The following is a 71064-nucleotide window of genomic DNA, read 5'->3' as shown; positions in this document are numbered from 1 at the left end:
ATGTAAGTCTTTTGTGCCATTGCCAAATACAGCTGTCAATACACATGTTATGCCTTATTGTGTTTGGCAAGCTACGAAGTTGTCTTGTACTTGAAGACATGTTGTTTGGTTACTTTGGCTCATCTGTTGCTTTTGTGTATTGTAGTACCATGGATGCACTTCATACATGTGCTAGAGATGGAGATTTGCAAGGTCTTTCCAAGCTTCTGGAACAAGGCCGTTCTATTGATGTGAAGGGTACATCTTTATTCCTTGACCTCGTCCTTGAGTCGATGTTGTATGAAGTATCTGTACTGTTAGGCTTGGCTAGCTAGTCAAATTTTTTATTTAACCCTTTTTACTTAACTTTCTTTTCTTTTCTTTTGAAGTGCTTCTCAATAAATACCTTAATGTGATAGCAACCTAGAGCCTCTAGTCAAGTATAGACAGTTAACTCATATTGTGCAACTTGGGAGAAAGGAGCACATTGATCAGGTCCAGCGATTTAGTGTCGCATTTTAATCTGATTGAACATCTGAGTGATCTTGTTCAGTCTGCCGCTATCTAAAATGGTAACAATGCTTCAATGCTGGCACATGTTGAAGGTTCACAATGTTTGTTTGAGAACACATATTATGCATGCTAAGTAATTTTTTGTAGTATGCTTGTCATGAATGCAGACAGTGATGGTCTTACACCTTTGATTTGGGCAGTAGACCGTGGCAATGTGAGTGCTATGGAGGTTCTTGTAGCCAAGGGTGCGGAAATTGATACTAAGGTGTGTTTGCCGTCTTTCATGATTTGTTTCTATTCTTGGAGAACTGTCACTAGAGCTGAAGCATGGATATTTGCCATTTTTCAATGGGAGAAGAATCACTGTGTTTTTCTGTTTCCAAATTCGGTTATTTTCTGTCATTTGCAGGATGTAGAGGGGCAGACAGCATTACATCACGCGATACTTAGCAATCAGGAAGAGGTTGCGAAGTACCTATTTGAGCATGGAGCTAACATCAACATAGCTGACAAAGACGGCAACACTCCACTTAGTCAGTGTCCTGCTCACTGGCAGTGGTTGCAGCGTACTACAGGCTAGTGTGGCACTTTTCAGTGTGACACAACTCGATTCCATCTTTGAATCATCTCTGTTGGATAGCGTCTATGTACGGAAGATGAAACCTAGATTTTCCTTTCCTCCGTCCTACTGTTGAGCGTAGTAGCGTCATTCTTGTAAGTTTTGCTGCTTAACTTCTCGACGTAAAGTATTTCCTTCTAAATCAAAGGAAAGTTTGCAGATAATGTATTGTTATTTATATGACAGTTTGTTGTGTAACAGTCCTATCGATGTAGTACTTTTTTCTTACAATGCTGGTGACGAGTTTGATTATACTCATAATGTTTTACTACTCCTTGTTAGGGACAGTCATAATCAGGACAATATTATTTTTAATTAGTGATGTTTTATTGTGTGTAATTCTTAGTCTTGTTTAGGTTGTAAGACCACTTCTATTGTTGTGCACATGAAGCTATAATTATAGATTGTGGTTTAGCCTAATTAAAAATAGTCTTGCATAGATGGCTTGCCTATGTCATATTTATTGCAAAGATTATCTTTTGGTGCTTTTGGTGTTTGATATGTTGTAGTTTAATATATTATATAAAGGGATATGATAAAGCAACTCAAATTTTTACTAACGTGGCCAACTTTACCTTAACCATCATTGCAATGATATCTTTGCAACTTCCATCTTTGTTCCTAACCATTCCCCATTTTCAACCATTGTTAAGGATGAGGTGAGGGAGCTGGGAACGTTGAGAATAGGGGTGATGGTTGGGAACAAAGAAATAGCTGGGAACAAGAACAGAGTTGAAAGAGTACAATGATGGTTTAAATATGTGGGTCAGTTTAGTAAAAATTTGGGTTGTTTTATCATCTCTCTAAACATATATTATTTTATTTTTGGTTTATTTTTGTTTTTATTGCAATCTATAATAAAATCTAATTATTTCAATTGGTTGATTATAATTATCTATTTTGGATTTGAATCTTTAATTTTAAAGTTTTTTGATGGTTTTTTGTCTAATGCAAATTAGAATGTTGTATAATACATTTGAAGTTGTTTAATTATTTATTTTGAAACTTATCTTTAAAAAAGACATAACAATAATAATAATAATTTTTAATATAAAATAATGTAATTATTTTTAATATGGTTGTAGTTAATTCTATATTGATGTAATTAAGAAGAATGTTGATTTTAATTTTTATACTTGTTTTTATATTGTAATGTTGTTTGCTATATTGAAAAATAAGGAAAAGATTTAGATATTTCTTTTAATATATATATATATATTACATAAATATTTTTCTTATTAGTATTAAAATATCATATTTGAATATACATAGTTAAATATTCAATTATTTGTGTTCATATACAATTAAAATGTATTGCAACCTTTACTAACTAATTGTTGTAATTGTTCTAAGAATCTAAGATTATTTTATTTTATTTTTATTATATGTTATATATTTAAATTTTATATATATATTTTAAATTACACATAATTTGTAATTGTTACTACTCATCTTGTAAAATAAGTTATTATGCTATTTTGTTACTATCCTACCAATAGATATTAGTACTTCAATAAATTTCTTGAATTTGGGACTTTTAGAAGATTTATGCTAATCAATAGAATGAGGTTTAATATTAAAGGTAGATAGATTTAAGAGAGAAATTATATACAAAAATAATTTAGATGGATGGATTTTTAATGGTTCATTCAAATTATGTAATACTATGTGAAAAGTGTATTGAATAAGAAATAGAGATAAATAAGAATATTCTTTAATTAATTGAAAATTATATAACAAGGTGTTTGTAACTGTATCTTCTACACATGTCATAAATAAATTCTGCTAAAAAGAATTTCCTATTTAATATATAATTATATTTTATCTATAATGTTGAAGACATAATAAGAATATATTGCAATTAAGTTCATAAATATCCATCTTTAAATTCATAACTTCTACTCTTTTTTTGAGTTAATTTTGAAATATATTTACTTGAAACACTTAATATTGTTTGTTATTTAGAAATTGATTTTAAAAAATTATATAAAGAGATTTAATTCAAATATAATTAGTACCATATATAATATAATATTTCAAATATTTTAGTACAAAAATTTATATATAATCATTATTATATATACAAATATAATAATAGAATAATTTTATTATATTTTTTTCTAATTAATTAGATCCATTTTTTTCTTCTAAAAATATTATTTTAAATATGATTATTTTATTTTTCAAACCAACTAAATAGAATAGATTTATTTGAGCACTTCAACTTTCATATTTAATAGTCATATTTTCTTTATTAAAATCTAGTAGAATACAAATTCTTCTATTTGTTGTATTAGATTGTTTTCAAGTTTAAGTTAAAACTAAATATAGGAATCATAAGATATTAATTAGAAAAATTCTTTAGATTTAAGTAGTACAATCTATCGATTTTTCAGCACTACTAGAGATACAAAAGAATATAAAATAAAATCAATTAAAAATCCTTTTCTACCAAATAATTTTTATTTTTTTTAATTAAAATTCTTTTATTGCATTTGTTGCATGTATATTTATTGCTAGGAACAAAAACTTGAAAAATGTAATTAAATGTGTGAGATGTGTATCAAAAAAAGATGACATAAAGAAAATAAAAGAACGTGAATATTTAAGAAAAACCTTAAATGGTTATTACTAAAGATAAGAAAGCTACAAACTCTTGAAACTAGATTAGAAGCAAAAAGAATTAAAAATAGTGAGGAAGGCCTTATTCTTACTTTTATATATTTTGTCTAACTAAAGAACTATGTGGTGACATTCTATAGATCATCTAATACGTATTCAACTTGCAAGACAAGTTTCTAACATGTACACCACATGACCAACTTGTAAAGCAAGTGGTCAACATGTGCAACATGCGGCCAACTTATTAGCCAAGTTTTCAACCTACTAATCACCTACAAATACTTAGAAAGTCAAATCTAAGTCTATAAAGCTTCTAAGAAACTTTTCTTTTAGATATTATCAAATTTACCTACTTCTATCTAATTCTTCTTATCTAAGCAAATACTAATTTTAATATGTATGCTTATGACATTACCCTCTTCTCCTCCACCCTTTTCTTCTAGAGATAAGTTTGACAAGGAATAATGATTACATGTTATAAAAGTCCAAGATGCAATAAATTGTATTTGCATTATACTTTGATCTTTGCTCTTGTTGAAAGTAGTTGATAATTCCTCTCAACCATTGATAGTGTCTCATACTAGGACAAATAAATTATCCTATTACTAGATCATTATTGACATCTTCATAACTTTTTTGAAATAAAATATTTGAAACACTATTAAGAATGATTCTTATATCTAATAATATCACTAAATATTGAGAATCTCTTCTAAGATTGTGATACCAAATGCATTATATTTTGCTATCTATTTGAAAAAATAACATGTTATTCTTAAAGACCTTAATTTTTTATTATATTGTCTTAAATGCTTTGATAATCTAAACAACATATTTGGTAACTTAATAAAAGATAGTTTTTGAGTTGAATCTATTGGTTGTTGATTTTACATCTCCTTAATATTACAATTACAAAAAAGAATCACAAACAATGATAGAATGTAAAATGTAATCTTCATTGAATATACTTTGTTTTATAGCAAGGATTTTTTTTGACTCTTTATCTTGGTTTTGAAGGATGTTGTTGATTAAAAGCATCAACCTTCTTCGCTGGAATTATAAGATTCTTGAATGGCTCCCATATGCATTTACAAATATCATATCCACACCAATGTGCAAGATATTTTAATCTATTTTGACTTTGCGTTTAATATAAGACCTCTTCTACCTCAAATTTTTGATTGTTGTCTATTTTTATAAACATAAATGTCATCTTGCTTCTTTTCAATGTTGTTTTATATATTGTTTTGTTTGAAAATGTATCAAAGTGTCTAGTTGTAGAAGATAATTTGCATTTTGCAACAAACAAAGAATCTAACAATTTTAATAATTTCTAAATAAATCTTGATTGAATCTAAGTTATTTTAATTAAAATTTAATTAAATCTTAAATAATATTAAAGAAACTTTAAAAAATTATTATAAAAATTATAAATAAATTCTATAATTTTTTAATGATAAAGGTTTAAAAAATATTTATATAAATCCTAAAAATATCTTAATTTAATTATAAATAAATATTAATCAAATATTAATGAATTAATAATAAAACCATTAATAAATCCTAATAATTATAATAAAATTTTAAATAAAACTTAATAAATCCTAATAAAATTTAATAAATATTTTTACCAAATTTTAAATAAAGCTTAATATAACACTAATCAGTTCTAATAAAATTTTGTAGTAGTTTTAAAATCTCAATAATTATTAATTAAATCATTGATTTCACTTCAAAATTTATATATAAATTGATTGAACTTAAATTCATAAAAGAAATTTAAGGAAATTTTTTTTTATAATTCTTTAAAATTTTACTCATTAATTTGCTACATTCCTTATAAATTTTTTAAAAATATAAATTCTTTTTTATTTTTAAAAATTTTAAATCACTTAAAACACCCTTGACTTTAAAAAGCCTTCAATAATTTAATATCAATCCAAATCATCCAAAATTAATACTTAAATTAATTCTATAGAGTCTACTAACTAATCTTGTTCTTTGATCAACAAAGAAAATCCAAGAATTGTAGTAGTTGTAAAGTTCTGTGCCTTAGGATTTGGTTTTGACTTTGATTCAAAACTAGTCTTTTCTAAGTATTAATTTTTATCTTTTTAAGATAATTTATATTAAAAAATATTCTTAATTCTTTCTTAAAGATGCTTATATATATATATATAATCTAATTTATTTTTTCTTGTTTATGGATTTATAGAGTAAGTAAAAGCTTTTTAGTAATAAGACAACATTAGCACTAAATGTATTTATTATCTTTCAATATTTTATCCATAAATCTTTAAAGTATAATTTTTTTATATATATATCTTATTTCCATGTTACAACATAACAACTATATATCTATTATCTAATATGACTAAAATAGAAATATATGAAATAAAAGATGGATATTTATAGATTCTAATAGGTGTAACCAATATGCAATTGAATTGATCTATTTACAAATAAGAAATGATCTAAGTCTATAATCATTAAATTTATTACTAGGACAAATAGTCTTGATATTACAATGGAGTAATCATAGCTGATTGCCTGCATAAAATCAAAGTTATTTCTTAAAATAAAAATTTATTTTGATCTTTATTTATTCTTGAAATTTCTTTAATTCCTAAATTCCTCTATATTGTCTTGCCTTCCAAATTCCAAAACTACCTAAAAACACCTCTTTTAAGAAAATGACTTCCAAATCTTTTTTTAAAGTATTTTTAATACCTTTAATAATAAGATGTTGTTCATAATTTATATAAAATTTATTTTATTAAATCTTAGATGTTAAAATCATTACATATGAAAGATCATAATATTCAAAGATAAGAATTTTTTATATTTGATTTTGCCCATAAGACATAATGAGACTTTTACTAGATAATTCTTTACTTGTGATTCTAATTTTTTTGGAATTTTTTTAGCTCAAAGATATCCTCAAGTTGAGCGTATGTATACAAATTGTTAGAATAAGAAGGTATGTATAGCAATTTTAGCTACATTGTTTTTAAGAAATAGATACTTGAAAAATTAGTAATAAAGAAATTATTACAAAAAATCATACTTTTTTCAAAAATAATACAGTAAAAAAATTGATAGTGGATAGAATCACTTTTATATTTTTTAGAAAGAAGAAAAAAGAATATGTAAATATATTAAAAATTGAATTGATATAGACTTTAATAAGTTATACATGATCATTAATTCTAAAATGAATTATGAAGCTCTATAATGCATTAAATTGTCCTACTATAGTATTGTCATGCAACCTCTAAATATAATTACAACCATCATAGATTTTTTTTACTTTTTGTATGTTCTTACATTTTTTAACTTTTGTAATACACAAAAAATATAAATTTTATATTATTTTATATTCTTAGAATAGATTAAAGTATTGTTTAGATAATGTATAATAAAAATATCTAAAAAATCTTTAAAAATATTATTTATTAGATGTTGAGAATCAATTGGTGCATTTACAAGTCCAAAAGGCATTACATTATATTCAAAATGCATATATATATATATATATATATATATATATTTTAAAACATAATCTTTTATTAAACTTTTTTTTAAAATATATACTAAGTCATATATTTCCTATAGATTTATTTTAGTATAGTTCTTTTCCTGATTTAATTGATTAAAAAATCTTGATATGATAGGCATGAGGTACTTATTCTTGATGGAAATTTCATTGAATCCTTAAAAATCTATTTATATTTGCAACAATTTGTCTTTTTTTTTATAGATAAGTTATAAACTCTTCCTAGTGTCACGGACATACTCATGTAAGCTAGTAATTACATATACAAATAGGTGGAAGTAAGTAAAAGTAGATAAAAGTAAATAAAAGTAGATAAAAATAAGTTAACTCTATAGTATTTAATATGGAAGCTTCCTAGAAGTTTCATAGATGCTGCTTTGACTTCATACGTATCTTTAATTGATTTTTTGGATTAGAAACGTGGTCAACAAGTTGGCCATGTGCCACACATGTTGTTAGCTTGAAGATCAAGCTTACTATGTGGCCCACACGTAGAAAAACTTGCCTTGTAAGTCAAGGCATGTGTTCTACAAAGTCAACACATATTGGAGGTCCTATAGAACGTCGCCACGTAGCCCCTAGTTAGATAGTATATATAAGGATAAGAGTGAAGGCTTCTTCATTTTTCTCAACTTCTTTCTTGCTTCTAGTCTAGTTTCAAGGGTCTCTAGTTTCTTTGTCTTTTGGCAATAGCCATTCCAATTTCTCTTTCAATATACATACTTGTTTATTTATATTTTGTTACCTTTCTTTGAGTGAAGGCTCACTTGTCTGAATTTCTTTTTTCATCGAGTTCTTGTCCTTGACAGATTGACAAGAGTACACCTACAATATCAGAGCTTTGTCTAATCTTTATTAAGAGTGGATTACCCATTTTTCTTGATAAGATATAAGCATATTAGAAGTTGCGGATTACCTTCTTCTAAACTGATATTGTCCTTAGTATTTTTTTTATTCTCAAGTCCTCTCTTCTATTTGTCTTGAGCGATATTAGACATCTTCTCTTTTCTAGGTGTTATCATGGCAAAACTTATTGAAATGAAGAGTGTAATGGCACAAATGCAAGAGCAATTGAGGGAGTTAATACTTGCGATGCATCAACTCAATTTACCACCACAAGGAGCAACAAGATTGGCAAGAAGTGAAGATATAGAAATAGTTGGAGCTGCTTCAACACCTGCACCAAACCATGTCCTTTCTCCTATGATGGAACGCCCTTCAAATATTAGAGAACCAAGAATTGCCTTACCCGAGAAGTTTGATGGCACCAGATCCAAGTTTCGAGGATTTATCAATCAAGTGCAACTTGTGATTGAACTTCAACTCCAAAGCTATCCAACTCCAAGATCGCAAGTTAGATTCATTAGTACACTTCTTTCAGGTTCAGCAATATCGTGGTTTTCATCTTTTCTTGAACGACGAGATCCAATATTGGATAATCTAGAGGCTTTTTTTGGTGGAGTTTTGATCCATGTATGGAGAACATGATGCAATTCGTGTTGCAACCAATAAGATCCATATTTTACAACAAGGCAATCGATCAGTAACGTTGTATGCTTCACAATTTTGACAACTTACAACTGATATTAAGTGGGATGATGCTGCACTTATTAGTCAATTTTTCTACGGATTACAATATGAGGTAAAAAAATTAATGCTCAACTTACCTGATCCTCAAACATTGAGTCAAGCAATTGACTTTGCTGTGAAGTGCGACAATCGCCTTTTTGAATTCCAATCTGAGAACCATATAAGTGGACTTCAACATTACTATAATTCAATGGCAACACGAACACCTCTTCAACACATACATTCGGAAGTAGAGGATATGCAAATTGATGCAATACGTTTCAAACCTCTTATTGAGCAAGAAAAGACTCGTCGTCGTCAAGAAGGATTATGTTTATATTGTGGAGAACCAAAGCACACTGCTCAACATTGTCCAAAGAAATGACATAATCACAAAATGAGGAGTATGGCTGTGAAAGAAGATAATATGTCAGAAAACGAGTTTGTCCAGCTATAATAAGGACCGTGCGGCTAGAACCTTGTACAACATCTAGTGAAGGTCCTATTCTCTCCTCAGAGCCCTCTCCTTGTTTTACATTAAATGTTATTTTAGGACCTAAACATTACAAAGCCTCTGCCTTGTTAGATTCAGGAGCCTCCGCGTGTTTTTTAGATGAAAAATTTACTAAAAGACGTAGCATATCTTTAGTAAAGAAAACTAAACCTGTTCATGTAGAAGTCATAGATGGTCGTCCATTGTCTCCTGGAGATATTACTCACAAAACCCTTTCTATAGAAGTAATAATCAATAGTCATAATAGCTTTGTAGTATTTAATATCATTAGATCTCCCTCTAATCCAATCATTTTAGGTTTATCGTGGTTAGAAAAATACAACCCTGAAATAGATTGGATTTTCCAAACTCTTACTTTTTCTAAAAGTATAACTAACAGTGTAGTTAATCAAGTAGAGAGTCATAAGTCCAGTTCAATTAAACCCATATTTTTAGATGCAAAAGCTTTCTTGCATGCTGCTATGAAAGAATCACCATATATTATTTATACCACACTTGTTTCTACTGGTAGAAAGACTTCAAGTGACATTCCAAGCCAATATCAAGAATTTCAAGATATATTCGAAAAAAAGAATGCGGATACACTCCCGGAACATCGTTCCTATGATTGCTCAATTGACCTTCAAGAAGGAGTACAATTGCCATTCGGACCAATCTACAATTTATCACAAAATAAGTTGACTGAACTCAAAGAGTATATTGAAGAAAATCTAGCCAAGAATTTCATATGCCATTCTAAATCTCCAACAAGAGCTCCAATTCTATTTGTGAAGAAAAAAGATGGATCATTGTAGATGTGTGTTGATTATCGAGGACTCAACAAGATTATTATCAAGAACAGGTATCCACTACCTTTAATATCTGGACTTCTTGATGAGCTGAATCAAGTTAAGATCTATACAGAAATAGATCTTCCGAGAGCATACAATCTAGTACGCATCAAAGAATGAGATGAATGGAAGACTGTGTTTTGAACTAGGTATGGACATTTTGAATACAACGTCATGCCTTTTGGACTTACAAATGCACCAGCAGCTTTTCAACATCTAATGAATGATGTTTTTCGAGAGTTTTTGGACGATTTTGTGGTCTGTTATCTAGATGACATCTTGATCTATTCTAAGAATCCAGAAGAACATGAACTTCATGTTCGTCATGTGTTAGAAAAATTAAGAGATACAGGACTCTATGCCAAGATAGAAAAGTGTGTATTCCACACTACTCAAGTCGATTTCTTAGATTACATCATTTCAAATGATGGACTTATGATGGATCCTAAGAAAGTTCAAACTATTATAGATTGGAAGATCCCAAAAACGATAAGAGATGTCCAATATTTTTTTGGATTTGCCAACTACTATCGAATCTTCATCAAGGACTTCTCTCGAGTTGCAACTCCACTTACACATTTGACTTGTAAAGACAAACTCCAATGGAATCAAAAAGCAGAAGTTGCTTTTGAAACTTTGAAGACAACGTGTGTTTCTGTACCAATCTTGTATCGTGTTGATTTTTCCAAAGCATTCTTTATGAAAACAGATGCATCGGACTTTGCACTGGGTGAGGTTTTATCACAAATGGGAACAGATGACAAACTTCATCTAGTAGCCTTTTATTCAAGAAAATTCTCAGTAGCAGAAATCAATTATGAGATCCACGACAAAGAACTTCTTGTAATTGTGGATTCTTTTCAAGAATGGCATCATTATCTAGAAGGCGCTTCCAATCCAGTCACTATGTATATGGATGACAAGAACCTCGATTATTTTATGTCAACACGCGTATTAAATTATCGTCAAGCTTATTGGAGCATGTCTTTATCAAGATTCGAGTTCATCATCACTTATCGGCCATGAAAACAACAAGGTTTGTCCGATGCCTTATCTAGATGTTCTTAACTTGTACCAAAAGAAGGAGATGCAACTTTTGAGCAATAAAGAATGGTTCTCTTGAAGTCGGAGCAATTTCATCTTCGAGCAATAAAATCAACATTGACTATTGATTTAACTTTTTTTAAGCAAGTCCTGTTAAGTATGTCTTTAGACCCTCTTGTTCATGATATCAAGAATAATTTTTTTAAATTACATGATCCCTCTAAATTTGAATTCAAGAACAAACTACTCTATTTCGAAGGATGCCTATATGTTCCAGAAGGAGAAGCACGTTTACGTGTTCTTCAAGCTTGTCACGACTTCACAGCTGCAGGACATTTTAGATATAATAAGACTTTGGAGCTAGTATCTAGGGATTTTTGGTGTCTTCAAATGTGGAAGGCAGTTAAAGACCTTGTACAATCATGTGATGTTTGTTCAAGATCAAAAACTCCTCGTCATCGACCTTTTGGACTTCTTCAGCCATTACCCATTCCAAAACAATCATGGTCTTCATTACGGATCTTCCAATCTCAGGTTCCTATGACTCTATATTTGTGATAGTAGATCGTTTTATCAAGATGGAAGATTTTGTACCATGTACAAAATCTATCACAGGTGAAGAAATAGCTAAACTCTTTCTTAACAATATCTATCGCTATCATGGATTATCCAAGGATATTATATCAGATAGGGGAACTCAATTTATATCAAGATTTTGGCGGACTCTTTTCAAGATTCTTAAAGTGGATATAAAACTATCTTCGACATTCCATCCTCAAACGGAGCGTGTTAATCAAGTTTTGGAGTAATATTTAAGATGTACCATTAATTATCAACAAGATGATTGGACAACTCTTTTGCCATTGGCAGAGTTTGCTTACAATAACATGGTACATTCTTCTACAAAACAAATACCTTTCTTTGTTAATTATGGTTATCATCCATGACTTGATACTTTTGACTTTTCAAAAGTTGATAATCTTGCTACGAAAGATTTAGCAATCCATTTATCAGAGCTACATGCAACGATAAAAGCACAGTTAAAAGAGCCTCAAGAACAACAAAAGGTCAATGCGGATGTCTATTGAAAGGATTAACTACTATTCCTCTTAGGTGATAAGGTATGGCTACTTCGTCGCAATATGAAGACCACTCGTCCTTGTGACAAGTTGGACTATCGAAGGCTAGGACCATTTTCTATTTCTACACAAATCAATCCAGTTGCATATCGTTTACATCTACCAGAGTCAATGAAAATCCATCCAGTATTCCACGTGTCTCTTCTTAAACCATACAAAATAGTGGACATACCAAGAAGACGACAAGCTCTACCTCCTCCCATAGAAGTGGACAATAATGAAGAGTTTGAAGTAGAAGAAGTCTTAGATTCAAGGCGGCACCAAAATAAATTAGAATATCTTGTCCATTGGTACAGATATGGTATTAGTGAACGCACATGGGAGTCAATAAAGAATCTTGCAAATGCAGCAAAGGCGGTGGAGGCTTTTCATTGACGACATCCATCAAAATCAAGATGAAAACCTTCTTTATAAAAGAAACAATATCTAGGCAAGATAACATTCTACTTTCAATCCTTCTTCGTAGCTTCTTTGTAGTTGTGACGCTCAAGAGATGGAGAACCAACAACCAGCAGATTCGACTCAAGAGCCTTCATTTGCTGACCTATCGAACGAGACATTACAATTGTCACAACCTTCAAGACGACGCAATCGAGATGAAGATCTTCAAGAACGACAAGTTCTTCCTCGGATAGATGGCGAGATACAACGCGTTTGATATCATGATTTGGGAAGGGACTCCCAATGTTTGGTTATTTTGCTAGAGGTAGGAACAACTCCTGATGGTGTTCCAAATGTTCTATTCGAAGGAAGTTATGAAGGCCTCAACAATGATCAAATAACTGGATGGTCTTCCTACCCTAGTATGGGACACTACCGATGGTTGAGAGGCCCTATCAATCATCTTCGAAGAGAAAAAAGATGAGAGTATGTGGCGAATACAATTCGACGCATCATAGATTTCTTCAACATATGATGACCGCTCCTTATGGAATTCGTCCCTAGAAGGAAGGGTAATGTCACGGACATACTCATGTAAGCTAGTAATTACATATACAAATAGGTGGAAGTAAGTAAAAGTAAGTAAAAGCAAGTTAATTCTATAGTATTTAATATGAAAGCTTCTTAGAAGCTTTATAGATGCTGCTTTGACTTCATAAGTGTCTTTAATTGAGTTTTTGGATTAGAAACGTGGTCAAAAAGTTGGCCATGTGCCACACATGTTGTTAGCTTGAAGATTAAGCTAACTATGTGGCCCACACGTAGAAAAACTTGTCTTGTAAGTCAAGGCATGTGTTCTACAAAGTCAACACATATTGGAGGTTCTATAGAATGTCACCACGTAGCCTCTAGTTGGATAGTATATATAGAGACAAGAGTGAAGCCCTCTTCACTCTTGTCAACTCCTTTCTTGCTTCTAGTCTTGTTTTAAGGGTCTCTAGTTTTTTTGTCTTTTGGCAATAGCCATTCCAGTTTCTCTTTCAATATACATACTTGTTTATTTGTATTTTATTACCTTTCTTTGAGTGAAGGCTCACTTGTCTGAATTTCTTTTTTATCGAGTTCTTGTCCTTAACACCTAGAGATTTTTAATGGCATATGAAATTCTTGATCAAGTTCTTATTAATGTATTTTTTAATTAAATCCTATTTATTTTAGAATAAGCTATAGATTAGTCAAAATGACAATTGAGTTCTTTCTCGAAGATTAATTGAATAATCGTAAGAACAATGCTTTAAAAAAAATCTACATTTTTCTTCCAAAAGACATCTTGATGATTCTTATATTAAATTGGAATGGTGCTTGAAGTCTTTCCATCATTAGAAATGAGTGTGACATAAATAACAAAAAGTGGTCATTCTTTTTTAATATGTATAAAAGCTCTTACATCTATAAATAAGGTTTTAGTTGTACTAGACTTATGACTTTCTACTTGATTTGCAATAGTCTTGGTTATGCTATAGAAAAAATTAAGATTAGAAAATATCTAATTTATTTGAGAATAATATTCTTTAAAAAAACTAATAAAAATTTTTAAGAAAGATTTTATTTTTGGCACACATAAAAGAAAAATGCTACTATTAAAAATATGTATATATATATATATATATATATATATTTTAATCCAACTTTAATTATAATTATGATAAATAAAATATTTAAAAAAAAAAACAAACAAACAAACAAACAAAACAAAACAAAAATCCCTTTCACAATGAATTTTAAAGGTGAGACCTACGTAAAATTGTGATAAAAATTAGGGTAGAAAAATGTAAAGACAAGGAAAAGAATACATAGTCATACATAGCACACTATTGAAATAGAAAGAGCCAAAAAGATTGTGAGATATCATAGCTTTTAAAGAATGATTAGTGGTGGAACTCATGAGTATTTAGTAACAAAACTATGTGAGCAAGAGAGGTATAGTGTTGCTTCTTGTGTACTAGTGTATTGTTTTGCTTGACTCTATTTTTATTTTTATTTTCTTACATCTATATGTGTATATATATATATATATATATACATATACATACACACACACACATGATTGAGGACCCCAAAGATGAGGTAAGCAAAGAGTATTGCAAAGTCCACCTCAAATGGATTCTCAGTAAGTTCAACATACAGTTATGAACTATTCTGTTTATGAAGGTTTTGTTAAGGAACGGAGGCAAGCACACATGACGATACCCTTCAGTTGTGGGTTGAAACTCAATAACAGATAAGTAAAGTGAGTATATTGCTTTAAGGTGGCTCACAAATGGCGGAAAACGGGGTACAAGATTCAGCAGGGAAAACTCTGATAGACCAAGGGAAGGTTAAGAAGATGGAATGTGGAAAGACCGAAGCCAGAGTTGGATGCATTTTCTGGCACATTATTCCCACCTTTTCCAATGCTTTTCAGTTCCCAAGTTTGCTTGATACTGTGCAACCTGATGCCCTCTTCCCAAAAGCGTTTCGATCATGTCCTTGCCCACATTTGTGTCATATTCGATTCATTGACCGGTGCGCAGGCTCATGTGGTGAACTGGGGCTTGAGCATGAAGTTTGTTTAGCTCTTATTGATCCTGAGTTGTTAGCTCATTAGAAATGTGCATGTTGTGGGTCTTATGAATTACTGCATAACTTTTGGCCAGTCCTTTTTCCTCAGAATGCAGATCTGAACTCGTGAGTTTTTCAAGGTATTTTGGCCGTCTTTCGGGTGATGATGCAGTGTTCGAGTTCTGTAGGGTTGCTATTGAAGCATTTAGGTACTCAAACAAGAATGGTGACTAGAAGTTTAGCCATGAGAGCTAGTCATCCAACTTCTCATGAAAATAAATAAAGTAAATAAAGTCTCGCGAAGGAAACGAAGTAACATGTCTGGCCTCTAACATGTGCACCGACTGATCACTGGCTCACTCCAACAAGTTGGTAATACAATCACGGGTCTATCACAGAGGGTATTGAATTGTCTGTCCTGATGAGCTTCATTCCTCATCAGATTGCCGACGGAACCAATGTTTTACTCGTCGAACAAATGATTCAGTATTAAAACTTGAGGTCTTGTTTAAGTATTGAAACATCCAGGCTGAGAGGAAATGAGAAACATTCTATCACTAGTAAAAGGTGCAAATCTAAAACTAGTTATTATTAACTGGATCCTAGGAAATTTATACCTGGAAAATCTCATCTCTTGTGCTTCATACTTGTCGCTTTTGTATTCAATGTGGGTGGCATTGGTTCCGAAAGACTGAAAAGTTGAAACCTGGATTCCAAATCGGGACTAGAGTCAGTTATTAAGGGGATACACATTCTTGTTGAAATTTCTTAATTACCTTGTGTGGCTGTCTATTAATATTGATCTCTGTATTTTACTTGAGATATATAAGCATCTGCTCGGCATGTGGAGTTGTATTAGTAACTGCCGTGTGTTCTCTTAAACCTGTGTACATAGTAGCGTAACGCTTATTCTGTGCAATTTCAATAGCATCAGAGGTCTGTAATTTTTTGAAGCGAAAGATTTTGTGCATCAAGTAATCTAAAAATACATTAAAAATTCTAAAGCTCAGTTTACACTACCAGTAATATGTAAGCTAGCAAAGTATAATTGATATCAGTTATCCTCTCAAAAGGTCCACAAGACACGATTAAATTAAATTGCTCAAAAGTTATACAATATATTCATCCATGGCGATTTAAGCTGGTGGTAAATTACATAAAAAGATATTTCATAGGCGAATGCTTGCAATTTACATTGCTCTTATCACTCCTCAGCCATCAGTCTCTGTCAACCTGCATCGTTTTAGTTGGCTGATTTTCTAGACGAAGTTAAAGTTTTGATGAAATTCCTGCAAAATGTTGGTTATTGATGCTGTGCATGGAAGACAAGCCAGGAATGAGGGAGGTTGCACCCAGAAGCAAAGTAAAAAAAGTAGAGTGATACCAAAAGAGCAGGTGACCACGAAAACGTAGCTCACAACCTTATTAGAAAAGCGTTAGGAGTTTAAGATGCGGACAAAAAACATTTTGAACACACTTGGGTTTCGAAAACGTTTCCAAGTCATAGCCAGCCAAAATTTTGGAGAAAAATACTATTGACGCCTACTATGAAGAAGTCAAAGGTGACCGACAATTTCCCTAATTTTCTGGTACCCAATTTTGAAGGACGTCAAAGCAGAGGTAGGTGATTTCAAGCACGACGAGACTGAGGCGAAAGATTTGTGAGAAGATCAGCTGGAGTTTCCAACGGCCATGAAGAACAACTCATCTGGGGTAGATTCTCTTTCCTTGTCCCATGTTGCTGAATCAAATAACTGGTTTATTAGGGTCATCTTTTTCTGAAGGAAAAAAAAGAAGTTTTCAGAGAGATGAGTGATGTCTGTCCAAGTTTCAATCCCCGATGTCGAAAGTTGGGGACTGGGGCAGCGTAGGTTCTGATGCTACTCCGGATCTTCAGCTTATGGCGGTCGCAGAATTCCCAACTTTAAAGTTTATTGTGTTATTGTAAGTTTTAGTCCTAGTTATAGTTTTCTAATTTTGAATTTTTTTGAATTTTTTATAGGTTTGTCATTTTCGCCGTTGAAAAAGCAAGGTTCACATCCTGTAAGCGATCTAGTGCACTTTTGCAATGGAGGATAGACGAGCTCTTGTGCTCATACTGGACAATATTAAATGGTAAAAATGTTCTCCTCAGATTAGTTTGGGGTTTAGAAGACCAAATTTAAGATCTGAATTTCATAAAATAGAAAAAAAAACGAAGGCTTCAGGAGATTTCCAATGACTACACTCTGCGTTTCATCTGCGTACGATCTCAAGGTATTGTTTGGCCACCACGTTGGACCCACAGGGAATGATGGAACAAAGTCATGCGGGTAGTGCTGCGACGATTTTCGACCTCCTGTAAAGAAGTTGGACGACGGAAGGGTTCCCGACAATGTTTCGGAAGAAATTTTTCGGACGTAGAGAAAATTGACAACTGGGTCCCATGAGATGAGGAAGCTGCCGGTGGTGCGTCGATGCTGCGTGCGGCGCTGGAAGCCAAGAGGGTGAGGTGGGACCATGGGGTTCGCAAACACTTCAAAATGGTTGAAGTGCTATGGAAAACAGTTCATGTCATCGTTTAGCAATCGTCTCGTGTGAGGATTCAGAGCCTTCTTTCCGCTGCAGACTGTCCTGACAACCGCTAGCTGCACTTGCTCAAGGTCAACAGCATCTGTGAATGTTGTGTTGTAGTATTTGTGGTCTGTAACGTACCATTTCGTTTCCTCGCTATTGTTGTCGCTCATTGTGTAGCGAAGTGGTCGTTACAACTTGTGCAATCTAGTGTCTGACAAGGTGAACCCTGGGAGAGTGCTTACAGTTGTGGCCGGTTTGCATCACTGCAGCGAAACCCTCTACCAGGTCTGTCTATTGGGGACTTTCGTGTTCTTCCTTGTTTGCCATAACTCGTCTGTAATCTAGTAAACCCTTGCAGGACTCCCTGGTCATCTTCAGTGAACGTGTTGCACACGGCGTCCTTCTAGAAACGACGCTTGGTCCGTGCTCGAACGTAGAGCAACTGCCGTGATATGCAATCTGGAAACCTCACTTGAAGGTGGAAAGGTAACTCGTGTAGCCGCTTTGGAAATCGGAGATACGAGAATTGTCCCAGCTGAGGAGATTTTGTTAGCAGTAGAGAACCAATGATTCAAAGATCTCCCACAATCCGTCTCCATGAGGTCTAGGTAGACGCCACACTCGAAGTGGAAGTTTTTTCAGTCTTGCCGTGTACTTGAACTACTCCTACCTTCGAACTTCTTATGTAAAATCTCCCTGATAGAGATCCCACGCACAGGTCCTTGTCCAGAACGGAACTATCCAAGCTCGTATTCCGTACCCTCAAAGTTGTTGCAATGCTAAAACTGCCAATTCTATAGCCAAAGATGTCAGTCGACCCTCCAAACTACTAGTCACAATATCTGTCCATTTACCAAACAATCCTCCAGAAGGCATGATCAGTATCCAACACAGTAAGTTCTCTTGCGATTGGTCGTTTCATTGATCACAGAGGCTCAAATTGTTCTCCTCCAGCGGTTTCACCGATTGGAAATGATGGCAAACCGCACGACTGTCGATGATTACAACTGCACGCCCCGACAGTCGACGATGGGCTTGAACAAGAACTCGCATGGCATTGGGAAACCTGCCTATTGTGGGGGATCTTCTGCTCCAACGGGAAGACACTGGCACCCTGCCCCGCAACCACCGCATATTCGAGTGATCCACATTTTTGCTCCCAAAGTGATCCAAACAGACGTGGCCAACTTCAAGTCCACGGTGCAGAAGCTGACAGGGAAGTCGCGCAAGAAATCTGGTCGACGATCCCAATCCAAGCAACCAAATGACTCTGTTGTTGCAAATCCGAGTACAGCGGTGGCTGGTAACTCTATACATCAAGATGCAGGGAGCTTCATGGACCAGCTGAATGCCCATGAGATGCGGCGTTTTTATGGTTCCGGCGCCGACCCTCTTGTGCGAAGCAACAACGAGGACTCTACAACGTATAGCTTGGACAGCTGCAACACCTTCAGTATCGACAGCGGAAACACGGTTAGTAACATCGACGCAGGCGACTTTCCGAGCCCAACTGACGGCAGCGTTAGTAACTGCACCTTTCAACCGCGCGAGACACCGTATGCTTTGAGCGAGATCCTCGCACCTTTCTTCGGTGCCGACATGATCAGCCACCCAAGCTTCAACGATCCATCTCCCATGCTCTCGCACCACGGCCTTGACTCAGCGTGGGTTCCCGAAACCAGCACTTCCCATGTGCCGCCAATGATGGACACCACCATGTCTTCCATGTTGGGAATCGATATGGACATTGGTTCCGATCCTCTGCCTGAGCACCCCTTTGCCTCGCTTACAAGCTCATTGTCGGGAGGGTTGTATGATATGATGCCGGGTCAGCATTGCAGATTGAGCGTGCACAGACCATTACAAGGCTCCATTTTCGAGTCCATTTGATTAAATCCTGGTATGAACCACTGTCCCCTATGTCGCTCCAGTTCAAGTTTTACTTCTTCGTTCTATCTTGAGGACCTCTGAGGCTGCCAGGATGTAGCAATTGGAGTCTCCGCGAATCTGTGCACAAGCATGTCTGTTGAAGATAAAGAAATATTTTGCTTACTTCTGACTGTGATGTGTGCAGATTGACAGGAGAATTTTGGCGCATGATAAACTGAAGAGGTCATCGACGACGCGTCACTCACGTGTGGCAGCTGCAGATGAGGATCGGCACCCATGCAGCGATCTGTCAAGAATATAAGCAGGACTTGTTCAGGTGTGATCGACGCTGGTTGAATGGACTGGTTGCTGTGTGTAGACTTCATGTAACTCAATACACTCGTACAATGTACAGCATTGAGAACTAGACTTGTTCAATTCCTTTTAGATACCCCTTGCACAGCTACTCTAGTTTGCCTTGGCATCTTTTCAGATCCAACCTCAAATCCCATGACGTTGAAGTTCCAACTTGTATTTTAAGCTTGTTGAACTGCGTCAGAACTAGGCAGGCTAACACATAGTTCGCAGTTGATTGGTTAGGTTGCAAGTGAATAGTCATTCAGATTGTAAATAGTATTCGGTTCACTTCGGGATGGAGTCCTTACGGTCCTGTGGGTAGCGGTTTTCATCGCTTGAGTTATTGCCCCAGGCCTCAGATTACTATAAGCCTGGAGGATGAATAAGGCACTGATTAATTCCAAAAAAACAGGTGCTAAATTAAGTTAGCAATTTTTTTTTGCATTTTTTGGGTTCCTCAAACAGCGAATGAAAGCTTCAAGTGTTCTTGAGATTGCATGTGAAATTATCTAATTGTTTGCAAGATTTGAAATGAAGCAATCTGAAAGAAGAAATGGAAATCGAATTGTCAAAAGTTTTACGCCGGCAATATTCATCTGTATTAAGCTTTTACTTCATTTTTCGACTTAATTCTTGATTGCCTCCAAGTGGGTTTCGCAGTGAAGCTCTTCCACCGTTGGAATATCCCTCATCTGCAATGTTCATTGTCATGAAGTGCAGCAACCCCATGCACAATTTTTTTACATGAACAGTATGATCCAAAACCTCAATGCTGCTGCTTCTCCAAGAGAGTAACAATATTGTTGCATCTAGTTTGTAGCTTCTACCACCACCAAAAACACAACCACAAACCATCCAAACCTTGGACACCCAGGCTCCAGGGCAGAGCTCTACTTTTCTGCTTGATCACTTACAAATGCATTTGTAACATCTGGCTCATGTGCTGTTGTTGTTGTTGTTGTCACTCCTCTTAGTCCATTTCTTTAGAGCACCTGGAGGTGGTTTTGTCACTGGTCCATAGTGTTTGTAATGGATGGGAGGAGGTGCAGCAGTGGGATCAGCTGCAACAGCCCCATTGCTTGCCTTCCATAGCACTATGGACCAGTGACAAAACCACCTCCCTAGTGATGTAGAACTCCCTAGTGATGTAGAACTGGGTTCAAAGGAGGGGGAAGAACACAACAAATATGAGGGAGAGGGGATGGCTGATTGCTGCCATATATATATATATATATATGAATATGATATGATGGGGAGTTGTACTCTGAGGGGGGGGGGGGGGTGTGAATGAGAAAGCTCTTCCCTCCCTCTTCTATCTATTTCTAATCTGGACCAGGCTCATGCTGAGTGATGAAGGGGAGCCCTCTTTTTCTTCTTCAGATTCCAGTCTCCCATGTGCTGCTGCAAACCCCTATTGGATGACCCTGTGGCCCCTCCCCATGCATTCCCTACTCGTAACTGTATCAAGGGTTTGCTCTTGAAAGGCACATGTCTGAATTTGGATGTGCTTTTTGACAAATTGTTTTGCTGATCCAACTTTGAAAAGAAAAGCACATGATTGTATTTTTAAAAAAAGGACACTGAAAGGAAGAGAAGGGAGAAATGATAGATTGAGTTCCTTTTTTTTATATTTGGTGGAGGTGCGACTTTTTACAACATTGGGTCATCAGGTGTGGTGATTAAAGTGCACAAAAGGAACTTTCATGCTTGTTTACCTGTTTCTTAACATATTTCCCTACTGTAGAGTGAGCAGGGTTTCAACTAATGGAAACTGGGGCAGCTTTTTTCTCACTCTACTAGATACCAGCAGAGGTAAATATGAAGGGGAGGGGAGGAGGGTTTAGCACCACAAATGTGTGTGTGTGTGTGTGTGAGCTTGTGCGTTTTGAGGGCTTTGTTGTGAGACCCAATGCCTGCAGTAGAAAAATCAATCAGATGTCTCCCAACATAAATAATAGCTCAACTATTTGTATTAAAAAAAGTTATTTTACCACAAAAAAACAGCAGCTCAAAGCAAAGCCCTCTCACTCTCTCACTCTGTTTGTTTGTTTGATTTGTTTGATTATTTGTTCATATATATATATATATATATATATATAAACACACACACATTTTGAATAGTAGGCAGCAGAGGTCACCGGCTCCAAAAAGGTCACTTCTGACTTCAATTCCAATCAAACATCCTCATTACTACCATGAAAGAAAACGAAATAAGACAAAAAAAAAAAAAAAAAAAAAAGAAAGAAAGGAAAAAGGCACACATCCTTCAAATGCACATGCCATGTCATACTCCCCCACGTCTCTAGATGAATGATCAAGCCAATCAAACCCAAAGAGGATGAACAGTGAAGATGGATGAATGTATGGGTGCATGGATGGATGAATCAAAGGACCCTCTTTGCCGTGTGGTGTGAAAGGCTGGGAGGGGAGCTCAAGCCGCAAAGCAAGCAAGCTGAAATGACGTGGTCATTACAGTCTTTCTCCGCCTTCCGATTCATGCCCTTGCTTGATTGCCCACCTTCATTCTCCCCTCCCTCCATCCCCGTCCCCGCCCTGCCTCCATTTTGTAGTAGTAGTATAGATGTTAGTTAAAGGAATCCATGACCACCGCCCAAAAAGGGGATTTGGATACATGGTCCTCCCCATTGGTGGGTCTACACTGGTGGGGCTCCTTGCTCCTCCTCCTAACCCTACTTGAGCTTGTCCCCCCCCCCCCCCATTAAATAATCCAATTCAGAGGTGCCTCACATCATCATTCTATTCAGCCTGCTCATGTGGCACTTAGGTTTATGCCTTTCCTTGCTCTTGCTTGCTTGCTAGCTGTTTCTCTTGGTCGTCAGTAGTGTGAACAGCAGCAAACGAGGAGGAGGAGGAGGGGGTTGTCTATACTTATTCATATATGCAAATGGGGCAGGAATGAGATCGTGTAGGAGTCCTACTACTATTACAATAGGGGGGTGGCACAGGTAGAGAATAAATATAAATAATTAATGCCTTCAATGATTTTATGATTTGTGCTTAGATCTCCATGTGTGCATTCACTAGAAAAATAAATAAATCAAATCAAATGTCGTTTTCTGGAGCGGGAGGAATAGAAATTATGTCTGTTCTTCTGTTTTTTGGAATAGGGCTGATTCTGATTTGCAATGTAGAGGAAAGGGAAGTATTATGATGTACAAGAGAAGGGAATCAAGAGGGGTTGGGATTTTCACCCACAAATTCTACAACATTTTTTTTTAATTTTTTAATTTTTAAGAAATCGTTTAAGTGTATTTTCTGCCTTCAAGTTTTGGTGGCATCAATTGCCTACAAATTGAGTTGTACATTATTGGTCCATCCTCCAATACATTTTCCTCCTCTATTTTACAGTACTTGTAGAAGAGTATTAAAGCACCACAATTGTCAACTTTACATGTGACTCTACATTCACTAAAATAAATTGAAATTATTTTTTGAATACTTCATTTGTGTACATATAGTATTGATTCTTATTTCTGAGAGACTTTGGCTAATGAAAAACAAGACAAATCAAAAAAAGAAATACAAATACAAATGATTCATAATTCTTGAAAAACTGTTTCAAGCTTTGCATTCAAATTAACATTGTATTTAAGTAATATCATAATTATATTGTAATTTTTACACGAATGTAATATGTGAAAAAAAATGTGTAAGCTCTTTTATTGAATTTACTAACCAATATCCATAATCATAATCATAAATCATATGATATGAAAAAATTTCTGTGTAAACCAATAAGCTTTAAGAAACAATATACATATGTTTTTTAATCCAATATGTATATACATTTTCATAACCATTATTGTACTACTCCCCTACCCAGACGTACCAAACATCAGATTAATTTCATTCCACACAAAAAACCTCCCTCGTCCCCTCCCTCCTCTTCTTCACAAACACAACCCTAATCCAGTAAAATATGGATGAACATGGATGAAAGTTCACCACAACCATGGGTGAACAGAGTGTTGGATGAATGAATAGTGAGTTGTAGGAGAGTGGGCTGTGGAGACGCAGCTTCGTGCACAGGGGATAGAGAGAGCAGTGGTGGCTATGGCGTGCGACCACGGGGAGGAGGAGGAATGAATGAATGAATGAATGAATGGATGGGAGAGGAAGAAGAAGAACGGGGGAAAGAAAGAAAGAAGGAAGAAGAATCTGTGATGATGCCGCTCAATCCAACTAACTAGCTAGCTCGCTAGCAATCTAGCAATCGTAAATCCGCGATTCTCGGCCACACTCTTCTCCCCCCTTCCTTCCTTTCTCATCACCGCATCACCGCCCCGCTTCTTCATCATCTGTGTCTTCGTCGTCGTTGTGTTCGTGATGCTGCAGCAGCGCGTGCCGTGTGTCCGGCACGGTGCTCGATTCGTTGGTGAGCGGAGACCGTAGCCCGGGATTGCATCGGAACAGTTGGGTTGCCACCACCCAGGAGACAGATTCAAAGGGGGATGGGTTTTTCCGGCACCCACCTCACCCCACCCCACTCACTCCACCCCATTCCCCCTCGTTTCCTGGCCGAGGGATGATGTTGGAGTCCCACCGCCATTCGATTTGCATAGCCCCGGTTGACTCTTCTGCCATGATTGCAACTTCGTGGCCATGGCGCTCGGGCTGGGAGCCGCCAAACCGGCCAAGACTCACTCTCTGCCTCCCCAACCACTAGCGACACGCCCCTGTGAAAAGCCAACAGCGCACGCTTTGCTTTATTCCCAAGCTTTCCATCTGCGATTGCCACCCTTCTTTACCCACTCCACATCCCCCACCCAATTGTCACCGTGGTTTTAATGCGTGAAAACCCCCTAGAATTTGGTTTCGTCATCGATGGATTGATCTGTGAACTGGGTGGGGTTGGGTCTGGATGAACCCTCCGCACAGGTGGGCTTTCGCCTCGTGGAATCTGCGGCATTCTGTCAAGGTTGGACCCAATGGGGCAGAGATCGGCGAAGGTTTTGCATCCAGATTCATCCGGCGGGGGAGTTGTTGACCAGTGCGAGCTTGGTGGATCAAACCGAAAGACGACCCCCCCGAGCTGTCTGGCTCATCGGGCATACGGAAATTCGTTCGAAGCCCTTCCCTTTGAGCGATGGATCCACCAGGGCTCGCAATCAGGAGCGGACCACCTCGAGAACACGAGATTGGCATGATTTTGCTGAGGGAGAGAGAGAGTTACACGGTCCAAGCCTGCAATGCAACCGTGCCTCCTCGTGCAAGCATCCGGTGGTGCCATGCAATGCAACAATAATCACTGCAATCCTCCTGCCTGGCCGGGCCTGGCCTATCGATCCTTCGTTCCTGGGGTCGTCGTCGTTACCAGGAGAGTTCCGGAGCTCGACGATGCGCCGATCATCTGCTCACCGCCTTGAATGGAACGCATCAAACCTTCTCTCGCTCCACTACACAAAGCCCACTTCGATTTCATATACATATATGAACATTAATTAATATGTGTGTGCGGATAATATTTATATTTATATAAATATATTTATTTATCTATGTGTCTACATGCATGTATCTGTAGCAATATGTGAAAAATGTGAAAAAATCTCTTATACAAAACAGTTCAACAGGGATAAACCAAGAAGACAAAAATCATCTTTGATTAGCTACATATTTTATTGTTTTCATCAAAGTGAAGTAATAATTCAACTTTTGATTAATCAAAGATCAAAATTTACATGTTGTTCTTGTAGATTGTCAAGAGTAGCACTGTGAGATCACTAGGCCTCAAGCTCAAAAGTACCACATGAAATGGCATGGAACATAGTGGAACAACATGCAACATGGAGTTCCATGTCATATGAAGCTTCAAATAAAATTTATAACATGTAATTTACAATGTTTTTTCATGGCCAACGGTACAGGTTTCTACTAATATATATATATATATATATATGTATGTGTGTGTGTATGTGCAAGTTTAAACTCTTCTATTTCACTTGCCACAAGCAAGATGCATTTTGAAACAATTTTTGTTCCAAAAGAATGAATATTTTTGGTGCTCATGGAGTTTTCAACTTAGGGCATCTCAATTTGGGTGCATTACAAAGTTTTAAGATTTGTAAGGCATAGATTTCATAGACATTGTCCAAGGTTTTACATATTTTGGTTTTAGGAGCATTTACAAAAATGTTTCTTTTGCAATGGTGTGTCCATCAAAAAAAGAAAGAGATATATTTACCATAACAAAATATGTTGAAATAGTATATATGTTTAGATTATAGATTTCTAAGTATATGCTTCAAAGCTTTAGATGGTATTATTCTTGGTTAGATTTTGTTTTAGAAAACACAATCATGTGCTAGTTAAAATATAAAGATATTTTTAAGGTTTTGAAATTATGTTATTTTTGCAAAAATATTCTAAATTTAATATAAACCACTTCACAATTTTAATTTATTTTAAATGTTGTAATGTTACAACTTATTTAAAATCTTAATCTTTTTGTGTGGTAACTTTTAAGAATTTATTTTAGTTTCAAGTTACACAAGATTTTTTTTATGATTTGTTTTTAGTAACTTGCATGTCTCTAACATTAAAGACAAGAAGTGTTTTTTTTTTAAAAAAAATTTAAAAAAAAGAATAAAAGTTGATAATCATACAATGTTTTATTTATTGTTAATTTACATCCAACACATAGTTCAAATATTATTCTTGAATCAAACCTAATTTAGTTATGAATGCTTCATAGAATGTAATTATCGCTCAACTTGTTGAAAGAAATATATATAATAATTTTTTTGTTTATAAAGATCAATGATTTAGATTACATCATTCTTTCTAAATATATTTTTTAGAATTAAATAAATATAAAAAATTCATATTTTCATACATATGTCCATAAATCTAGAGATGTATATAAGATATTACTAATGTCACAAAAAAATTTCTATAGCCAAAACAATCATTTTTTCATGATTCAATAAAAATATTTAAAATATTAATAGCTTTTTTTGATTGGAATAGAAAAGAATTAAAGAAATATGTTAACTATGAGGTGGATTGTGGTGGCATTAATAATACCCTACATGTATATATTTACACTTATATGCACCCTTATATACAACATCCATAGTTTTTATTTATTTTACTAACATTTGGTATAAATTTATTTCAATTAAAATGAGTTAGTTTTTTTTTTTTTTTTTTTTTTTTGAGTAATTTTTATCAAAGCATTAGCATTTACTTACCATTGAGCATTTTACCCAAAAAGTTCCAATTAAAATAATGTCTAACATGTGAACTTAAACAAAGTTCAACATACTCAACTGTGGCACTATCTCTTTTCAAAGGAGTTGATTTAAATCAAATTGTTTGCTCAATTTATACAGAATGTGAATCCATCCTAATAAATGTTTATATATATATATATATATATATATATATACATATACACAGAAAGAGAGAGATATGATGCACACAACATAGTTTTGTGAAGTGGATGGATTCCAAGTCAATGAATGCTAAAAGTGACATTTCAATTTGTATGAAGGTGTTTTAGTAATTTTTTAGAATCTTGAAAAAAAATCGTATTATTTCACTGTACAGTTTATCATCAGTTTGCTGTAAAAAGAATACTTTTTTTCCTAATACCAAAATGGCGTAGGACTGATATTTTATTCTACCTGCTTCCCACAGCAACAAACGAAACACTGGACATCAACAATCGTTTCTCTTTGAACAACTCGCACATCGAAAATAAGAGTCGTTTCAAAATAAAGTCTACTAGTCAATTTGAACCTTAATCACAAACTCATACAAGCACTGCAAGGAAGCATGCAAAGTTTGAATGTAACAACGCTACAGTTACTATGGCTAAGAGACTGAAGATAAACTAGTAAACATTTAGAACAAAGTATCAAAACCACGGTCCAAATGTTCTCCACCGGAGGCTGTATGATGAGTTGAAATTTATGATTGTGTGCAGCTCTCATAACAATGGGTGTGTGCAAGCGTCGGTCATGGAGATCATTGTTTGTGACAGGTACACGATGTGAACTCCTGCAGTTGTCGTTGAAGACTTTTTGATAGAAGGGCATGCAAAGGGGAAACTTAGTCTGAGTATATACTTGCTCAGGTTCTGCTGCTGGTTCAGTGTCCTTGCTGTTGCAGCATCACGTCTGGGTCCGGCTATGCAACTAAGTCTCTCTATACTCTCTGTAACCCAGCGATATCTAATGGGTCCTGACTAACCTAAACATTCTCACGCTGTGTATCTGATAGCCTCCTTTATAGTTTATAAATCACTTCAGTATGCCAGAGTAGCATGTTCTGGGGGATCTTAGAACATCCAGTTGGTCACGGACCTGTGAATATTGACCTTGGTATTGTTTACCTGCTTCGTAGAATCACGGATTTGAGGATATTCCAAAACTCTAGCATGTCGTTGAGAAGAGAGATGGACACTTGAGAAAAGAAATCCAGACTGGGTTGCATTCCGGCTGGTCGGAAAGTTTTTGTCAGTGAGCAACATTGTTTCTGTGTGGACGGAGTTATGTGCGTGCTTCTTTACAGTATAATCTGAGGCATTTAGTATGTTTTTGTTGACTGCGTTCATTGAATTCAGTTGGTTAACCATTGGCTTGCGATAATCACAATAAGTCATGCTCGGAGCATTCGAGAATTACAAGCTGTTGTCACCCTTGCTACGTCTTGTTTACCGATGTGTCAATCAAGAGTTGTGCATCTATTATACCCAGCTGCAATTTTAACACCAGAGGATTGCATTCGGTCAGAATAACAGTTCTGAGTGACAACATTACAGCATTTATAAATCATGTCGTCCAGCAAGGTGCACTTACTATTTGCTCTTTCTGGTCAATTAATTGCATCGTCCTACCAGTCACAACATGACGGCAAAACTCAAGAGTACAAAAGAAGACCTGTCTGATTTCCGCTCTCTGGTTTCAAGCATAACTCTAAGTGATAGCGTCGAAATGGAAATCTTGCAGTACATCGTTCCACTGAAAAAGTAGACATGGGCTCTGGCCAAAGTTCTTAGAGCATGTCTGGCCAACTTCTAGAGCATGCCTGGCCAAAGTTCAGAATAACTAAATTTTTCGTGCTACCAGGTTTCCTGTAAATTCCCCTTCCTACCCAAATTAATGTTGAAGTCAGATGAGGATTCTACAAAGAGCTTGAAGCTTGATGCTATTGGTTAGTTTAGTTGACATACCAAAGGAAACCTTTCTGAAGTTGGATTATGTTTTAAGGTTGAGACCAGCCTCTTCAACCTGGCGTCCATGTCAATTTTATTCCAAGTTGAAGTGTATCACATTGTCAGTATTTGTTTATTGGGGTAGTGTAGAAAAATAGATGATAAACAAAGATGGGACAAGAGTTTAAATTTTTTTTTGACTATGATCATTTTTAATCTTGTATAGAAAGGTGAAATCTTAATGAAAAATTGTAGAACAAAACTGTTGAGTGATATTTTTACCTTCCTCTTTCAATAAAATTTCAAAATTTTTTTAATTGAAACTTGAGTAGAATATAACTTTGAACCTCTAGTTTTGATTTAGGTCTTTTAAATGTGTTGTTATTTAAAGGGTGATTGGGGTTGCTTTTTATATCAAATTAGTTTAAATTTTATATACTTAGTTTTTAGATTAATTTCTATGTTATTTTATATAAATTTCTTCTTTTTAATAAAAATTTATAAAAATTTAAATCATTAAATTTATACATAAACATGATATCTATTAAGCTTTAATTTTAATTTTAATTTTTTTTACCTTAAGAATTTTGTAGCAAAAAGATTTTAAGGACATAGATAGTTTTATTTTTTTAAATTAGAATGATATTATCATAAGATTAATGGGTCTTAAATAGTGATGGTTTAGAAAGAAGTTCCACACCATTACTATTTTTCAAAACCAAGTTTTTAGACATATTATCAATTTTTATACTCAACAACTTTACTAATTATTAAATTTTTATTTTTGATTTCATATTTTAAAAAACATCTAGAATTTAGTTATGTCCATTCTTTATAAACAGTAGATAAAATTAAAGTTTTTCTTTTTTAATATATAAACTACAATTTTTTTTAATTTTTTTTTTAAAAAAAATACATTGTTAATGTTAATTAATTTTTTTATTTTTATGTAGATATAATAGATAAATAACATAAGTTAATTTTTTATATTAAATTAAAGGGATAATTAAAAAAAATTGCATATTTTGTATTTACAAACTTAGATCTATTAGTATCTACAAATAACACAAGTATTATATAAATCTAGTTTATCTAATTGAGTAGAGAGAATCAACATATATATATATATATATATATATGCATATGCAGAAAGAGAAAAAATTATGTTCAGCTACATATAATGTTCTGTAAATCATTCTAAAACATCTTTATTTGTTTTATGAATTTTTTTTTTAACTTTTCAAGTTTATTTCAATTAATGATATTATTAATCAAATAAATTTTTATTGTAATATCATTCATTGAATTACTTTAAAAAAATAGTAGTGGAAGAAGGAAGAATTAATTAATTGGCCAGACATGCTTTTACATATTTTCAGATATAGAAATATAAAAACTGATGGTTAGAAACTTTCAGGGGCGTACATGCCGATAGTTGAAATGGTCGTCACATTAGCTACGGAGGTGGATGCGTTCTGACAGCTGAGCTGTTGAAACCATAACTGTGCTCCCGGGGGGGCTCGAACCCACGACCTTTGGCTCATAAGACCAATGCTCTAACCAACTGAGCTACGGGGGCTGGTTGTTGGGAAGATGAAATATACAATATCTAAAGAGTTTCAAGAAAGCTACTTAATCAACTTGGAAAGTTCATAATCTATTCTTAGTCGTTATCGACTGTTTACCCGGATTTTGGAAGTCGCTTGTTCGTCTCCGTAACTACAGCATCTGCTTCGCTATCCTGGGCCCCTCTGCTCATCCAACTTCATGGTGTCCCCTCTCCTGTTTACATCCCAATTTGTCTTTGCTTTTACGTGGTTGGACTCTCCCCTGGGTCGTAGTTTTTGATGAAAGGTTTTGGTGTTCTGTGGAACATATGATTGGTAGTGGAGTGTCTGGCATGGAGGCTAATCGGTGTTCGGTATTTTGAAGAAAATATTTGTTCTGTACGATTGTTTCTGCTGTCAGCAAGATTCTTCGGCCGTGGGATGTGCGATGAGGGCTTAGTTATGGATATAGATGTAAGGAAATGGAGGGAGGAGACCCCTCAAATTTTAATTAGGTACTAACCCTGAAAACCTCAAAAATCCAATGTGATGCCCAAAGTGGCTGCTTTTTTGTTTCTTTCAGGTTAAGGTCGAAAAGACAAGCGAGATGCAAAATGATAAGTGGGCGCTGAGGAATGTTGCATTGTGGACTGCATGTTGAAGGAAGCGTTGCTTCGAAAACCTCTCTATTTGGTCATTAATGGCACAACATTTTCCTTGCTGAAGGATGCTGAAGAATGCAAAATGCTGGAGAAATCTGCTTAAAACCAGTGCAAGATTGATTTGGTAGGTTTGCTTCATAGAGCTTTTCAATGTATTCCAAAAAAACCTGCCACAAGTCAATTTGTTGTCGTTTCCAAGAACATGCATATATTTTCAAACATAATTGACGAAATTGTAATTTAGACTTTTGGTTGGGTAAAAAACCATGCTAGTGGACAAAGCAGCCAGAAATATTTATGCATATAGATTTAACAAAACAATGAAATCAGTTGAAAATGTATCCCTCATTCATGATGTTGAATTCGGACCTCTAAACTAAGCTGAAGAAAATGGAACAGGTAATTTTGAAGACAGATGCTATTCATCTTAAGGTTTGTTCGTTCCTGTAACAAGACCAGTTTCGACCCGTCGGACCTCGAAGATGAGCATACGCCACATTTTCAGTACAAACATCTCAGCCTCATCGTCAAGAATAGCCTCTAGAAGCTCCAACATAGTAGCTGCTGAAACGTGTTTCCGGGTGCTACTCACTATGAAATCCACCAATGTAGTCTCTTCCTCACCCAGAAACTCTGTGATTTTCTTTGAAATCCAAGGTCGCATCTTTTCATGAAGGCCATGCTGTCACACGAAAACCACACGAAACTGTATAAGAACACTTCGAAACGCACTAAAAAGAGTTGCTAAACTAAAAACCAACATTGTCCCAATCATGATACCACTATCCCTTTCAGGGCCTGAAACGATTTCAGACCATGATTTGGATTGTACTTCATGAGCCAAATCCCAGCATCAGCCTACTACAATTGCGTAAAACCAAATTTGAAGGCATGCATCACACAATCAATTTCAAATGAAGCTTTGACATGAATGAAGGTGGCACTTCTTCACAATCAGCTAGCTCGTCCCTCAGTCCTATGCCATATAGGTTTCAAAGCACGTTAGTTGAGAAACATACCGTGTCATAAACATTCCAATTCACAGGGAAATTAAATAGATCTTCTTTGGTCGTGGGAATGGCATCAATTAGCTGCTTGGCATTCACAACATTTTTCGTTTCAGATGTCTTGGACTCCGTCCTGGAGGAACGGTCACGATCACGTTCACGCTCCCAATCTCTGTCCTTCTCACGATCACGATCCCTTTCCCTCTCTCTGTCTCTGTCTCTGTCTCGGTCACGATCTCGGTCTTTCTCCTTCCGAGACCTATCTCGATCGTTAGCCTTATCTCTGGACCTTCTAGACCTATCTTTGTCGTTCTCAACCTTCGCTGATGACAAGGATAAACTCTTGGCAAACTCTGCAGCAGCTGCTAGATTGTGAGCTAGCCCACCACTTGAAGATGGAGGAGGTGGGGCACATGAGACAGATGAGACAACATGCATTTCTTCTGCAGAATAGTCGATAGGGACTAGTGTACGCAATTTGTTAGCATCGGGAGTAGGATCCTCGTCTTCTTGAGTAAACACAGAGGGTACTGCACTGCGCCTTCCCGACCCAATAAGACCAAATCCGAGCTTGCGAGGAGCAGGGCTACTACTGAGCTTCAGATCGTTGACAGCTGCAGCTGAATTATCTTCTATTCCAATTGGGTGAACACCGTTGCCAGCATCCTCTTCTACTTTGCACAGCGACAAATGTTGAAGAAATTAGACAAAGTTTTCAGGTCTCATCACTATACTTACAAAAATAATCATACTTGAAATACGCCCTCACCACTTGGAAAAAAAAAAGATGTACCAACTACACAAGACCTTACATTATGAGTTGTAAACTTAACACCACCTTCACAAACAATTGCAGAATTACGAGATAAAAATACTTACTGGGACCTGCCACTTCTTCTGAATCACTATCGAACATTGATACAACATGCGCAGATGGGTCAGGCAAAATCACGGGCTCCTCGACATGATTAGTTGATGGGATAGGTTTTTCGTCGACGTCCGCGACATTTTCATCATTGGATATAACTGCAGGTTCAGGACTCGGTTTATGACGTTTGTAAAGCTCAGCAGAAGCACGCTCTTCTTGCTCCCGAATGCGATCAGCCAAATCCTCTTCATACTCTCTTTGACGGCGATTCCGTTTCTCATCGTAGGCAGCACTTCGATACCGATGCTTATGACGATCATCTTCATCATCACTCTCTTCCTCCTGTTCCTTGATCAATCTGCGTCTCTCTTTTTCCCTTTCCTTTTCCCATTCCTTGTCATGCAACCGTTGCCTCTCTTTCTCCCACTCTCTGCTCTCCCATTCTTTTTCACGCTCTTCGTACAACCGTTCAATTTCCCGTGCCCTATTTTCTCGATCCCGCTCCCGGCGTAAACGCTTTCTTTCACGTTCCCGTTCATAACGTTCCACTTCACGTTCTTTGTCCAGTTCCAAATCCCGTTCTCTTTCACGTTCCGAGACCCGCTCACTTCGCCTACCACGATCGGCAGAGCTCGCCTCTACATCTGCGCTGGTTTGCTTTTGTTCGCTTATAGTATCATCGTCGTTCCTTGCACTGACATTTTCTGCAAGATCGCAGTACAGTGAACACAGAGGTCAAAACTAGCGTTGTGTAATACAACTGGTCAGTTTACTACGAAGATGACACGAAAATTGAAGATATACAAAAATCCGTCCATATCTGCATCAAGAAAGTGACAGCAGAACTGAATAGACTCAGATTAATTTTATTTGAGAAAACACGAACAAAACAACAAAAAGATGAAAAAATAGCCAGCTAAGTCCCTTAATGACAAACCATGTCAAGCGATAAAACCAACCGACAATCAATGCACATTCAAGGCTTTACACTAGAGCCATGTAGAAACTGCAAGTAACATTAGACCGTGAAATTTGAGAAATTGTACCACTCTTTACTCCGTCTGCAGATGAGTCACCATCTTTAACAAGAGATGGACCATCAGCAACAGAACTGCTCTTCACATTAGTTTCTGAAGTAGAAGGCAAGGGAGGCGGTGGAGGCAGAGGTCTCGTTTTTGCCCTGCAACAATCAACGAACCATCAGCGATAGTGCACATTGCATGGAGGAATGCAAAGAATGAGACGAGATTCCTAGAATCGTTTACTTGCGAAAATCAGAGCAAATTAGGGATACAACTCGCAGGTCCCAAAATCCTAACTTAAAACCAGCAATTACTATTTCCATAAATACCTGAACAACGAATAGCAGGGAGATCATTAAATAATGATAATAATATCTTATTGCGTAAAAAAATTAAGTTTTAAAGTTAAACAAATAAATTGACATAAAAATACCTTTCAGCCAGCATAGCGTTGAGTTTCTGAACAGCTTGATCATCGACTTCCTTGTCAGCCTGAGTCACAAGACCGAATTTTTTAGAATCCTCTTTAGAAGTACATTCGTCCTTATCGGAATACACGCCATTCATTGCTTTCTTGGGCGCAGGCACAACTTCCACTCCAGGTGCAGCTTCCTCTTCTCGATTGGCTGCCTCCTCTTCTAGTGCAATCCTCTCCTGCTCTTTCTTTTTTGAGACATAATGCTCAAGGTACTCCCTTGTTGCTTGATTAACATTCAGCTGCAAAAATCAAATTCTCAATACCATTAACATTAATACAAAGTAGTGTTGAAGAAATTACAAGTTAGCTTAACCACCAGACCCGCTTAGTCGCTCACGATATTGGATAACCTCGGGGTAACAATACACTAATCAACAAACAAATCCCAAACGAGATTATTATTTTCTGCACGACTTGAAAGGAGAACAACAGAAGAACTAATTTAGACAAGCTTTCCTAAATCTTAAGGCATGAGGATAAATAAAGGAATTCTATAAAACACAATCCAACTTCTTAGCAACACACCCTTCTCACAGTGCTAGAGCATCATAACCAGCCTCCCTCAAAAAGGTGGGAGTCAGTATATCTGATAAACCAGAAATATAAGATTCGGGATTATTCATGGAAAGGACCAGATGTTTTGAGCAGCATGATGACCCCTCAGACAGGCGCTTACCACTAGTTCCTGCCCCTCCAGAGAATATTTATTAAGAAGACGGAGAGCTCGCAGCACACCCTCAGCAGACTCAAACTCACAAAATCCAAAGCCTTTAGGAGAGCCAGTCGTAGGATCCTGAGCACGTTTCCAGCTTTTGATGCCTCCGCAGAGCTACAAAACAGTGCAGAGAAAGATTAACAAAAAAACGCACAACAAGTCTCGTTCAGCTAATCAACAGTACTCAGAAAGAATGTCAAGTCTTTATACTTGAAATGAAAAAGATAACATTCCATCCATGCGCAATGTTCTCTGCGTATCTGTAATTGCATTCATTATACAGCTGGAGTGTCCATGTACAAAGAACAATCGCCCTTCTTCATCAATCTTCAACGTTACCGTCACCTTCGCATCTTCCTCAAATATGGTACTTCTAACTCAAAAACAAACCCCATACATGTCAAAAGTGGCGTAGAAAAAGCAACCACCTGAAGAATTGCTCGAAGAAATTCATCTTCAACAGTGGAAGAAATTTTCCCAACGTACACGGTCGTGTGAGGCTTTTCGGGTGGAGCTGCGACCTGAGCCAGACCTTTCACAGCAAGGTCGTTAAGCAGCATACCAGGCGGTGGCTTCAGCACTGGCGGCATAGGCCGGATCCCAGTTCCAGGAGGTCTTGCAAGCATTGGTACTGGAAGTGGTCCCATCGGAAGACGCGGTGTAAACACCGGGGGTCGAACCATTTGTCCATAGGAAGATGCAGAGTAGCGGGGCGCGCCTGCAGAACCAGAAACAGGAACTGGGGAGAATCGTGTCAGAAAGAATCTTTCTAGACTTGAAAGCTGAGACGCTAATTTCAGTTTTAGCCTCAACAACTCGCATTTGGAAGAATGGCACAAGTATGATGTACTCACCTGATCCAGGCTTCATTCCAGCAATGTACATTACCCCAGAGAGCATCTCATGGCCACATTCTTACCTTCAAAATAAACTGAGCCAGAAGACATCCAATCCTCTTGAAAGAAAACACACATTATTCCTGGTGAAGGGTGCTGATGAACCTAGGGGCCTATTAAGGAGACAAGAATTGACAAGTAACACGTCTGTCCTCGTGTAACTTCCCAACCGAGTGAGAATGCGATCGACTTCTAGTTCTTAGTAATTGGATTGTGCGGTAAACTTAAGTAGAAGGTGAAGGAAATAAGATGTGCAAAGGATGATGGGATGGCAGATATAATTGCTGTTGCGATTGTTTGATAGGGAATTAAGCATACCACATAAGACGATGAAGGCTCACACCCGTGGGCGCTCTTTCCATGTTCACCATGACAACTCGAATGCACTGCTGGAGGAGAAAACAGTCTGTCACCCTCTTGCACACATGCCTGTCTTTCTCTCCCGCCACGTACACACTCCTGGTGCTCTCTGTGCGTCCATGTTTTCTACCCTTGTATCATGCAAACAATCTTTATGAACAACTAATACAAAACGCGTGTACCCACCTCCAGGAGGCATAACAGGCGCTGCCGACTGCCCCGGAGCTGGCCCTTGTGATGGTACAAATCCGGCTGGCGGGGGAGCGTACGGTCTTGGCTGCTGCTGAATTGGCATTCCATACCCAGGCCGCATCACTGGCTGCGTCGATGCAATTGAACCTCCTCCTGGCTCTGGCTGACCTCCCGCACTTCCGAACGAAGGATTGCTCATCTTGTAACTGATCGCCTCCCTCTTGGCCTCAAAAGATTTCGTCACGAACGATTGAGCAGTTTCAATATATTTCACGAGCGATATACTCTTCTCACATCCTTAAACAAAAAAATCTTAAAGTAAGAGATCAAAAGATAAACGGTAATGTCGACTCCCACGACAACTCAAACATATGCTCAATATCGACTCCCGCGACAGCCCTACACCAGTGAACAGCTCCCACTAACAAGACCGCCACCGCAAACTAAACTGCACTCACATTCTCCTTAACTTTGAAAACCCTAATTTAACTCACAAGCTTCCCCCCCAAGTCGGAACCCAACTCTCCAATACGCCACCATACGAAACCCCTCAAAATGTGGTCGTCCATCCTTCAGGTTTCAGAAATCATCCCCATACGTCGAGACTCAAAACCAGTCATCAGACGAATAAGAAACGCATTACCGACGTTGTTTCACTCCTTTACACCGACGCAAACTATCTGTCCTCATCAATTGTGTCACTCTGTCCCGAAAACTCAAGGATGTGAGACGGGCACTCACTCCATGAGTAACGGCAACATCGATGGAGTGAGAGGAGCCTGTTGTAACTTCCTTGCAGGCGGACGAGGGCGATGAATGCACAAGGAGGCGATGGCGCAGGCTGTGGTCGCGCAAGCTTTCCATAGAGGGAGGAACGCAAAGCAGGAGGAGGACTAGGGTTTGGACGAGGAATGGTCTGAATTTTTGGCGCGAGATTCCCTTTCTCATCCCGCGCTGCACTATCCTCTTTGCTTTGGCGCCACTTCTTGCCACTTGGCATTTCATTTCCCGTCAATTACACGCTAATTTCAAGTCATTCTGAATGGAGGTCTATTCAGTGTTCCTGATAAAAAAGTGAAAGTAATGCACTCTAAAGTATCATCAATTCTATTATGCTTAAATTTCAATAAAATATAAGTCCATGTGTTTTAGTTCTTGCCATGATTATCCCTTTCTCCACGATAATGCCCGATATATTATTGGGCTTTTAACCAAAACTTGCAACACAAAAAATTATTAAATTATAGGATTTTATAATGAAATTTATTAAATTATCATTTTTATCTTTGAATTAAATAACACAGTATTTTTATGAAATTTGTTGTTACTATTGTAAAGAAAATGAGTAAATGGAGACAAATGAGAAGTTGAAATATAAATATATATATATATATATATTAGTGATTTAATTATGTTTTAACAAAAAACATGAATTACAAATATATTGAGGCTTCTTTATTTTTATTTTTAAAAAAATGAAATGTGTCAATCATAACAATGATATAAACAATTTTGCTCGTTAACATACTTCTTTAGTTAATTCTTTAATGTGCTTTTGTCTATTATTGAAAATATCATTGAAATGCAATCAAAAGATAAAATGTATTTTCATGTTGTTAAAACAAATATATGTACATAAATAAATTAGAAGTTTTATTATCATAGCTTTTGGTACAGTTATTTGTGTTTAAAGTAAGAATAGCAATCATTTTGAAAGTGATATATTATGCGCTTACTCCTTGTGAAAACCATTTGCACCTTGCCTTATAAAACAATCAACAAACGAAAGATTGTATGCATGGCTTAAATAATTCAAGCAACAACCAAAATGTAATAATATCAATAAAACAAGCATATCAGAAGATACTACAAAGATATTCAAAATTTCAATTTCAATCAAAATCATCATGTCTTCTAAACAATTTCATGTTATAGATCCTCAAAGGCCACTATTAGAAATTGCAATGGAAAAATAACAATAAAATAAATATTTATTCATTTTATTTTATTTTATCATATTCAACTACCTTATCTTCATTCAATGTGAAATCTCAATGCCCTCGTTTTTGTTGAGAATGTTTAGAAAGACACAAGAGTAGTAGTAAGTAATACAAACACAAGAGAGTTTCTAAAGAGAGAAATCTTCACACAAAACCTATTGATCTAGTTGTGTCATGTATACAAAAGGAGAAGGGGAGAGGATAAACAGTTTCTGTCATGTATACAAAAGGACAAGGGGAGAGGATAAACAGTTTCTCTCCACTACATTCCAAATACTGTAGCTACAGTATTTACTATAGACTACAGTAAATACCATGGAGAGTGCCAGTTACATTTCATGCTCTCAACAGTTTCACGACACAAAGGTTGCAAACACTAACTTTCAATTTTTAACCGCATCCTTTACCTTTTTCCGACGTGACTAATTTTTGAACAGAAGTCAACCCTGAGATGTAATGTCACGAATTGGCGGGATCGGAAGATTTTCTCTAGAAAGGAATATTCTGTCAAAAGAGCTTGTAACGTAGATTTCAAGAAGTTTGTTCCATCTGCCCGCAAAACAGACTCGGGCAGGGGTGCTGATTGCCCCTGCCAACTGCCGCAGGAAGGTCGCATCGCGTAGCGTCGTTCAATATTACGCTCGCATTCTGCTCACGCCGCATTAGTTTCGCGTCCGTGTTCCCCTCGTTATTTTTATTGGGGAGTTTGCAGACATTGCTGCTACCGCGGCCATGGGCGAGACTTCTCCCAGGCCTCTGCGCATTCTCTTTTGTGGCGATGAGTTCCCTCCTGCGGAATTCCATACTAGAGAGCATCTCAAACAGTACGCACACCTCTATGTATGGATCCTGAACTTGGTCTTCGTACTTGTTTGTTTTGCGTTTGCTCTGTGCTTGTTTGTTGTTATGTTTTCTGTGTGAGTCCTGTTTGAGAATGGCTCCTTTCGCAAGCGTAAGGAAAAGGTGAAAGGTTCTTTCGAGTCTCTTGTACCACTCTGCAGCGCAACTTCGATTTGAATTTGAATTTTTTGTTTGTTTTTTTTGAGGGATAATTGTAGCATTTGAAATGCTTTATGCTGCTTTAAGAGTTGAGCTGAGCATTCAATTTTATTGAACTATGTGTAACGAAGAGAGTGTTGTTTGCCTTGTGCTGCAAATTTGTGATGTCAAAACTGGCTGATGTGCCCAGCGATGAGCTGACGAGACGTGTGTGTAGGGCAGGTGGATTCCTGGTCAAGGGAGGAAGTGCCTGGACGAATAGCAGATTATGATATCTGTGTACCCAGGATGATGCGTCTAGATGCGGAAGTGATTGCCCGCGCCAAGCGGTTGCAACTTATTGTGCAGTTTGGTGTCGGGCTTGAAGGTAGAGCACGACTCTGAATATGTTGGTGGATAAACCCTTGGGAATTTCTTGCTGGCGCGCAGCTTTAGTTCTATTGGCATTTTGATTGTAGAAGGAGTTACAATTTGTACTGGGGACCTTAAATCTAAATGTTACAAGAGATCTTTGGTACAGGAGTTGATGTGGAAGCCGCAACAAAAGCTGGGATTAAGGTGGCCAGAATTCCAAGTGCGAACACCGGAAATGCGTTCTCGTGCGCGGAACATTGTATTTACATGATGCTCGGCCTCCTTCGACATCAGGTACAATTGTGTCTTCGTGTATAAAATCTAGTGATTCACCTGTATGATGCGTTATTTTGGCTGCATTGTCGAATGGAAGTCCTGTTACTCATGCCTCAAGACTGTCGAACTGTATCATATGCTGAATTTATAACTTACTTCGCTTTTCCACATAAATCTTCTATTATGTGAAATGTTGCCATAGGTGTTCTTACTCATTAATGAGTGCACGGCTGCATCTCTGACACCCTTAGCTTGTAACAGAAAGACATGTGGTCTTCAATTGCTGCCAAACGATTAGGCGAACCTGCTGGCAGCACCTTGTTCGGGAAAACTGTGCGTAAGATCATTTTTTACTCGTTAAGCGGCATCATTGTTGTCTTCAATTTCACTCGCAGATTTTTCTCGACAATTACAATGTTCCAGTAGTACTCGACTACATTCTCTTGAAGTTTTCCTGAGGTAGCACTAAAGTTACCGAGTCGGAGACATCCAGACCAGTTTTTGCAACATATTACTTTAAAACCAGAAAAGTACATGCTCACGTCTTCAGAGTACTTCTTCTTGAATTACAGTAGGTTGCATTGTCCAAGGTTCGCTAGTATCTGGCAATCATCTTACTGAATCGTAGATGTCTCTTGTGTTCGGTCAATTACAGCTTAAGGAGGATTATTTCGCGATTTTGTGGTATTCTGTAGGTGTTTATTCTTGGTTATGGACATATCGGGCACGAATTGGCACCACTCTTGAGATGCTTTGGTGTATATATTCTGGCTGTGCGACGATCCTGGAGTGGTAAGTTAGTACCCTCAAATAACCAACTGTTGTCAAAATGATCATACTGAACAAACCTTGCTTCCACAAAATGAACATAATTTCTGCATCATTTTGTTGTCCTGAAGTGATTATAAACAAACTGTGTGGTTTACGTTGCAGGTCTAGAGAAAGAATCCCTTTCTAGACTAACTGATGGAAATGATTCGGTACATGAGAAAGGTGGCTCAGAGCACACCCTTGAGTTTGCTAGGCGTGCTGATATTGTTGTCACCTGTTGCACACTTAATCCTACAACGGTGAGCATATGACTTATTTCGTTACACTCAGAACCCTGCGACTTGTAAAATTTGATACAGTCGTATTAAAAAAGTGTGGAGGGTGGTTGGAGAGCAACTCAAAAGCATGCCTCTCCACTGTCTTTAATTACTTGTAGTTTCCAACTTTGTTTTGAAGGATAATCTCGATGGATAGTCATGTGTTTTCAAGAAAGCAATTAGTACGAGAGATTTTACTCATGACTTTATAATGGTTTTTATATTTGTGTTTTGTTGTTGATTGCAGATAGGAATTGTAGATGCAAAGTTCCTTTCAGTTATGAAGAAGGTATGTATTTTTACAGTTGGCTTTGATCATATAATCTTTATTCCATTTTTTCAAGAGTAGGAGAGTCTTTCAAGCTTTAATGCTACATCAAGCTTGATGTATTCAAGTGAGTTGAGTAGAGATGAGAGACAAATGTCACCATTTTCCCCCCGAAGATCTATGCCTCGCGCACGTTAGTTGGACCGAAATTTCAGTCGCCTTTTGGTTTCAGTGTAATTCTTTTTTGGACAAGTTATTCGACGTTTTATTTATTTATTTATTTATTTTTAAAATTTTTTAGTAAGAATTGGCAACCTTGATGTAGCAGGGATCTTTCATAGTGAACGTTGCACGGGGAGGCTTGCTTGATTATGATGCTGTCTTGGGTGCCCTCGAGTCTGGGCACCTGGGCGGACTCGCCATTGATGTTGCGTGGTCAGAACCATTGGATCCCTCAGATCCGATCTTGCAGCACTCCAATGTTTTGGTCACTCCTCACGTTGCCGGTGTATGCACAAGTGCTTACCAAAACATGGGAAAGGTACACATGTCTATCGTATTTTAATTATTTCGATGTTGTTACATGTCATAAGGTGACGCTAGTTGGTAGATCAATATAATCCATGCGTTTTGGTAATCAGTTAACATTGTTACTATGTGTCACACTACTAGTAGTTATTTCAATCTGTAAACTCGAGTTATATGTACCCTTTAGACAATTATCGCAGCTGACATGTGTGGTCGTTTAAGATTTCATGCATGGTTGGAGATTCTCACTGAGTGGTAGTGGCTAATGCAAGTAATGGCTTTTGTTCTGCAGATAATTGCAGACAGCGCATATCAGCTGTCCATCGGAATGCCTACCTCGGGAATTGAGTATGTGAATTAGTGAAATTAGAACCAAGTGCACACACCTTTGTTCAGACTGCTCAAGACCATCTCCATTTTTCAACGCTTCTTTTCCCCATTCCAAAATGTGCAACAGCATGGGGTACTGCAAACACATAAAAACCATTTGTTGCCATACAATTCTATAAATCAAGCAAGCTGGAGCACAACCTTTACGTTGCCTTAAACATGTCAGCAACAGGCCTAAACTTCAATCCAGAATTCATGCATCTCCTATATTACAAGACTAATTTGATCAACTAAGTTCAGCCACTTGCATCTTTCAGTAGCTCTGTTCCGACGCAGTAGTATTGTCGCCGAGCGCAGCTGCCTGCACAGTCAATTGATACAGTTCTTCAACGCACTTGGATCCTGAGAGTTGCGAACTGCAATACATGCGTGCACGGCATCCTCCTAGGCTTTGCACAAACCCTCGGGGTATCGTTGTCCTTTCTTGCTTTCTCTATTTCCATTAGCTGCATGAAGCTGTTCTCTCCCTTTCTCAACTGCCTCATCTTTCATCAAATAGTTGTCCATTTGCTCAGCAACTTGTCTTCCTTCAGCAATTGCCCACACTACCAGTGATTGACCCCTTCGACAATCACCCGCTGCGAACACACCTTGTAGATTAGTTGCAAACCTGCCATAATCAGCCTTAAAGTTCGACCTTGCGTCTCGTTCTAGGCCCAGCTTCTCAGCTATGTTCTGCAATACAAGCAACTGCCTGATATTAGTGGTCTATTCCCCAAAGGCAGACAAAGCGACAGATCCTTGCTGTGTCCTTCAAGTTTTTATAGCTCAGATAAAGACACGTATGAAGTTTTCAGACTCTTGCTGCCAAATGAAAAGGTCGAAGATGGTAATATACCTGCTCTGGCCCCTGAAAACCAAGCGCTAGAAAAGCGAGGTCTGTTTCAATCACTTCCTCGGAACCAGGAATCTCCTGCATCTGAAACTTGTCAGAGTCCTTCTCCCACTTTACATGAACTACTTCCAACCCGATTAATTCTCCCTTCTTGCTTCCAATGAACTTCTTTGTCAATACTTCATAAGTCCTGGGATCTTTTCCGAACTTGGCATGAGCTTCTTCGTGTCCATAATCGATTCTGAATACTCTAGGCCACTGCCAAGAGAACAAAACAACTATAATCAACAAGGAGAAATTGAAGCTATTCAAAATAACAAGTATTGTGATACGATAGAATAAAACACTCACGCTTCTAGTAAACATCTCGGGCATTTATTGAAGGCTCAGAAAAGAGTTCGCATGCCTGTGGCCAAGGATTTCCAGGCGCCCTTGTGCTTGTAGGTTGCGGGAGAAGCTCAAGGTTGACCAAATTTGAGCACCCATGTCGAACCGAGGTTCCTATGCAATCAGTTCCTGTGTCACCACCTCCGATGACCACCACCTTCTTTCCCTTGGCTGATATGTATTTCCCATCTTGAAGACCACTATCTAACAAGCTCTTCGTGTTTGCGTGCAAAAATTCCATGGCGAAGTGAATTCCCTTCAAATCTCGTCCAGGAATGGGCAAGTCCCTGGACATCATGAAACCAAAGCTCAGAAGAGACTCTGATTAAAGAGATGACTTAATTCTCTTTGATTTACTGCTTTTTTAAGCTTGTGATTACGATAATCTATATATTTTATTCCATAATGAGGTTCTAATTTCAAATTCTGATCGGGCAATCGATTGTGAAGGACACCTTGATTTTGTGGCCCCACACGCTAGCAGAAGGGCGTTATTATCCTGACGTAAACTTTCCACTGAATACATTGGATCAACTCCAACATGTGCATTGACAGCAAACTGAACACCCTCGGCAGCCATCAAGTCAACTCGCCGTTGAACGATGTCAACCTTATCTGTCTTCATGTTTGGAACACCGTACATCATGATGCCACCCACGCGATCTGAACGCTCATACACTGTCACTGTATGGCCAGCTTTGTTGAGTTGGTCAGCTGCTGCCAAACCAGCTGGGCCACTTCCTACAATGGCTATCTTCTTCCTGCAAGAACATTCACAATGAGTTCAAGTACATCTAAAGAGCAGCTGGAAAAACACCTTCAATTCAACTGGTGGTATTCGCATGGGAAATTCACAGCATGTTATTCATTTGGAATTGGAATTCAGAACCTCTGGAATTAGTAGGGAAAAGTAGGTACAAAAATAGCAGACTAATTGGGAAAACTTTACCCGGTTCGTTTCATTGGGGACCGTGGCACCATCCAGCCCATTTCCCAGCCTTTATCAATGATGGTGCATTCCATGGTCTTAATTGTTACAGGATTCTCAATTATGCCCAGAACACAGGCTCCTTCGCATGGTGCCGGGCACACACGGCCGGTGAACTCTGGAAAATTATTGGTTTCGAGAAGTCTATCCAACGCTTCTCGCCATCTTCCCTGATACACAAGCTCATTCCATTCGGGAATTTTGTTTCCCAGTGGACACCCACTATGGTCCTGTTCAATGTTACAGAAGCCACACACCCTATATCCTGGTTATGCTCTGAAACACCGTCACAAATTAACTGTTGCAAATTGAGACAAGGGGATAGCTCTGCATAGATTTATTTTTCGTGTTGAAATGCACTATAAAGGACAAAATAACATCACCGCAAATCGTCACAATCTCTGGATTTAATCTAGCATGACTTGTGATAGGAGGTAATTGATCAACTGTAGATACAGAAGAACAACCGTTATCAATATATAAGGTTGTGTGAGAACCTGATGGCAAAATGGAGTACCACAATCCATACACCTAGCTGACTGAGTTTTCAGGAGTGGTTCATTTATCTCATGATCGATCACCTCATCCCAGTCTTGCACACGCTCCCCAATTGGTCTTAATGGTAGAGATTCACGCCCATACCTGACGAAACCTCCGTGCTTTGTCGGCTCATAGACTATTGTAGGTCTTTCCACCTGATGAAACGAGAGTACAAAAAGTTTCCTTTAAATACAGCGAATAAGGATTCCTACGAGCTCTCATAAAGAACTGTGAGTACTAAAGAACGATTAACTTAAAGGAAGAATTTACTGTGGTATATGCGAGCCGTCTTACAGGGCACTACATTATAATCACTGACGACATGCCAACTATCCTGCAGTGAGATGTTGATTTATCCAGAAAAATATGCTTTGATGATCACAGTTGACGTACTTTAGAGGCACCATTTGCTGAGGGGCTGGTAGCTTCACTTCGAGTGGACAGGTCTTTAAGTGCCGCAAAAGTGTCTTTATTTGAAAGATCTTCTCCCGTTCTAGCAGATCTTTCAGCTGCCTCCTTAGTCTTTTTCTCCATGACAACTCGTTTGAAATCTCTTGGATATACCTTCAGTCACGAAAACGTCACAAATTGAATGGAGAAGATTCAGCGTTTCACTATCCACCACACTTGAGAATCAGATAACTAGGTCACCCAAACCTGCTACGAAATTAAGGATCACCGAGGACCTCTTCATATTTCTTGTACATGCACGAAAGCCCCGTGAGTATCCGACGTTGATATTCCTGTAAATCCATGTTTTTTCATCCCAAAAAAAAACCTAAATTTTGTTCATGCAGTAGCAAGAAGTTACTAACCTTAATGAATTTTGGAAGCAAGGCTTCGAAGTGATTGAGGACATAACGCGCTAAACGGCTATGGGTGGCACGTTGATGCTGTTGAATCAATGACCGAAGCAGAATAATGTCATCCTCCTCTTCTACAGAATCTAAATCCACTAACGCCGTGTTGCACTTCCTCAGAAATAGCCTCTCTCTGTCGAGGACATAGGCAACCCCACCACTCATACCCGCTGCAAAGTTTCTCCCCGTTTCCCCAAGTACGACAACTGTGCCTCCAGTCATGTACTCACAGCCGTGGTCACCAACTCCTTCAACTACTGCATTTGCTCCCGAGTTGCGAACTGCGAACCTCTCTGCAGCCATGCCATTGAAATAGGCTTCTCCACCGGTGGCGCCATACAGTGCAACATTACCTATCACAATATTCTCTTTCGGGTCGAAGCTACTGTTCTTATGAGGGTATACAATAATCTTCCCGCCACACAAGCCTTTTCCTACATAATCATTACTGTCACCCTCGAGCTCAAGAGTGATTCCTGAGCACAAGAAGGCTCCGAGGCTTTGGCCTGCACTGCCATTGAGCTTCACGTGTATAGTGTCTGTGGGAAGGCCAGTTCGGTGGTATCGCTTGGTCACCTCGTGACTGAGCATGGTTCCCACCGCCCGGTTTACATTAAAAACGGATGTTTCAACATACACAGGCATGTTTCTGTTCAAAGCCGGTTGTGAGAGAGCAATAAGTTTCCGATCCAAGGCGTTCTCGAGGCCATGATCCTGGGATTCAACGCACCTCTGTGCAGCATCGGGTTTGATCTTAGACGCTGGATGTAGGAGCAGAGACAGGTCTATGTTGCTAACTTTCTCATTCTCTGTCATTGCCGTCTTGTCCATCTACATAACTCAATCGTCAGAGAAACGTGTACGTTGCGCTCAGAACGATGCATCGACAACTAGCTGCAATGATCGTAGTAAAATTGAAATATCTCTCATTTCAGTAATTGAAGAAATAACGTATTTCTGCTGGTTTTTAGGCGCTTCATAACAAGTGTGTACCTCTAAGAGATCGGCACGACCAATGAGGTCATCCATTCTCCGCACACCCAAGGATGCCATGATCTCCCTTGCTTCTTCTGCCACCATAAAGAAAAAGTTAGTCACATGGTCAGGCAGACCAGAAAATTTCGTTCTCAGCACGGGGTCCTGCGTAGCAATGCCTACAGGACAGGTGTTCTTGTGGCACTTGCGCATCATGATACACCCCAGTGTAATCAGAGGGGCAGTGGAGAATCCAAATTCCTCCGCCCCTAGAAGAGCAGCAATTATTACATCATGCCCATTTTTCAGCTGGCCATCCGTTTGCAGTATTGTTCGTCCTCGAAGACCATTTGCAACCAATGTTTGTTGTGTTTCAGCCAATCCAAGCTCCCATGGGAGCCCTGCATGCTTTATGCTAGTCCACCGGCTGGCTCCAGTTCCTCCATCGTGCCCAGAAATTAGAATATGGTCTGCGTGGCCTTTAACGACTCCACTTGCCACAACCCCAACTCCAGCTTCGGACACAAGCTTCACACTGATGCGTGCACTTGGATTTGCATTCTGCAAAAAGAATATGACAACGATTTCTCTTATCACACTTGCGATTAGGCAAAAGGTGTCCATTGAACATTTGACTCGGTCCGAATAGTCATTCTCATCTATTGATCGAAATCAAACCTTAAGGTCGTAGATGAGTTGCGCAAGGTCTTCAATAGAGTAAATGTCATGGTGTGGTGGTGGGCTGATCAGACCAACACCCTCAGTAGAATTTCTCGTGATGGCTATGTCCCCAATCACTTTGTGCCCTGGTAATTCTCCCCCTTCTCCAGGTTTCGCGCCCTATGGAAAAAATAAAACATTCTTGTATTTACAACCTCAAAAGTGGAAGCTTACCACAGAAAACCATTTATTTAGCAATTGCAAATGATTATTATATCTACATATCTTAAGCTCGACCTCTACTTCACACGAGAATCCTGAATTTTTACAAGTGAAAATAGTAGTTCAGATGGAAAATATTTGAAGATAATTTTTTATCGTGCCTCAAACAACTTAGAAAACAGTGTAGCTGTGATTCGGATTATAATAGAGCCTAGGCATGATGCAAACACCTGAGCCATTTTAATTTGAATCTCGTCTGCATTTGTGAGGTAGTAACTCGTTACTCCAAAGCGCCCACTGGCAACTTGTTTGATGGCACTTCGCTGGGGATTCGTGCTACCGTCCTCGAGCGGTTCCAAGCGTTCAGGCTGCTCCCCACCCTCTCCTGTTTTTATGGATGTAGTAGTGCGGACATAAAAATTTGGTTATTGAGCCAAACATAATCAGTCGGAACGCCTTGAAAGTGAGACATGGAAGAAATAGAACTAATTTCGTCCGTTGAATTGACATCGAGAAACCAGGGTCCCTCAAATCGTTTCGCTTCCTCATCACACACTGATACATTACTGCTCCACTAATATTATACTCGACTGAGATAATTCAGAATGATTTCACAAAAAATGAAGATGACATTGTGTTTAGTGTAATCTTTTGCAATGATTACCTGTATTGGATTTACCACCCAGTCGATTCATAGCTACCGCAAGAGTTGTATGAGTCTCTAGTGAGATTGATCCATAGCTCATGGCACCAGTAACAAACCTCTTCACTATATCCGATGCAGGTTCCACCTCTTCTAACGGGATTTGTTCAGATTCAGGTAAATCCTTGAATCTCAGCAAACCTCGCAAGTTGCACTTTCTATTCATGTTTTGAGTGATTTTGGAGTACTCTTTGTAGGCAGCGGGACTGTTCTCTCTAGCCGCCTCTTGAAGCTTTGCAATGGCATCAGGATCGTTCAAATGAACCTCCCCTGTCAAGAAACCATCTCCAATATGATAATATTGAATCTCCTAAATATACAATATTTCTAAGGTTTAAGGCTACTGGTGCTTCTGTCAACAGTATCTGCACCATGAAGAGCTGGAGAATATCCAATCTGATATATGAAAATGAGTTGACGAGATATGCCTTTCAATCGCCAATGGTAGTCTCCCGGATTAGGCAACGCTAAGGCCTCGGCGCTGCCATCTGGTAAAAGACGAGCTGGGAACGCAAGTTTATGCATACGTAGCATGTCGTGAGCAAGCATTTCGAACGTTGCACCTTCGATTCTACTTGATGTTCCCTTGAAACACCTTTGGACAACCGCCGTAGAAAGCCCAATTGCTTCAAAGATTTGAGCTCCTTTGTATGAAGCCAACGTTGAGATCCCCATTTTTGCAAGCACTTTTAACATGCCAGCGTTGCTACCTTTGAAGTACTTTGCAATAATCTCTTCCCGATTGTATAGAGTACCCTCCTTCTTTGGAGCTATTTTCCCATCAACTTGAAGTCTACACACATTGCATTCACATCGCTTTTAAGTAAGCAAAGAGCAGAATTTACTCAGTACCATTAATACTGGTAGAAACATTCAGCTCAACAGTATCATTCACGAACGTGCAGTAAAGGGAAAACAATTGTATACTCACCTATAGATACTTTCAATAGCTAGATATGGGCAGATTGCATCAGCACCAAATCCTATCAAGGTGCAGAAATGGTGCACCTCACGAGGCTCCCCAGTTTCAAGCATTAGGGCAACTCTAGTGCGTTCCAGAGATGCCACCAAGTCATGATGCACAGCGCCTGTAGCTACTAAGGAGCTCACTGGCACTCGCTGTGCCGATGTGGCTGCAGGAAACGCAACAGAAGAAAAATGAATTACTGCTCAAACTCTATGTTGTTACCTTCTTTCGAAAAGATGCATGTATTGAGGACGAGTTAGAGGACGTAAGGATTTGGACTGGCTGTTCGGCTATCTTCGCAAGGACTTTGTAGACATGCACCAATCACCAATACATTTAACAAAGAAATTAATTAGTATTAAAAACCTGCTGCTCATGGAAACTTGTAAACACATTCAGCAGTTATTGAGCATGAGTTTGAAAGATTACTAACCACGATCAGAGAGAACAAGGACCGTACAGCCATCGCTTATGGCAAGCCTTGCCTCAGCACAGATGCGGTCTAAAGCTTTTTCGAGTCCCTCACTCCCACCTGATCTAGGGAAAGTAATATCAATGATCTTCGTTCGCCAGCCACGGTGCTGTGTCTTCTTCACAGCTTCCATCTCCTCCAATGTCAAAAGAGGGCTTTTGAGCGACAGACGGTTACACTGCGACTCGGCAACTTCGGTTAAGTCGCCTTCTGGGCCAACCATGCATTCTGTCGACGTAATAACTGCTTCACGGATGGGATCGATTGGCGGATTGGTAACCTGAAAGCACAATATCAGGGAATTCAATTTCATAAATTTACTCGTAGATTATCTCATTAATTGACATAATGTCAAAAAGTCATAATGCTCTCCTTAATGTCAGACTCGTCTGAACTTTCTTTTGATGTACTAGACCCCTAGCATTTGGAAGAAAGAAAGAAAAACAAGTCAGCAACTGATATACATGGTGATATGGGAAGTACAGGAAGAATAAAACATACATTCGAAGTCACCCAAGGCTCATAGATGCGAAACGCTTTGTAAGGTGACTAATAGGCACTGTGTACCAAACATCATACACTTTAATGAAAGATGGAAGGAAATGGCGATCGACTGAGGTGGAGCTCACCTGAGCGAACATCTGCTTAAAATACTCGAAAGAGAGCTTAGGTCGATCAGACATAACAGCCAATGGCGTGTCGTTACCCATGGAACCCAACGCCTCTATGCCGTCGCCCGCCATGGGTAATAAGAGCAACTCCAAGCTTTCAGTTGTGTATCTGATATAAAACCAGCAGCATCTTTTCAACAAGTTATCCATCTCAACTTGTCCTCTATAAACAGTAAATTTCTCTTTTGTGCTATTCATTACTAGCCTGAATCTCGCTGCAACGAATTGCAATGTCATGCGATCCCAGGCTTTATTGCCTATGGACGAGCTATACAACTTTGCACATTGAATCAATAAAGCAGGTTAGAACTGAAGTGTGCAAGTGAGGCACGTCTTGCCTACGTTCAAGCACTTGCCACTACTTTCTGCACCACGATGCCAGATTGTGACAATTTCATGCGTTTGCTTGTAGACTCTGTGGATTGCGTGTTTTTACAAAGTATCTTAAAAAGTTTAAAAGCTGCAGAGATTTCCGGAAAAGGATTCATAGCTTACTAGATCTCTATGAAACAAACGGGATGCGAACTATGCACAATATGTGCCCGCCTCCACAGTACTTAGTTCAGAATAGTTGAAACGTACCCAAAAGCTCGCAGAGGAGCTATAAGCCCCTTTACTCCCATGTGGTCCATTGTTTCGTCTGAAGTCCCAACCTAGAAAATCACAGATTCAATCACGTTTGTCATGAATACAAGAAAATCAACCTGTGAACCACTTGCAATGACAAAAGATGAATCGTGCACTCAAAATTGGAAATAGTGAGCCTCAAGTTTAAAGAGAGCCGGAAAGGTAATCCCATGGGTCATGCGAATTTGGACTTCTCGGTAAGCATGAAAACATCTTAATCAGCAGTTACAACGAGTAGGTACTGCGGTAGAAATCCTTGGTGCATATCAAAGATCTATCTGTTTCATAACTTCATCGCTAAGCACAGAAAGTGAAAATTAAACGACCAACCTCCGCAGCTCCAATGATGGGTGGAGGAGTTCTTTCTCCTTTGGAAACAGAGTCCACAATCTCTTGGAGGGGAATTTTCTGGCGTCTCAGCCACTCGGCATATGGGTACCTACTTGCATATTTCTTCTTTAGCTCCGTATCATCAACTACTTTGTGCTTGTCAAAATCGACCAAAAGCATCATTCCAGGATGCAATCGGCCTTTCTTGAAAACGTTTCGAGGATCCACATCAACAACACCAACCTCGCTCGCCATGATTACCCTCTGATCGTGAGTTATGTAATATCTACTTGGACGCAACCCGTTTCTGTCTAGAGTGGCTCCCAAGAACCGTCCATCGGTGACTGTTGCAAGCAGCAAGCCATGGAGTCAGCTAACAGAAGCAATCAATCAACATCCAAAAGAATGTAACATTTCTTACTATTTTTAGTACACGAACGGCTAATTCGGGGCTCATAACTTACAAGATATGAGAGCTGGACCATCCCAAGGCTCAAGGATGCAGGAAAAGTACTCATATAATGCACGTCTTTCTGGATCCATGTTATTGTCATTTTGCCAGGCTTCGGGGATCATCATCATCACTGCTTCAGGTAGATCCCTGCCACTTCGCATGAGAATCTCCAACACCCCATCGAATGCCCCTGAATTCTCAAACATCAAAGCTCGTCACATCGAAAGTCATACAAATCATTTGCAATTCTCTAAACCCTTCACACAATGTTGTGTCTCAATCATATCCTTAAGTAGCAATGGAACGCTTCACCGTTTCAATGTTAAAAGTAGAGAGATCAGATCCTTCACATCAGAATTTACCGAAGAGTGGGAAGAGTACACAATGTACATCGTTGTGATTTGATACACTTCTTGTTGTCATTCGATAATGTTTTGGCACCGTTCCATTGAGGAATTTAATTTATCTACATGATATTATGATGGACGAAGACAAAATATCCAAAACAACGAATTGTTTGAATAGACATCAAAGGTGATTCGAACTATCATATAAGTCTTCGATTACGCTGAGAACTTACCAGAATCTGAACTTCCTGCATCTACAATTGGTAAGAGCTTTTGAAGCTCATCTTTTGATAGTTTTAACGCATCACATTGCAATAAACCCTCTCTTGCGTGCATCCTTCAGTGACACCAAAATCTGTGTTAAACCTCTTGAGAAGTAAAAATCAAAGCCGTTCTTTGACATCACAGATCTTCTAAATGGTCTACAGGAATATTTAAATATTCTGCAGCACTTTGGAAGCAATACTAAACAGAATACCGATTGTACAAGACTGTTCGAAGATAGCTCTTTCTTTCTCACCAATTTACGTTGCCGCGGAGAGTATTTATTTCTCCGTTATGGCCCAGAAGCCGCATGGGTTGTGCTCGATCCCAGCTAGGAAACGTGTTGGTGGAAAACCTTGAATGCACCTGGTAATCAACACAATTGTGGGCAAGGACCTGAGCATCTAAAAACAAAGTGATCCTGAGAGTGAGCAAAAATTTACAGAATGAACTGTTATACGCATTTTCGTCTTAAAACTATGACTCACAAGTCCCATGTAGCTTGTAAATCGCTTATCGCCCAAGTCATTGTGAAAATACTTCTCCAACTGGTCTGCCTTCAGCTGACCCTTGTAGACAATAGTCCTGAAAAGCATTGCCAGAAAATAATCCAATCACATCTCGAGGTATTTGGTAGTAAAGGATATAAGCAAAACAGCAGAGTGGTGAAGGCATCTGATCCTTAAAAGTTGATATGATCTGAAAATGTAAAAGAACGGGGGTGCACCTGGAAGAGAGTGAGCATATGTAAAAGTCTTTAGCCGCACCATATTGCAAATTTAGAGCAGCCCGAATTGCTATCATTGAAGTCTTCCTCAATACATACATCTGCAACACGACTACCAAAATTGTAAGCTCTACATCATCCCAGGAAACGCTGTCAACTAAGTGAGTCGGATTCCCATTTGTTCTCAGAGCCAGTCCTTCAGCCTATACTAATATAATTTTCAACAAGAACAAGTTCAGCATGTGTAAATCCTGTCAAGATGAACAAGACGATATTGTAAGGAAATAACAAATTGTAATGCTTGAGGGGTGGACGATCTGCATTAAGACCTGACGTTCAATATCAACCGTGGAGTGAGAGCTTGGTGAGAGAAACACTTGAGCAACGATCGGCTCAGTTTCAATTGCTCCCTTTCCGAGGCCAGTGTTATCCGTTTTCACGACACGCCATCCCAAAATTCGGTGTCCAAGCGATTCTGCAACCTGAACAGCCAAATAATAAGTAATAATTAATCTGCGTTTCTCGGAAAAATTCTTCCGATTAATCCAACAAAGATGGACAGAATAATCCACCACTTCGGTAATCATAGATATCTGCTATCAATCCATTGGCATCCAGCCAAGTTGCGAAGGTGCGACAACCTTTTTGAATACGTTTTTACTTTCCTCACGCCTCTGGTCATTTTGCGGTAAGAATACCATGCCGACAGCATACTGACCGAGAGGAGGAAGTGATAAATCCAGCTCCTCCATCAAAACCTGCCAAAACCCCGACACACAAACTTTGAGTTGTCCAGCACTTAATATTCACGCCTACCCAAATTCTTCGCAGATGATTCAGTAAATTTTACAAATATATTGGAAAGAGGCGGCACCCTGATTTCAAAAATTGATCTCTGGGTACATTTCCAACAAGAAAATGTTTACCTGAGAAAAGTAGTCATGTGGCGTGGCAACTAGAATCCCAGCACCGTCCCCAGTGTTCACTTCGCATCCACATGCACCGCGATGTGCCATGCGCAAAAGCATTCCTATCGCATCAGTTACCTGCCACGAATCATAACAAGAGAAGCAATGCTTTTTAGGAGTGACCACAGTGCGACAGCTCGAAGAAACTTTCCATCGTTATGCTTTGAATGGACATTCAAGTCCTAAGCTGTCCAGATAAAGCCTGTGACTGCAGTAAGGAATTCACGAAAAAAACTGAAGAGACGAATGGCACTTACGATTTTTCGGTTCGGTTGGGCAGATAATTCCGCCACAAATCCTACGCCGCAAGAATCCATGTCAAGTGCGGGGTCATAGAGTCCCAGGTTGCCATCTGGAAACCCTGACAGAGCGACCAAGACAGGTTTCAAGCCTGACCCTTTGTCACAAAATCTTTCAGTGAACTCCCACCAATCCCCCTTCCATTGCCTCGTTCTCTCTTCGGGTTTTAATCTCGGGGGTACTTCCCTTCTGAGTCCTGTGAACCTGGTCACTTCAAGCAATTGAAGCTTGTGGCTGCATGTTTGCGGCACCCTTGATCGATTTGCGTGCACTAAGGTAAACCGAGAATTGAACTGCACTAGAGCTGGTACACACGTTGTCATGGTCGAAATGATGAGTTGTACCCCCAGTTCTCCGAAAAAGCTTTGTGTCAGCTCAACTTGAGTTGCTATCGAGTAAGATCTCCCAGAAACTTTTATGTAATGCGAAATCTAAAAACAACTTGTTACATGCTCACTGGCTGAGGTTTCTGGGCTTCTTGTAATAGCTGAACCAACGCAATCCCCAAAGGTTCGTGCTGATATGTAGTTCAAATCATTCGTCCTGCATTTTCCTGGAATATAGCTAATGCTAAAAATGGAAGTTGGAAGGGTGCAGTTACGTCGGGAAGTGCGAAGGCAAATGCAATGGTGAAAAGTAGAGGCAATTCAGGAAAGAATGCAACCACTTCAATTGGATTCAAGGTAGGTAGGCGGGAAGACCCTCTCTGCCGGAAATTGCATTGAAACTTTCGCGATTGCCGAGAGCAGTCTCCACTCAAACTCAGATACGTCGCTCATGAGATCAAAGAAGAAAAGTCACAAATGAGAAAAACGATCGGCTTCTGCCTGACAGAACGTCATGCTTCCATGACCATTCATGCATACATGACCACTTAAGCAAACGATCCAGTGCATCCACGAAATTCTGCCATTCTTCTTGGCTCAGTACATTACCTGTTCGCTACAATTCAACGCTCTCTTCCATTACCTTCATTAACTTCGCCTTCTACGAAAACCTCCAATTTACAGTGCAAATCCGACAAATGAACGCTCTCGAGACCTTGCACCACTTCTACTCTTCAATTAGACCAAGAAGAAACAAGAACTCCACATGCTCTCCCTCTGTGCCTACTGGATCCTGAGCATGTCTAAAAAAAAACAAGCTAATGAGCCGGCGCACCAACTCGCTCTCTCTCTCGCTCTCTCTCTCGCTCTCTCGCATTTCCTAACAAACCTCGACTGCATGAATGCTCCAGGAACTCAAACTATGCTTACTCATGAAGAGGGATTCGCGAGCAGCAACAGCAACAGCAACCTGGAGCTTTCCAGTCGCCATCGATGGGGTCTGGGCTCCAGAGAGAGCTGAACTGGCAATCTGACGTGGCGCAACCTACTCGACCCTTCTCAACTAGTACAGGTTTATTAAGCATGGGTGTGTTGTATCCTTGTTCTGGCCTGCCAGCTGAGCCTAGGCCACAAAGCACCCTAGCTACACACTTTGTCAAAGTTATTTTTAACTTCTTCTTCCTGTTACATCCATTACATTCTATTTAAGAAAGTAGTGAAACGTTAAAATCACTATGTTTGAAGGCATCATGCTTTTTTTCCCTTTCTCCATGCCTTGTAAAACTCTGCCAAATGCCATTTGTGCAGAGGGCGTTGTTGTATGCCTTGGTAACTCATGCCTGGATTTGTCAAGTCTGAGTTTGTGATGCGCTATTGAGATGGAATTGACACGGCAGTACTGTGAGATTCTATTCTTGCCTTTTTTTTCTTCTTCTTTTCTTTATTTATTTATAAATATAAACATATATATATATATATATATTTGCATCTAAAATACATCTGAGTTATTTTTCTCTTTAAACATCACTTGTTACCAGTCCCTGTGTAAGATTAGGTCCTTTTTTTGCATATTTGCAACAAGAGAATTTTCTGCGCTTTTCATGCAGACCCAATAATATGGATGAAAATATTACCAGCCTGTTTAAGTGATATATGCACAAATAGCATCAAGAAGATGTGCTTCAATGTACTGAAATTTGAAAGGAAAATAAGTTTTTTTCAAAATAGTGTGTGTAATTTTTTTAATCATTAGATTTTTTTAATTAGAAACCAGGTATTTAGTATAAGATATATCTTATTTATTTCCATATAATCTCTGAAGCTATTCAATTTATAAGAAGAATAATAAACATTGTTGCAATTCAATATTTTTCCTCCTACTATGCTCACAATGTGGTGTACACACTTAACACTGAAAAGTGCAATTTTATTCTAGTTTCATTTTATTTCACTATTTAAATGATTACTGGCATTGTCATGATACCCAAATATAATTAAAAATGGAAATAACAGCAATCACAAGGAATTCAATTCTCCCATGTTGAGATTCCCTTCATCACAATTAATTTTAGGCTAAAACCAAACATGGTCTTTATGTCTCACATAAATGTTAAATTCAATTAAAAATATTAATATAATATTTTTAGAATTAAAATATATCAAATTAATTTTATTCATAATATATGAACACAATTTAAAATTAACATATACAAACAAATGAAAAACCAATCATGATGAATTATGTGTTTACAAAGTTATTAAACATAATATTGTACTTTTCAGCAAACAGAATGATTAGATAGAGATGCGCAATTGAGATAAATATTTTGATCAACTTGAGAATTTGAAGATTGTAAAGAATCATTACTCTTTTAAAAAAATGGTATATATATATATATATATATATATACTTACACACGTATATGCAATAAAAACAAGGGATTAGTCTTTTAGGATGTAAGGTGGTCAAACAATCCAACAAATGTCTTATATATTATTATTGATAAAGTATTGATTGATTTGTAAGTGTGGGTGGAAGAAGAGGCATTTCAATAGAAATAAATAGAGGATAGACAGAAAGAAAGAAACAATTATTAAATCTAGAGAGTTGTTAAAGTCACACTTCTTTTATCATCTCATGATTCATTCCGTCCATCCTTATTTCTATCTTCGATTTCTATCTCCATTCCTATTTCCGTCCTCATCCTTGTTTTGTGTCCTCCTTTCTCAGGTCCTTGTCTGTTCTTTTATTCTTAGTCTCTTGTTTTTAACTCTCTCCCCTCTTCTTGTCCCTTATTCTTGGTCTAAACTTTTAACTTGTCATTTAGGAGCATAATTCATAGATTTAACTAGATCTAAATTTAGTTTATTTCTAATTTGTTTTTATTCACAAAATGACTTGATATTATTTTTATTGATAAAACTAATTTTTCACTAATTAGCATATCTTGTTAATTTTTAAATATTTAGATTATTGGTTTTATACTTACGGATTTTAGTGGACATTCTATGATAAAGTAGATCATCTAAAATAGATCTACTAGCAATTGTATGCAAATATTTTATATATATCTAGAATTCAAGCAATGCTTTATAAAATAGAACAATCTATGTACCTTTTGATGAAACTTGAATTTGAAGTTTTTATTTTAGTTAAAAACATCAAATTATTGTCAAGGACATGAATCTTAAAGAACTAAAAGATCAATATACTCTTACATCACTCAAAATGATTAGAAAATTATTCAAAGATGGTACAATATTAAACTAGAATAGCTATTGCCAAAGATAGCTAGACTAAAAAGTCTTAAAACAAGACTTAGGACTAGGAAGACATTGATAAGAGTAAAGAAGGCTTCACTCTTGCCTCCATATATACTATCTAACTAGGAGCTATATGACAATAATCTATAAGACCTTGAACATATGTTCAACTTGTAAGATACATGTTTTAACTTGCAAGGTAAGTTTATTATATGCACGCTATATGATGAGCTTATACCACAAGCTACCAATACATGTGTCATGTGGCTAACTTGTTGGCCAAATTTCTAATCTACTAATCAACTACAAATACATGTAAAGTCAAAGCTGTATCTATGAAGCTTCTAAGAAGCTTTTCTATAAGATATTGTTACAGATATACATAGATATTCTAATAAATACCTATATGATTAGGTAGAAGTAGATAAAAGTAGGTTAATTCTTATAATATCTTTTGAAAAAGCTTCCTAGACACTATTTTGATTTTATATGTGTTCATAGTTGATTGATAGGTTAGAAAATTGTTCAACAAGTTAACCACGTGTTGTTAGCTTCCAATGTTGTATTACGTGAAATCTTGCTTGAGAATATGCTGGACACCTAGCTGTAGAAGATAAAAGGAATTTGCAACGATAAGTCCTAATCACTCTAATAAAATCGTATATAAATTGCTATAGAAGTTTAACAACCATAATCAATGATTAATTAAGTCCAATTATTATTATTATTATTATTATTATTATTATTTTATTTTAATTTAATTTTTTATTTTAAAAATAAATTATAAAAAAATATAAAAAAATCCTAAAGAAACCTAAAGAAATTCTAAAAAAATCCAAATCAAACCTTAAACCAAAACAAATCCTAATCCAAACCAAATACTAATCCTAATCAAATCCTAATCTTAATCAAATCCTAATTCTAATCAAAACCTAAAACCTAACTAAATCTTAATCTAATCAAATCCTAATTAAATCCTAAATAAGTCCTAATCAAATCCTAGTCAAATCTTAGTCAAACCTTAATCTTAATCAAACCTTAAATCAATCCAAAATCCTAATTCTAATCCTAAATCAAATCCTAATCAATTCCAAGTAATTCATATAGCAGATTTAAACTTCAATAAATAATGAATGAACCATTGGTTTTAACTCAAATTATGCATACTTCTTAATAATTAAGTTAACAATAATTATAAAAAAATTGAAAGAGATCAAAATTATCGAATAGACGATAACCTCAAAAATGAGCATGGGTGTTAGCCAACCTCCTTCTTTGACCTTGATGCCAATCTCCTAGAGCCAATTTTTCTTGATTGAATTGTTATTTTGCTTCCAAACTTTACACTCTTGTTATAAATCAAGCTGACTACATTTATAAAAAATATTTGTTTCAATCTAATTAGCAAATTGATAAATAGCTAAGAAAACCTCATTGGTCTTCAAAACCCTAAATTCCAAGATCATAATCCACAAAAACCTTCACGCCTTTCAATCTAATTGTTCAATCATATCCAAATTCATAGCATCTATCAAGTACAACTATCTCCATAAATTCAAAAAATTTCACTTATAGATCTACTGCCAAACTTATGAAATTCTCCAAAAAGTATTACCTATTTTATTTCACAAATCCAAAGTCACCAAAAGCAAATCCAACTTTGTAAAGTTGTTACAAAGTCAATATACACTCAAATCACTCAAAATCGATGCTAAAAAAAACCTCATTAAGTCAGCTCTTAGATTCGATTCTTTGATCTCCAAAAAAAGCCTAGAATCATTGTTGAGGCTTAGTTTTGTGCCTTGGAATTTGATTTCGAGCTTGGTTCATAACTAGCCTTCTTTATGTATCAATATCTAGTTTTTCTAGGTGATTTTTGCTAGAATTTACTCTTAAATTTTTCTTAAAGATGCCTATATCATTTATTTTTTCAATCTACTTTGTTTTGCTTTATTTAAAGCTCTACAAAGTAAGTTGAAGTCACTTTTTTAAAAAGGTAATATTACTAATAAAAGTTTTATTACCTTCCTATCTTTTATTTATATTTTTTATTTTATCTTTTAACTTGGCTCTTCTATAATAAGATCAATATTATCATCTTTTACCATATAGTCATGTTATAACATGATAATAGAATAAGCTAATAATATGGCCTACATATAGAAAACTTCACTTGTAAGTTAAGATGTGTGTCTTGCAAAGTCAACACATTTTAGAGGTCATATTAAAGATTGTTACGTAGCTCCTAATTAAGAGTATATATAGAGGCAAGAGTGAAGCCTTCTTCACTCTTTTCAATGCCTTTCTAGTCCTTAGTCTTATTTTAAGACTTTCTAATCTTCTTATTTTTGGCAATAGCCATTCTAGTTCAGTATTATATCATGTTTGAGTGATTTTCTAGTTCTTTTCAATGATACAAGAGTGTATTGAGGATTTTCTTTCTTCAAGATTCATATCCTTTACAATTTGACAAGAGTGGTAACTTACTGTTTTTGGCTTGTTTTAGAAATGAGTGAATTACTCCACTTTTATTATTGTGTTTTGAAGGTTGCGGACTATCTACTTTTAAACAAAGAAATATTATTTTGTAACATTGATCTTTTCTTCAAAAAGAATGGATTATCCTTCTTTGTAGAAATTTTAATTTGGTATTAGAGATTACAGATTACTTCCTTCTAATTAAATTTTTGAATTTGTTTGAGTTGTCTATAGAAGAAAATATTATAGATGCTATTCTCAGCAGAAGAAGGAATAAATTTGCAAATATTGTAGATCTTGATGAGCATGTTAACATTCTAAGAGTAGAAATCTCACATATTTCTAACATGAATCATGGAAGTATTATTCCTATGCCTATGGAAGAAGTTCAAAGTCTGGGGCAAAAAGTTATAGAATTGAAGGAAGCAAGTAGATCGACCTCACAACCGAATCCATGGAATTTTGCTTCTATAAGTATGATGAAGATAAGGATTAGTATGCCTAAGAAGTTTGATAGAACAAGATCAAAATTTTGAGGATTTTTGCAACAAGTCAAGCTTTATCTAAAGTTGCATCTTTTGCAATATCCAAATGGTGCACTTTTATCAGGAAGTGCTCTCTCTTGGTTTGCACTTTTAATGAAAAAAGGATTTGCGACTCTTTTATGATTTGAATTCATTCTTAGAAGTGTTTACAACTACATTTGGAAAAAGTAATCGAAAAAGAATAGCTAAAAGCAAACTCTTATCTTTATGGCAAAGATCATAGTCACCTATTATATATGCTATTGAATTTTAAAATCTAGCTTGCAATGTAGATTGGAATGACAAAGCTTTTATCAATCAATTTTAATATAGATTGAAAAATAATGTCAAAGATTTATTACTGATAATGTCAAAGGTAAAATCTTTAGAATAATTTATCACTGAAGCCATTGTATGTGATAATCGATTATTTAAAAGATGTTAAGAACAAAGATTTGGTTGGAGAGAAATAAATCAAATGATGAGGATAGCTCCGAAGTTTTGAAAAACTTATTCATTGAAGCCAAAATCAATGCAAATTGATACAATATGTTTTGAATTCTTTAGAGAGTAGGAAAATACTTGATAATGTCAAGAAGATTTATGCTTATATTATAGAAAAACTAAATATAATACTCAATATTATCTAAAAAAATAATATAATTATAAAATAAGAAGCATGATTGTCAAAAAAGACGAGGTATCAAAAAACAAGTTTCTCTAGCTACAATAGAGATCATGTGACTATAATCTTATATAACTTCTAGTAAAGGTCCTATTCTCTCTTCAAATCCCTAACATTATTTTACAATAGAAGTTTGTTTTGGACCAAAAAATGACAAAGTCTCAGCTTTATTAGATTCAAGAGCCTCGGCTTGCTTTATATGCCATACCCATTTCTGGTGGTGAGAAGACATCAAGTGGTAATCCTAGCTAGTATCAAGATTTTCATGACATTTTTTAAAAGAAAAATGTAGATATTCTTCCAAAGCATTGTTCTTACAATTATTCCATTGATCTCCAATAAAGAGCTCAACCACCATTTTGACATATCTATAGCCTATCATAAAACAAATTGATTATATTCAAGGAATATATTGATGAAAATTTGGCGAAGAATTTCATACGTCATTCTAAATCTCCAACTGGACCTCCTATCTTATTTGTAAAGAAAAGAGACAGATCTCTATAGATGAGTGTCGACTATCAATGACTCAAAAAGATCACCATCAAGAATAAGTATCCTCTACCTTTGATTTCAAGACTTCTTCATCAATCGAATGAAGCAAAGATCTATATAAAAATAGATCTATAAGGAGTATATAAACTAGTATGGATTAAAGTGTCATAGACATACTCATGTAAGTTAGTAATTACATATATACAAATAGGTGGAAGTAAGTAAAAGTAGGTAAAAGTAAGTGAATTCTATACTATTTAATATAGAAGCTTTCTAGAAGCTTCATAGATGCTGCTTTGACTTCATAGGTGTCTTTAATTGACTTTTTGGATTTGAAACGTGGTCAACAAGTTGGCCATGTGCCACACATGTTGTTAGCTTGAAGATCAAGCTAACTATGTGGACCACACGTAGAAAAACTTGCCTTGTAAGTCAAGGCATGTATCCTACAAAATCAACACATATTGGAGGACCTATAGAACATCGCCACGTAGCCCTTAGTTAGATAGTATATATAGAGACAAGAGTGAAGCCTTCTTTACTCTTGTCAACTCTTTTCTTACTTCTAGTGTAGTTTCAAGGGTCTCTAGTTTTTTTGTCTTTTGGCAATATCCATTCTAGTTTCTCTTTCAATATACATACTTGTTTATTCATATTTTGTTATCTTTCTTTGAGTGAAGGCTCACTTGTCTGAATTTCTTTTTTATCGAATTCTTCTCCTTGACACATTGATAAGAGTACGCCTACAATATCAGAGCTTTGTCTAAACTTGATTAAGAGTGGATTACCCCTTTTTCTTGATAAGATATAAGCATATTAGAAGTTGCAGATTACCCTCTTCTGAACTGATATTGTCCTTAGTATTTTCTTTATTCTCAAGTCCTCTCTTCTATTTGTCTTGAGCGATATTAGACATCTTCTCTTTTCTAAGTGTTATCATGACAGAACTTGTTGAAATGAAGAGTGTAATGGCACAAATGCAAGAATAATTGAGGAAATTAATTTTTGCGATGCATCAACTTAATTTATGACCACAAGGAGTAATAAGATTGGTAGAAGTGAAGATATAGAAATGGTTGGAGCTGCTTCAACATCTGCACCAAACCATGTCCTTTTTCCTATCGTGGAATGCCTTTCCAATGTTAGAGAACTAAGAATTGCCCTACCCGAGAAATTTAATGGCACTAGATCTAAGTTTTGAGGATTTATCAATCAAGTACAACTTGTGATTGAACTTCAACTCCAAAGCTTTTCAACTCCAGGATCGCAAGTTAGATTCATTAGTATGCTTCTTTCAAGTTCAACACTATCGTAATTTTCATCTTTTTTTAAACGACAAGATCTAATATTAGATAATCTAGAGGCTTTTCTGGTGGAGTTTTGATCCATGTATGGAAAACATGATGCAATTCGTGTTACAACCAATAAGATCCGTATTTTACAACAAGACAATCGATCAATAATGTTGTATGCTTCATAATTTTGACAACTTATAACTGATATCAAGTGGAATGATGCTGCACTTATTAGCCAATTTCTCTACGGATTACAATATGAGGTAAAAAAATTAATGCTCAACTTACCTGATTGTCAAACATTGAATCAAGCAATTGACTTTGCTGCGAAGTGCGACAATCACTTTTTTGAATTTCGATCTGAGAACCGTACAAGTGGACCTCAACGTTACTATAATTCAATGGCAACACCAACACCTCTTCAACACATACATTCAGAAGTAGAGGATATGTAAATTGATGCAGTATATTTCAAACCTCTTATTGAGCAAGAAAAAACTCATCGTCGTCAAGAAGGATTATGTTTATATTGTGGAGAACCAAAGCACACTGCTCAACATTGTCCAAAAAAATGAGGCAATCACAAAATGAGGAGTATGGCTATGAAAAAAGACAATATGTCAGAAAACAAGTTTGTCTAGCTACAATAGGGACCGTGCGGCTGGAACCTTGCACAACATCTAGTAAAGGTCATATTCTCTCCTCAAAGCCCTCTCCTTGTTTTACATTAAATGTTATTTTAAGACCTAAATATTACAAAGCCTCTGCCTTCTTAGATTCAGGAGCCTCTGCATGTTTCTTAGATGAAGAATTTACTAAAAGATATAGCATATCTTTAGTAAAGAAAACTAAACCTGTTCATGTAGAAGTCATAGATGGTCGTCCATTATCTTCTGGGGATATTACTCATGAAACCCTTCCTATAGAAGTAATAATCAATGGTCATAATAGCTTTGTAGTATTTAATATCATTAGATCTCCCTTTAATCCAGTCATTTTAGGTTTATCGTGGTTAAAAAAATACAACCCTCAAATAGATTAGATTTTCCGAACTCTTACTTTCTCTAAAAGTATAACTAACAGTGTAGTTAATTAAGTAGAGAGTCATAAGTCCAGTTCAATTAAACCCATATTTATAGGTGCAAAAGCTTTCTTGCATGCTGCTATGAAAGAATCACCATATATTATTTATGCCACACCGGTTTCTACTGGTGGAAAGACTTCAAGTGTCATTCCAAGCCAATATCAAGAATTTTAAGATGTATTCGAAAAAAAGAATGTAGATACACTCCCGGAACATCATCCCTATGATTGCTCAATTGACCTTCAAGAAGGAGCACAATCGCAATTCCGACCAATCTACAGTTTATCACAAAATGAATTGACTGAGCTCAAGGAGTATATTGAAGAAAATCTAGCCAAAAATTTCATATGCCATTCTAAATCTCTTGTAGGAGCTCCAATTCTATTTATAAAGAAAAAAGATGGATCATTGTGGATGTGTGTCGATTATCGAAGACTCAACAAGATTACCATTAAGATTAGGTATCCACTACCTTTAAAATCCAGACTTCTTGATCAGCTAAATCAAGCTAAGATCTATACAAAAATAGATCTCCGGAGAGCATATAATCTAGTACGCATCAAAGAAGGAGATGAATGGAAGACTGTGTTTCAATTTAGGTATGGACATTTTGAATACAATGTCATGCCTTTTGGACTTACAAATGCACCAGTAGCTTTTCAACATCTAATGAATGATGTTTTTTGAGAGTTTTTGGATGATTTTATGGTCTGTTATCTAGAAGACATCTTGATCTATTTTAAGAATCCAGAAGAACATGAACTTCATGTTCGTCATGTGTTAGAAAAATTAAGAGATACAGGACTCTATGCCTAGATAGAAAAGCGTATATTCTATAATACTCAAGTTGGTTTCTTAGGTTACATCATTTCAAATAATGGACTTATGATGGATCCTAAGAAAATTCAAACTATTATAGATTAGAAGATCTCAAAAATGGTAAGAGATGTCCAATGTTTTTTAGGATTTGCTAACTACTATCGAATCTTCATCAAGGACTTCTCTCGAGTTGCAGATCCACTTACATATTTGACTTGTAAAGACAAACTCCAATAGAATCAAGAAGCGGAAGTTGCTTTTGAATCTTTGAAGACAGCGTTTGTTTTTGCACCAATCTTATATCATGTTGATTTTTTCAAAGCATTCTTTATGGAAACAGATGCATGAGACTTTGCTTTGAGTGCAGTTTTATCAAAAATGGGAACAAGTGAAAAACTTCATCCTGTAGCCTTTCATTCAAGAAAATTCTCAGCAGCAAAAATCAATTATGAGATCTATGACAAAGAACTTCTTGCAATCGTGAATTCTTTTCAAGAATGGCATCATTATCTAGAAGGCGCTTCCAGTTCAGTCACTGTATATACGGATCACAAGAACCTTGAGTATTTTATGTCAACACGTCTATTAAATTATCGTCAAGTTCGTTGGAGCATGTCTTTATCAAGATTCGAGTTCATCATCACTTATCGGCTAGAAAAACAACAAGGTTTTTCCGATGCCTTGTTTAGACGTTCTTATCTTGTACCAAAAGAAGGAGATGCAGCTTTTAAGCAACAAAGAACGGTTCTCTTGAAGCCGAAGTAATTTCATCTTCGAGCAATAAAATCAACATTGACTATTGATTTAACTTTTCTTAAGCAAGTCTAGTTAAGTATGTCTTTAGATCCTCTTATTCATGATATCAAGAATAATTCTTCTAAATCTCATGATCCCTCTAAATTTGAATTCAAGAACAACCTACTCTATTTTGAAGGACGCCTATATGTTCCAGAAGGAGAAGCACATTTACGTATTCTTCAAGCTCGTCACGACTTCCTAGCACCAAGACATTTTGGATATAATAATACTTTGGAACTGATATCTCAGGATTTTTGGTGGCCTCAAATGTAGAAGGCAGTCAAAGATTTTGTACAATCATGTGATGTTTACTCAAGATCAAAAACTCCTCGTCATCGACCTTTTGGACTTCTTCAGCCATTATCCATTCCAGAACAACCATTGTCTTATGTTTCTATGGACTTCATCACGCATCTTCCAATCTCAGGTTCTTATGACTCTATATTCATGATAGTAGATCGTTTTACCAAGATGGTACATTTTGTACCATGTACAAAATCTATCACAGGTGAAGAAATAGCTAAGCTCTTTCTTGACAATATCTATCGCTAGCATGGATTATCGAAGGATATTATATCAGATAGGAGAATTCAATTTATATCAAGATTTAGGCGGACTCTTTTCAAGATTTTAAAAGTGGATATAAAACTATCTTTGGCATTCCATCCTTAAACTGATGGACACTTGGAGCGTATCAATCAAGTTTTGGAGTAATATTTAAGATGTACCATTAACTACCAACAAGATAATTGGACAACTCTTTTGCCATTGGCAGAGTTTGCTTACAATAACATGATACGTTCTTTTACAAAAAAAACACCTTTTTTTACTAATTATGGTTATCATCTACGACTTGATACTTTAGACTTTTCAAAAGTTGATAATCTTGCTGCAAAAGATTTGGCAATTTATTTATCAGAGTTACATGCAATGATGAAGGAGTAGTTAAAAGAGGCTCAAGAACAACAAAAGATCAATGCACATGTCTATCGAAAGGAACAACCACCATTCCTCTTGAGTGATAAGGTATGGCTACTTCAATCCAATATCAAGACCACTTGTCCTTGTGACAAGTTGGACTATCGAAGACTTGGACCATTTTCTATTTCTGCATAAATCAATCCAATTGCATATCGTTTACATCTCCTGGAGTCAATAAAAATCCGTCTAGTATTCCATGTGTCTCTTTTTGAACCATACAAGATAGTGGACATACCAAGAAGACGACAAGCTCCACTTCCTCCTATAGAAGTGGATAATAATAAAGAGTTTGAAGTAGAAGAAGTCTTAGATTCAAGGCGACATCGAAATAAATTGAAATATCTTGTCCATTGGCACGGATATGATATTAATGAACGCAAATGAGAGCCAATAAAGAATCTTGCAAATGTAGCAAAGGCGGTGGGGGCTTTTCATCGACGACATCCATCAAAATCAAGATGAAAATCTTCTTTATAAAAGAAACAATATCTAGGCAAGATAACATTCTACTTTCAATCCTTGTTTGTAGCTTCTTTGTAGTTGTGACGCTCAGGAGATGGAGAACCAACAACCAGTGGATTCGACTCAAGAACCTTCATTTGTTGACTTACCAGACAAGACATTATGATTGTCACAACCTTCAAGACAACACAATCGAGATGAAGATCTTCAAGAACGACATGTTCTTCTTCGAATAGATGGCGAGATACAACACGTTTGGTATCACAATTTGGAAAGGGACTCCCGATGTTTGGTGATTTTGCTAGAGGTAGAAACAACTCCTAATGGTGTTCCAAATGTTCTATTCGAAGGAAGTTATGAAGGCCTCAACAATGATCAAATAATTGGATGGTCTTCCCACCCTGGTATGGGACACTACTGATGGTTGAGAGGCCCTATCAATCATCTTCAAAGAGAACAAAGATCAAAATATGTGGCGAATATAATTCATCGCATCATAGATTTTCTCAACAAATGATGACCGCTCCTCGTGGAACTCGTCTCTAGAAGTGGGAGTAATGTCATGGACATACTCATGTAAGCTAGTAATTATATATACAAATAGGTGGAAGTAAATAAAAGTAGGTAAAAGAAAATTAATTCTATACTATTTAATATGAAAGCTTTCTAGAAGCTTCATAGATGCTGCTTTGACTTCATAGGTGTCTTTAATTGACTTTTTGGATTAGAAACGTGGTCAACAAGTTGGCCAAGTGCCACACATGTTGTTAGCTTGAGGATCAAGCTAACTATGTGGCCCACACGTAGAAAAACTTGCCTTGTACGTCAAGGCATGTGTCTTATAAAGTCAACATATATTGGAGGTCCTATAGAACGTTGCCATGTAGCCCCTAGTTAGATAGTTTATATAGAGACAAGAGTGAAGCCTTTTTCACTCTTGTCAACTCCTTTGTTGCTTCTAGTCTAGTTTCAAGGGTCTCTAGTTTTTTTGTCTTTTGGCAATATTCATTCTAGTTTCTCTTTCAATATACATTCTTGTTTATTCATATTTTATTACCTTTCTTTGAGTGAAGGCTCACTTGTCTGAATTTCTTTTTCATCGAATTTTTGTCCTTGACATAAAGTAGGAGATGAATAGAAACTATATTTTGAACCAGATATGGATATTTTGAATATAATGTCATGCCTTTTGGACTCACAAATGCACCAGCTACTTTTCAACATGTAACGAATGATGTCTTTGGTGAGTTTCTTGATGATTTTTTTATTTGTTATTTAAACATCTTAATCTACTCTAAGAACATAGATGAACATAAAGTTCATATTCATTGTGTATTATATAAACTTAATAATACAAAATTATATGTGAAGTTAAAAAATTGTGTATTTCACACTACTCAAGTTAACTTTCTAGGATATATCATTTTCAATGAAGGACTAATGATGGATGCAACAAAGATCTAGACTATCATAGATTGGAAGTTTTCAAAAATAATAAGAGACGTGCAATATTTTTTAGACTTTGTCAATTACTATCGGATCTTCATCAAGAATTTTTCTCAAATTATAGTGCTACTTACATGTTTGAGTTATAAAGACAAATTTAAGGAGAATAAAGAAGTCAAGACATTGTTTGATGCTTTAAAAAAGAAGTTTATTTTTACACTAATTTTATATCGTGTTGACTTTTCTAAGGAATTTTTCATAGAAACAAATGCATCAAACTTTGCCTTAGGTGTAGTATAATCATAAATGAGAATAAATAACAAATTCTATCTAGTAGCTTTCTATTCCAAATTTTTTTCAATAGCGAAGATTAATTATGAGATCCATAATAAAGATCTCTTTGTAATCATGAATTCATTTCAAGAATAGCATTATTATTTAGAAGACACCTTGAGTCCACTCATTGTGTATTTAAATCATAAGAACCTTGAGTATTTCATGTCGACACATGTTTTAAATCATTGCTAAGCTTGTTGGAGCATATTCTTATCAAGATTTGATTTCAAGTTTACTTATTGATCTAAAAAATAATAAGGTTTATCAAACATCTTTTTTAGATATTTTTATCTTATACCAAAAGAAAGAGATGCATCTTTTGATCAACAAAGAATGATTTTTTAAAGTTGGAATATTTTTATTTTTGAGCAAAAAAATTAACATTAACTATTGATTCAACCTTTGTCAAGCAAATTCAATCAAGTATGTCCTTTGATCTTTTTATCCATGATATCAAGAATAATTATTTTAAGTCTCATAATACTTCTAAATTCGAGTTTAAGAACAACCTACTTTATTTTGAGGAACAATTATACATTCAAGAAGGTGGAACATAATTACATTGTTGTGTTGTGATTTAGCTATCATGTGAAAATAATGTGATTGTGTATTTAATGTATAATTTACTTAACAACATGGTGAGAGCCATATTATTGGATTTTAGTTGGTTATAGAATGTGGTTAAATTACTAATTTAAAAGAGGTTGTTTAAAAAGATTATTATTAGAATTTATATAACTTTATTTTCTTTAAATAGTGGCTTTTGAGATTTATTTTTTTGGTAGTAACTTTAAATA

The 71064-nt window shown here is 36.7% G+C and overlaps 5 protein-coding genes and 1 non-coding gene across 22 annotated transcripts in view; 3 read left to right on the top strand and 3 right to left on the bottom strand.

Moving 5' to 3' along the window:
- The window catches only part of LOC112293604 (acyl-CoA-binding domain-containing protein 1), a 5583-nt gene extending 4145 nt beyond the window's left edge, over positions 1-1438 (top strand). For 2 of the 5 annotated variants that reach the window (XR_016506937.1, XR_002973074.3), the window contains 3 exons: positions 146-237; positions 640-757; positions 902-1438. Coding sequence is in view for 3 of the 5 variants with exons in the window: in XM_024543243.3 (XP_024399011.1) it covers positions 146-237; positions 660-757; positions 902-1072 (361 nt within the window). In the remaining 2 variants the exon portion in view is untranslated. The remainder of the gene's footprint in view (positions 1-145; positions 238-639; positions 758-901) is intronic. The other 3 variants (XM_024543243.3, XM_024543242.3, XM_073539414.2) reach the window with 2 other exon arrangements.
- A 16486-nt stretch (positions 1439-17924) lies between these two features.
- LOC112293336 (uncharacterized) lies at positions 17925-20593 on the top strand. Its single transcript, XM_024542627.3, has 2 exons — positions 17925-19823; positions 19998-20593. Exon 1 carries the CDS (start codon positions 18896-18898, stop codon positions 19811-19813), a length of 918 nt encoding a protein of 305 aa, XP_024398395.1. The 5' UTR covers positions 17925-18895; the 3' UTR covers positions 19814-19823; positions 19998-20593.
- A 10239-nt stretch (positions 20594-30832) lies between these two features.
- TRNAI-UAU (transfer RNA isoleucine (anticodon UAU)) lies at positions 30833-30906 on the bottom strand. Its single transcript has one exon. It is a non-coding gene; the product is annotated as a tRNA-Ile (tRNA).
- Positions 30907-31782: 876 nt separating this feature from the next.
- Positions 31783-38089, bottom strand: LOC112293561 (RNA-binding motif protein 25). Of its 10 annotated transcripts, XM_090256743.1 has the most exons (10): positions 37816-37897; positions 37069-37371; positions 36841-36908; positions 36055-36365; positions 35588-35740; positions 34867-35150; positions 34458-34591; positions 33423-34115; positions 32556-33214; positions 31783-32218 (listed from the first exon to the last, which is right to left on the bottom strand). In XM_090256743.1, the coding sequence occupies exons 4-10, from the start codon at positions 36307-36309 to the stop codon at positions 31964-31966; spliced, it is 2433 nt and encodes an 810-aa protein (XP_090112869.1). In that variant the 5' UTR covers positions 36310-36365; positions 36841-36908; positions 37069-37371; positions 37816-37897; the 3' UTR covers positions 31783-31963. The 10 variants fall into 10 exon arrangements, with proteins under 10 accessions (XP_090112869.1, XP_024398891.2, XP_024398894.2 ...); XM_024543123.3 differs by lacking the exon at positions 36841-36908 and having other exon boundaries at positions 32556-33217; positions 37816-38089; XM_024543126.3 differs by lacking the exon at positions 36841-36908 and having other exon boundaries at positions 37816-38089.
- A 1593-nt stretch (positions 38090-39682) lies between these two features.
- Positions 39683-43135, top strand: LOC112293679 (uncharacterized). Its single transcript, XM_024543382.3, has 9 exons — positions 39683-39914; positions 40296-40440; positions 40594-40721; positions 40965-41036; positions 41399-41495; positions 41637-41773; positions 42039-42080; positions 42388-42600; positions 42880-43135. Exons 1-9 carry the CDS (start codon positions 39807-39809, stop codon positions 42946-42948), a joined length of 1011 nt encoding a protein of 336 aa, XP_024399150.1. The 5' UTR covers positions 39683-39806; the 3' UTR covers positions 42949-43135.
- Positions 43003-56531, bottom strand: LOC112293678 (glutamate synthase 1 [NADH], chloroplastic). 4 transcript variants are annotated; one of them, XR_016506936.1, is made up of 27 exons: positions 55232-56531; positions 54933-55052; positions 54648-54764; positions 54336-54488; positions 54007-54107; positions 53768-53864; positions 53536-53645; positions 53249-53352; positions 52679-52858; positions 52215-52558; positions 51840-51910; positions 51216-51366; positions 50548-50866; positions 50079-50280; positions 49576-49940; positions 49109-49417; positions 48675-48829; positions 48241-48402; positions 47581-48123; positions 46543-47418; positions 46121-46291; positions 45685-45882; positions 45149-45417; positions 44810-44960; positions 44219-44486; positions 43816-44070; positions 43003-43652 (listed from the first exon to the last, which is right to left on the bottom strand). XR_016506936.1 is itself a non-coding variant. In XM_024543378.3 (27 exons), the coding sequence occupies exons 1-27, from the start codon at positions 55595-55597 to the stop codon at positions 43362-43364; spliced, it is 6603 nt and encodes a 2200-aa protein (XP_024399146.1). In that variant the 5' UTR covers positions 55598-56526; the 3' UTR covers positions 43003-43361. The 4 variants fall into 4 exon arrangements, 3 of the variants coding, with proteins under 3 accessions (XP_024399146.1, XP_024399147.1, XP_024399148.1); XM_024543378.3 differs by having other exon boundaries at positions 44655-44960; positions 55232-56526; XM_024543379.3 differs by lacking the exon at positions 43003-43652 and having other exon boundaries at positions 43932-44070; positions 44164-44486; positions 44655-44960; positions 55232-56529.
- Between the last annotated feature and the right edge of the window lie 14533 nt (positions 56532-71064).

Source organism: Physcomitrium patens, chromosome 16 (genome assembly GCF_059467195.1).
Source record: "Physcomitrium patens ecotype Gransden chromosome 16, ASM5946719v1, whole genome shotgun sequence".
NCBI classification, from domain to species: domain Eukaryota; kingdom Viridiplantae; phylum Streptophyta; class Bryopsida; order Funariales; family Funariaceae; genus Physcomitrium; species Physcomitrium patens.
Note: the sequence above shows the minus strand (reverse complement) of the source record. Positions and strands in the feature narration are given on the sequence as shown.

Excerpts from the sequence above, each read along its gene's own strand:
- LOC112293678 (XM_024543378.3), bottom strand. The coding sequence starts at position 55,597 with ATGACAACGTGTGTACCAGCTCTAGTGCAGTTCAATTCTCGGTTTACC. Across the intron at positions 52,859-53,248 it reads TGCAGGAAGTTCAGATTCTG|GGGCATTCGATGGGGTGTTG; the intron begins GTAAGTTCTCAG and ends TTGAGAATTCAG. Across the intron at positions 48,124-48,240 it reads AACTCATCTACGACCTTAAG|AATGCAAATCCAAGTGCACG; the intron begins GTTTGATTTCGA and ends TTCTTTTTGCAG.
- LOC112293679 (XM_024543382.3), top strand. The coding sequence starts at position 39,807 with ATGGGCGAGACTTCTCCCAGGCCTCTGCGCATTCTCTTTTGTGGCGAT. Across the intron at positions 39,915-40,295 it reads AACAGTACGCACACCTCTAT|GTGGATTCCTGGTCAAGGGA; the intron begins GTATGGATCCTG and ends TGTGTAGGGCAG. Across the intron at positions 41,037-41,398 it reads GCACCTTGTTCGGGAAAACT|GTGTTTATTCTTGGTTATGG; the intron begins GTGCGTAAGATC and ends GGTATTCTGTAG.
- LOC112293336 (XM_024542627.3), top strand. The coding sequence starts at position 18,896 with ATGATGGCAAACCGCACGACTGTCGATGATTACAACTGCACGCCCCGA.
- LOC112293561 (XM_024543123.3), bottom strand. The coding sequence starts at position 38,074 with ATGCCAAGTGGCAAGAAGTGGCGCCAAAGCAAAGAGGATAGTGCAGCG. Across the intron at positions 36,366-37,068 it reads GCCTGTTATGCCTCCTGGAG|TTCCTGTTTCTGGTTCTGCA; the intron begins GTGGGTACACGC and ends GATTCTCCCCAG. Across the intron at positions 34,116-34,457 it reads TGCAGACGGAGTAAAGAGTG|AAAATGTCAGTGCAAGGAAC; the intron begins GTACAATTTCTC and ends GCGATCTTGCAG.